Below are 59656 nucleotides of genomic sequence, written 5' to 3' on the forward strand. Positions count from 1 at the left end.
AGATGAGTGCAATTGTGTGGCTGTCTGAGGAGGCCTTACAAATAGCTGTGAAAAGAAGAGAAGCAAAAAGCAAAGGAGAAAAAGAAAGATATAAGCATCTGAAAGCAGAGTTCCAAAGAATAGAAAGGAGAGATAAGAAAGCCTTCCTTGGCGATCAATGCAAAGAAATAGAGGGAAACAACAGAATGGGAAAGACTAGAGATCTCTTCAAGAAAATTAGAGATACCAAGGGAACACTTCATGCAATGATGGGCTTGATAAATTACAGAAATGGTATGGACCTAACAGAAGCAGAAGATATTAAGAAGATATGGCAAGAATACACAGAAGAACTGTATAAAAAACATCTTCATGACCCAGATAATCACGATGATGTGATCACTCACCTAGAGCCAGACATCTTGGAATGTGAAGTCAAGTGGGCCTTAGAAAGCATCACTATGAACAAAGCTATTGGAGGCGATGGAATTCCAGTTGAGCTAGTTCAAATCCTGAAAGATGATGCTGTGAAAGTGCTGCACTCAATATGCCAGCAAAGTTGGAAAACTCAGCAGTGGCCACAGGACTGGAAAAGGTCAGTTTTCATTCCAATCCCAAAGAAAGGCAATGCCAAAAAATGCTCAAACAAACACTTAGGAAAATAAAATAAATCAGAGAGTCAAAAAAAAAAAAGTTAACTAAGATGCAAAAAACATAAAATATTCTATAGTGAGGGGAAATATTTCTTTATAGGAGAAAATTATTTGTATACATTTGCAAATTTCCTTGTCCTGCCAGGACAGAAGAAGTACTTTTCCATGGCAATGGCTTTGGGGAAGTGGGGCTTACAGGAACCTCATCTCACTACCCCTTCCTATCTCCATGAAGCTAAAGCTGGGACCTTCTAGGCCCCAGTTTACAGTAAGACCTAGCCAAGTTGACCAGGTGCATTCCTCCCAAGGACTCCTCACTTCAGCTAGTGGAGGCCCACCAGCCCCTCCTATTCCCAGCCATTCTTCCTTAGGCACTCATCAGAGCCCTCCTTGAATCAAGCTCCCACACCTTATCCTGCCATGGAGACCCTCTGGAGACACCGACTCTAAGGCCGAGGATCACCCAAAGACTTCTTAAATAGCCTTCCTCCATGAAAAAGTATTCTGAATAGACTGGCCTTTCCCTATACAAGGTCTTTCTCTGTGAGACTGGGAAGTGCATGGAGTTGGGTAGGCAGGAGAGGAAGATGCTGAACAAGAGCCAATCCCATCCCATCTGTGCTCCTTGAAACTGCCATGTGTCACCTACACAACTGTGCACTTAGATGTGTGGTTGGGAGTAACTTCTCTCTGTTTTGCACTTTGGACTCAAGTCACTGAATGTGGTTAGTCACTTTTCCAGGAAATGTGAGACTGTAACTACCAAGTGAATCCTTGGAATTTCCTGGCAGTCCAAGTTCATTTAACTCTGACTGCAGAGGGGGATCAGTCTTCCAGTTTATGTACCCTGTACTCTGTTCTCAGACTTACAATGCTGCCTCTTCTCTTCCCCCTCCATACGCCCCAGCGCATGTTGGAAGGTGTCCAGTATGTTACTGGGGAAGAGTGGAGGGCAATTACAAATAGCTGCAGAAAGAATGAAGTGGCTGGGCCAAAGCAGAAACAACGCTCAGTTGTGGGTGTGTCTGGTGGTGAAAGTAAAGTCCAATGCTGTAAAAAACAATGTTGTGTAGGAACCTGGAACATTAGATCCATGAATCAAGATAAGTTGGATGTAGTCAAGCAGAAAATGGTAAGAGCGAACATCAGAATTTTAGCCATCAGTGTAGTAAAATGGATGGGAGTGGGTGATTTTAATTTAGATGACCACTGTATCTACTACTGTGAACAAGAATGCCTTAGAAGAAATGGAATAGTCCTCATAGTCAACAAAACAGTCTGAAATGCAGTACCTGGGTGCAATCTCAAAAAACACAGAATGATCTCAGTTCATTTTCAAAGCAAACCACCTCAACATCATAGTAATCCAAGTCTATGTCCCAACCACTGATGCCAAAAAAGCTGACGTTGACTGGCTCTACAACATCTTCTAAAACTAACACCAAAAAAAAAAAAAAAAAAAGATGTCATTTTCGTCACACGGGATTGGAATGTGAAAGTAGGAAGTCAAGAGATACCTGGAACAACAGGAAAGTTTGGCCTTCAAGTACAAAATGAAGCAGGTTAAAGGTTAACAGAGTTTTGTCAAGAGAACATGCTAGTCATAGCAAACACCTTTTTCCAACAACCCAAGAGGTGACTTTACACATGGGCATCACCAGATGCTCAATACCAAAATCAGACTGATTATGTTCTTTGCAGCCAAAGATGGAGAAGCTCTATACAATCAGCAAAAACAAGACTGGCTCAGATCATGAACATCTTATTACAAAATTCAGGCTTAAATTGAAGAAAGTAGGGAAAATCACTAGACCATTCAGGTATTACTTAAATAACTTATAATTATACAGTAGAAGTGATGAACAGATTCAAGGGATTAGATCTGGAAGACAGAGTGCCTGTAGAATTATGGACAGAGATTTGTAACACTATGCAGGAGGCAGTCATCCCTGAGGAAAAGCAACGCAAGTAGACAAAGTGGTTGTCTGAGGAGGCTTTACAAATATCTGAGGACAGAAGAGAAGTGAAAGGCAAAGGAGAAAGAGAAAGATATACCCAACTGAATGTAACATTCCAGAGAATAGCAAGAAGCAGTAATAATACAAGTGCTTAGCTGCTGAGTGGTGTCTGAATCTTTGGGACACTTTGGACTGTAGCCTCCCAGGTTCCTCTGTCCATGGAATTTTTCAGGCAAGAATATTGGAGTGGTTTGCTGTTTTCCTTCTCTAAGGGATCTTTGCTATTTTATTCCTCTAAGGGATTTTCCTGAACCAGGGATTGAAGCCACATCTCACAATGCAAAGAAATTGAGGAAAACAATAGAATGGGAAAGACGAGATTTCTCCAAGAAAATTGTAGATATCAAAGGAACATTTCATGCAAGGATGGGCATGATAAAGGATAGAAATGGTGAGGACCTAACAGAAGCAGAAGAGATTGAAAAGGGGTGGCGAGAATACACAGAAGAACTACACAAGAAAAGTCTTAATGACCTGGATAACCATGATGGCGCCATCACTCAACTAGAGCTGGACATCCTGGAGTTTTAAGTCAAGTGTGTCTTAGGAAGCATTACTACAAACAAAGCTAGTGGAGGTGATGGAATTCCAGCTGAGCTATTTCAAATCCTAAAAGATGATGCTGTTAATGCTGCACTCAGTATGTCAGTTAATTTGGAAAACTCAGCAGTGGCCACAGGGAAAAGTTCACTTTTCATTCCAGTCCCATAGAAAGGCAATGCCAAAGAATGCTCAATCACCCACACAATTGTATTCATTTCACATGCTAGCAAGGTAATGCTCAAAATCCTTCAAGTTAGGCTTCAATAGTATGTGAACTGAGAACTCAGAGATGTACACGCTGGATTTAGAAAAGGCAGAGGAACCAGAGATCAAATTGCCAACATATGTTTTATCTTGGAGATAGCAAGGGAGTTCCAAAAACACATCTATTTCTGCTTCACTAACTAAGCTAAAGCCTTTGTCTGTGTGGATCACAACAAACTGTGGAAAATTCCTAAAGAGATGGGAGTATCAGACCACCTTATCTGTCTCCTGAGAAACCTGTATGCAGGTCAAGAAGCAACAGTTAGAACCTTACATGGAGCAACTGACTAGTTCAAAATTGGGAGAAGAGTACAACAAGGCTGCATATTGTCACCCTGCTTATTTAACTTCTGTGCAGAATACATCATGCGAACTGCTGGGCTGGATGAATTACAAGCTGGAATCAAGATTGTCAGGAAAAATATCAACCTCAGATATGCAGATGATAGCATTCTAATGGCAGAAAGTAAAGAGAACTAAAGAGGTTGATGGCAGTAAAAGAGGAGAGTGAAAAAGCTGGCTTGAAACTCAGCATTCAAAAACTAAGATCATGGCATCTTGTCCCATCACTTCATGGCAAACAGGAGGCAAAAAGTGGAAGCAGTGGGAGATTTTATTTTCTTAGGCTTCAAAATCACTGCAGACAAGAACTGCAGCCATGAAATTAAAAGACATTTGCTCCTTGGAAAGCCATGACAAATTTAGACAGTGTATTAAAAAGCAGAGGCATCACTTTGCTGACAAAGGTCCATGTAGTAAAAGCTATGGTTTTTCCAGTAGTCATGTATGGATGTGATAGTTGAACTATAAAGTAGGCTGAGCACCAAAGAATTTATGTTTTTGAATCATGGTGCTGGAGAATAATCATGAGAGTCCCTTGGACAGTAATAAGATCAAACCAGTAAATCCCAATGGAAATCAACCCTGAATATTCATTGGAAGGACTAATGCTGAAACTGAAGCTCCAATACTATGAACACCTGATGGCAAAAGCTGACTCATTGGGAAAAACCCTGATGCTGGGAAAGACTGAAGGCAAAAGGAGAAGGGGATGGCAGAGGATGAGAGGTTAGATAGCACCACTGACTCAGTGGACATGAATTTCAGCAAACTCTGGGAATTAGTGGAGGACAGAGCATGGTGTGCTCCAGTCCATGCAGTCGCAAAGAGTTGGACATGACTTGGCAAGTGAACAACAACAGCAAAGTCCATATAAACAAGTACAACCCTTCCTTTTTTGTTCTTTCCACAGAAAAATCATGAAGCAGTTCAATTCTGTCCTTTCCATCTTCTGAAAATGACTGAATTTTTGTAGTAGGTTTATTTTAACTTGTTTAGAGACCACATACTTGCCAAAGTTCACTGTTGATGATACAGAATCACTGAGGACAAGCACATCGGAAAGTAAATCTTTAAACAGATTTAATGTTCATCGGATACAAGTATCTTTGGTAAATAATTTTCTCTATGACTATTAAAAAGCGAACATCCTATGCTTCCAAAAGGACTAGGGAAACTGTCTCCATTTCTCTGTTGTAGGAGTGAGGTGAGTTGGATCCACTCAGTAGTGAGGAGAACCTGATATGAGGTCACATAGATTCAATATGAATTAATGAAAGGATACTGTTTTCTCCCTTTGAAGTTGCAGCTTTGACGTCATTGTGACTCTTCTTGCAGATCACCTGTTTACAATGGCCTTTGAGGAGCTCCTGGATAAAGTTGGTGGCCTGGGGAAATTCCAGATCCTTCAGATGGCTTTTGTTCTCCCCGTTTTCATGATAGTAGTCTGTCACTCACTGTTGGAGAACTTCACTGCAGCCGTTCCTGGTCATCGCTGCTGGGTCCACATTCTTGATAATGCCACTGTCTCTGGTAATGACACTGGAATCCTCAGCCCTGATGTCCTCCTGAGAATTTCCATCCCACTGGATTCGAACTTGAAGCCAGAGAAGTGTCATCGTTTCCTTCACCCCCAGTGGCAGTTCCTTCACCTGAATGGGACCTTGCCCAACATGACTGACCTGGACACGGAGCCCTGTGTGGACGGCTGGGTGTATGACCACAGCCTGTTCTCCTCCACCATCGTGACTGAGGTAAAGGCCTCATTTACTTCTTGGAGTACTTGTTCTCTGTGTTTAGAATAATGTAAAGTAAACACAGGTTCATTATTCAGATAGCCAGCTTTAATTCATTCTTTTAGCAAATAGTAATTGCTGATTTTGTAAATTGTCAATTACTTACAATGTGAGGGCACTGAAATTAACAAACTGGTTATGGATTTTACTGTCACAAAACTTAAGTTTTGTGTGAATTTTTATGTTTAGCCAAGTTAATACTTGATATAAATTGTGGAAAATTATTTTTGGTCACATGTTCTTAGCCTTTGTGCAAATCAGAAATATTTATATTAATTTTAAAAATTCTATGTCCTGGATTCTTATGAAAGAAACAAACCAAATACATTTTATTCCATGTGTAAAATCCAGGCATCAGTAATGAAAAAAAATCCCCTCAATACTTTCAGTGTGTGGCAAAGTTTGAGAACCAGTGAGGCACACAGTGCTAACTGAGTGTGATTTGCCATGATAGAACTTAGAGGATTTAGTTGAGGATTTAGAGAATTCCGTGCTTACGCTGAGACTTGAATAATATATGTGAGTAAATGTTCAAAGGAAACCAGAGGGTGTGTTCCCTGAGGGTTGTTAGAGTGAGTGAATGTTCGTTGAGGGATATAAGAAGCTGTGAAGCTCCTCTGTGCTGGTTTCCTTCTTTTCCAGTGGGACCTCATTTGTGACAATCAGTCACAGAAATCAGTGGGTCAATCCCTATTCATGGCTGGAATGCTGGTGGGAGGCCTCATATACGGCCTTCTCTCAGACAGGTGAGTGTCTCCACATCACGGCTGCCCTTCTTCTGGGTAGGTTCACAGTTTTCTATTAACTCTTTCATAAAGAAGTCTTTATTGAGTTCCAGTAGGCAGTTCATACTGTTGGTTTCTAGGGAGCTATAGATGGGAATGGAGAATTAGACTCATTGTTACAAATGCAAATTTTTTTTGGTCACAGAGCTCATTGTACTGGACACAGAAATAACATCTCTATTAGGTCAGGGGGCATTTCAGAACAATAGAGGAGGGTTACGTAAACTTCATTTGTAAAGATGAGCAGAAATTACCAATGAGAAGTGAGAGTAAGGTGCTTCAAGACAGGAGGTTCAATCTTTTTAGAGAAACAATATTGCAGGTTTATATGTTATGACTCTATGTTAATTCACTCCTTGACTCTGTGAGCTAAACACCTATGGGTTCTCATATTGGTCCTGCTGTCATAGTACGCACCATATTCATTTCTAGAAAACTTTGGTGTTTAGTGAGATGGTTCTGAAGCTGAATTAAGAAATAATTGTGACTATAGCCTGGATGTTTGGTTTTGCTTAAAAAACATCATTAGAGGTAATTCTTCCAGCCACGTGAGTTAACTAATCTGTAAACCTCAGATGATATAATTTGTGTTGTGAGATGTTTGGGTTATCTCGTACCTGGCAGTGGTCATCCAAAAGTAAGAGAACAACTGTGGCAGCCACACATCAAGTCCTCTGTAGAAGAAGTGGGAGGCTTAAAATATCCCTTGTTGTCTGTAAGCCTAATATCATTTCCTCTTACAACTAAAAATTGTGAACTCTGAATGTATCACCTCCGTGTAATTCATAAAAGATTTCAGAGCTGAAGTGCTCATATTGGCCAGTCTTCTCATTGAGCCTTTTATGATGATTCACAACCAATGCTGATTGATCAATTTAGGTAATACGGATGTGTGGTGATGCTTATAGATATGTTTGTGTTAGTATGTTATGACAGAAAATAAGGGAAGAAAATTCAGTGAAGAAGCAGGAAACTTATAGCTCAGTCAAAGATTTTGAACTAAAAATAGATAAAAAGCTTTGGACATTGGTATCAAAAGCAAAAATAGACAAGTGGGGTTATGTCAAACCAGAAACTTCTCCATTGCAAAGAAAATGATCAGCAAAATGACATGGAAACCTACAGAATAAGAGAAAATATTTGAAAGGCATATGTCTGATAAAGAATTAATATTCAAAGAAGCTTTTGCAACAAATAAGAAAAGCTCTCAAATATCCTGATATTTAAAATGGCATAGGACCTCAGTCAATATTTCTCCAAAGAACATATAGAAATAGTCAATCAGTATATGAGAAGACTCTTAACATCACTAATAATCAGAGAAATAGAAATCAAAAGAATGGTGAGATACATCCTCATACTGGTTCTGATGGCTATTATATCTAAGATACTATTGCCAAGATCAATGTCAAGAAGATTTTCCTTTTCTTTCTTCCAGGAGTTTTACTGTTTTGGGGTAATGTTTAAGTCTTTAATCTACTTTTAGTGAATTGAAAAAATTTTGTAAGTTTTCAGAATTTTCTATATAGAATTTCATATCATATGCAAAGTCAATATAATTCCTCCTTTCCAGTGGATGCTTTTTGCTTTTTTCTTGCCTTATAGCTCTGACTAGGGCTTCCAGGATTATGTTTATAGGAGGGGTGTGAGCTGGCACCCCCTTTCCCCTCCTGAACTGAGAGGAAAATCTTTCAACCTGTCCATACTAAGTATGCTATTATCTGAAGACCTATCATATATTACCTTTATTATGTTCATGAGCATTGCTTCTATCCCCAATTGATTATTTTTACCATGAAAAGATATTTGTATTATGTCAAATGGCTTTTCCTGCATCTTTTGAGATGATCATATCATTTTTATTTTTCATTCTATTAATGTTGTATATCACATACATTGAATTGTGTATGTTGAACTCCATGCATCCTAGGGATAAATCCCACTTGATCATAGTGTATAATCCTTTTAGTGTGCTGTTGATTTCAGTTTCTAATATCTTGTTAAGAAATTTTTGCATCTATATTCAGCAGAGATGTTGGTCTTTAGTTTTCTTGTAATGTCCTTATCTAGCATGAAAATGGTGATCTTTTCCTGTGAGTTTGAGAGTGTACTCGCCTCTTTAATTTTTTGGAAATGTTTGAGAAGAATTGGTGTTGATTGTCATTTGAATGTGTGGGAATATTCACCTGTGAAACCATCTGGTCCTATCTTTTAAAATTTAAATATAGTTGATTTGTAGCATTATATTAGCTTTAGGTAAACTAAGTTATATTTCAATATTTTATAGATTATGCTCCATTTAAAGTTATTATGAATTAATGGTTACATTTTTCTGTGCTGTACAGTAGATCCTTGTGGTTTATTTATTTGATACATAAAGGCACATTTATACATGAGATAAATTCGTATCTTTTTAAAATATAAAGTTATTTATTTTAATTGGAGGTTAATTACTTTACAATATTGTGTCTTTTTTTTCTTTTTAAAATTTTATTTTTACTTTATTTTACTTTACAATATTGTTTTGGTTTTGCCATACATTGACATGAATCCGCCACGGATGTATACGAGCTCCCAATCCTGAATCCTCCTCCCACTTCCCACCCCATATCATCTCTCCTAAGTAAGTAAGTAAGTAAGTAAGTAAAGTCATTCAGTCGTGTCCGACTCTTTGTGACCCCATGGACTACAACCCACCAGGCTCCTCAGTTCATGGGATTCTCCAGGCAAGAATACTGGAGTGGGTTGCCATTTGCTTCTCCAGGGGATCTTCCCGACCCAGGGATGGAACCCAGGTCTCCCGCATTGGAGGCAGACGCTTTAACCTCAACAATATTGTATCTTTTAATCCCATACTAGTTTGTTTTCTGTATCTGTGAGGCTGTTTCTTTATTGTTATATCCATTCTTTTCTATCAGTTTTTGATTTCACATATAAGTGATGGAGTACTTGTTTTTCTCTGTCTCCCTCATTTCACTAAGCATGTAGGTCCATCCACGTTGTTGCAAATGACAGAATTTCCTTCTCTAGAGCTGAATGATATTCCATTGTATCTATGCACTGTATCTTGTTTGTTAATTCATCTGTTAATGGCCACTTAGATTGCTTCCATGTCTTGGCTATTAAAAATAATGTTTCAGTGAACACTGAGATGTATGTGTCTTTTTGAATTATTATTGTTTTTTTTTTTTTGTTTGGTATGTACCCAGGAGTGGTATTGTTAGATCATATGGTAGTTTTATTTTAATTTTTTGAGGTACCTCCATATTGTTTTATACGGTTTTTGCACCAATTTACTTTCCCACCAATATTTCATGAAACTTCCCTTTTCTCCATACTTTTGCCAACAGATGTTATTTGTTGTTTTTTCCTTAATAGTGATCCTGATATGTATAAGGTGATAGCATGCTTTTGATTTTCATTTTTTTAGCAACTAATGATGCTAAGCATTTTTCATCTGCCCATGGGCCATCAGTATGTCCTCAGTGGAAAAATGTCTATTTAGGTCTTCTGATCATTTTAAAAATTGAGTTATTTACTGTTTGATACTTAATGACATGATCTGTTTAAATATTTTTGATAGTAACTACATTTTGTATGGGGTAAGGTTTTAGTCATTGTTGGTAGTTCAGATTTTATATTTTTATGACAGATAAATAGGAATTTATCCATTTATTCTAGCTTATCAACTTTATTCTTTATAAATGTCAGTAACAGTCTCTTACAATCCTCTGTATTTCTGTGGTATTAGCAGAAACGTATCCTTTTTTTAAAAAATTTGAGTCTTCTTTCACTTTTTTAGTTTAGATAAAGTTTGTCAATTTTGTTCACTTTCTTAAAAATAATCTTTTGGGTTTTTTGACATTGTTATTGATTTTCTGGTTTCCATTTATTTCATTTCTGATCTTCCCTTTGTTATTTAATTCTTTCTGCTAACTGTGGGCTTGTTTCTCTCTCTCTTTTTTCTGTTCCTTGAGGTTAAAGTAATGCAATTTGAGAGGTTTCTTTTTCATAACTGCCTCATCTATTGCTATAAAGTTCATTCTTAGAGCTGGTTTTGCAGCATTTCACAAGGTTTGATGTGTTGTATTACCATTTTTGTTTGTTTCAAGATGTTGGGGATTTCTCTTTTGAATTATTTTATGTCCCATTGGTTTTTAATTTTTTATATATTTTAAGATTTCCAACTTTCCATCCGTTATTTATTTCTAGCTTCATTTTATTGTAGTTAGTTACAAAGATACTTGACAACATTTCAATCTTCTTAACTAAGACTTTTTTTGTGACATAATATATAATCTATTTCAGAAAATGTTTGCTGTGCACTTAAGCATGTGTATTCTGCTGCTGTTGGATGACATGTGCTTTGTATCTGTTAGGACTGTTTGCTCTAAAGTATAATACAAGTTTGTTGTGTTTTTATTGACTTGCAGTCTGGATGCTCTCTTTCCATTGTCAAAAATGTGGTATAGAATTTCCCTCCTATCATTGTATTGTCTGTTTCTCCCTTCATGTATGTTGTTGTTCGTTGTCCAGTCACTAAGTCATATCTGACTGTGACCCCATGGATTTCAGCATGCCAGGCTTCCATGTCCTTCACTATTTTCTGGGGTTGCACAGACTTGTGTCCATTATGTCAATGATGCCATTCAACAATCTCATCTTCTGTCACCCTCTTCTCCTTCTGTCCTCAATCTTTCCCAGCACTGGGGTCTTTCCCAATAAGTTGGCTCTTTGTGTCAGGTGGCCAAAGTACTAGATCTTCAGTTTTAGCATCAGTCCTTCCAATGAATATTCAGGACTGATTTCCTTTAGGATTGACTGGTTCGATCTTGCTATCCAAGATAGCAAGATCTTGGACTCTCAGTCTTCTCCGGCACCACATTTAGAAAGCACCCATTCTTTGGCTCTCAGTCTTCTTAATGGCCCAACTGTCACATTCATTCCTGACTACTGCAAAAACCATAGCTTTGACTATATGGACCCTTGTGGGCAAAGTGAAGTTGCTGCCTTTTAATATGCTCTCTAGGTTTGTCATAACTGTCTTTAAAAGGTGCAACTTTTAATTTCATGGCCTCAGGGACCATCTGCTGTGATTTTGGAGCCCAAGATGATAAAATCTGTCACTGTTTCTACTTCTTACCCATCTATTTGCTATGAAGTGATAGGACCAGATGCCATGATCTTGGTTTTGTGAATGTTGAGTTTTAAGCCACCTTTTTCACTCTCCTCTTTCACCCTCATCAAGAAGCTCCTTAGTTCCTCTTCACTTTCTGCCATTAGAGTGCTATCATCTGCATATCTGAGGTTGTTGATATTTCTCCCGGCAGTCTTGATTCCAGGTTGTGATTCATCAAGCCTGGCTTTTCAATGATATACTCTGCATAAACTTAAATAGACAGGGTGACAATATACAGCCTTGATGGACTCCTTTCTCAATTTTGAACCAGTTCGTTGTTCCATGTCTTGTTCTAATTGTTTCTTCTTAACTTGCGCATAGGTTTCTCAGGAGACAGGTAGAGTGGTCTGGTGTTCCCATTTTTTTAACATTTTCCCACAGTTTGTTGTGACCCATACAGTCAGAGGCTTTAGAATAGTCAGTGCAGCAGAAGTAGATGTTTTTCTGGAACTCCCTTGCTTTCTCTATGATCTAATGGATGTTGGCAATTTGATTTCTGATTCTTCTGCCTTTTCTAAACTCAGCTTGTACATCTGGAAGTTCTCAGTTCACATATTGCTGAAGCCTAACTTGAAGGATTTTGAGCATAGTCTTACTAGCATGAGAAAAGTACACAATTGTCCAGTAGTCTGAACATTCTTGGGCTTCTCTGGTAACTCAGTGATAAAGAATTCGCCTACAAATCAGGAGCCACAGGATATGCTGGTTTGATTTCTGTGTTGGAAAGATTGATGTCATGGCAGCTCACTCTAGTATTCTTGCCTGGAGAATCACAGGCCTGGATAGATGATCATGGTGGGCTACAGTCCACAGGGTTGCAAAGAGTTGGACATGACTGAAGTGATTTAGCACGCACATTGAACATTCTTTGGCACTCCTCTTTGGGACTGAAATGAAAACTGACCTTTTCCTGTCCTGTGGTCCTACCAAACATTTAAAGTAGAATCAATACCAACCCGTCTTAAATTTATCCATACAAATAGAAGATAGGATAATATTTTAAAATTCATTTACTAGGCCAGCATCCTACTGATATTATAATGAAAAGACAGGGAAGTAAAGCTATAGGACAATATCAATGGTAAACATAGATGCAAAAATCCTCATTAAAATGCTAATAAACCAAATTCAGTGACACAGTAAAAGCATTTTATATCATGAACAAGTGGTTTTTACCCCAAGGGTGCAAGAATGGTTCAAAACATGCAAACCATTCAACATGATATAGCATATTAACAGGATACAGGATCATATCAATGGATGGTTAAAAAATTGAAAATATTCAGCATCATGCATGATGAGATATTTGCGATGACCAGTGTATTCTCTTGACAAAACTCTGTAAGCCTTTTATCTGCCTCATTTTGTACTCCACGGCCAAACTTGCCTGTTACTCCAAGTATCTCTTGACTTCCTTGCATTCCAATCCCCTATGATGGAAAGGACATCCTTTTCTGTGTTTGTTCTAGAAGATGCTGTAAGTTTTCATAGAACCAGTCAACTTCAGTTTCTTCAGCATCAGTAGTTGGGGCATAGACTTGGATTACTGTGATGTTGAATGGTTTGCCTTGGCAACAATGGAGGTCATTTCATCGCTTTTGAAATTGCACACATGTACTGCAGTTTGGACTATTTAACTATGAGGGCTCCTCCATACCTTCTAAGGGATTCTTGTCCACAGTAGTAGATAAAATTGCCATCTGAATTAAATTCTCCCATTTCCATCCATTTTAGTTCACTGATGCCATCTTCTGTTTGACCATGTCCAATTTGCCTTGATTCATGGGCCTAACATTCCAGGTTCCTATATTATGTTGTTCTTTAGAGCATCAGACTTTGTTTTTACCACCAGACACATTCACAGCTGAGTTTCGTTTGAGCTTTGGCCCAGTTGTTTAATTCTTTCTGGAGCTCTTTGTTATTGCCCTTCGTTCTTTCCTAGTATCATATTGGACGTCTTCTGACCTGGGGGCTCATCTCCTGGAGTCATATATTTTTATGTTTTCATAATGCTCATGGGGTTCTTGTGGCAAGAATACTGGAGTGGTTTGCCATTAACTCCTCCAGTGGACCATGTTTTGCCAGAACTCTTTACTATGACTCATCAGTCTTTGGTGGCCCTGCATGGCATGGCTCCTAGTTTCATTGAGTCACACAAGCACCTTCACCATAACAAGGCTGTGATTCATTGGAAATCTTATCAACTGTAGTAACATGAATAAATAAATTATTATACTACATGAATAAACATGACACACAACACAATCTGCATGACTAGCTTATATGTAGATTATGAAACATTTGAATCAGAGAAAGTTAATGCAGAGAAGTGATTGTCAAGATTTTGGAGGTGAGAGAAATGGGGAGATGTTGGTCAAAGGGCATAAAGTTTCAGTCTTGCAAGATGAATATATTCTGGTCATGTATGGCACAGTTGTTGTTTTTCAGTCACTAAGTTGTGTCTAACTCTTTGTGACCCCATGGACTACACCATGCTTGGCTCCCATGTCCTTCCCTGTCTCCTGGAGTTTGCTCAAATTCATGTCCACTGAGTAGATGATGCTATCTAACCATCTCATCCTTTGCCTCTCCGTTTCCTTTTGCCTTCAATCTTTCTCAGCATCAGGGTCTTTTTCAATGAGTAGGTATAGTTAATAATTTACTGTATACTCAGAACTTGCAAGAGACTAGATAAATGCTCTCTCTCACACAAAAATTGTATCTGTGACATGATGGGTATGTTAATAAGCTTGGTTGAAGTGATTGCTTCACAATATACATATATCAAATCATCACACTGAACATCTTCAGTTCAGTTCAGTTGTGTCTGACTCTTTGTGACCCCATGAATTGCAGCACGCCAGGCCTCCCTGTCCATCACCAACTCCTGGAGTTCACCCAAACTCATGTCCATCAGGTTGATGATGCCATCCAGCCATCTCATCCTCTGTTGAACCCTTCTCCTCCTGCCTCCAATCCCTCCCAGCATCAGAGTCTTTTCCAATGAGTCAACTCTTTGCATGAGGTACATATATGCAATTTTATTTGCTTTTGTCAATTATACCTCAATGAAGTGGACAAATTACCAATGGATTTGAATAGATACATTTGTTTACAAAGAAGATATACAACTTGTAAGAAGCACATGAAAAGAAGCAAAACAGCATCACTTATTAAGCCATGCCAATCAAAACTATATTGAAACCCCAATATATAATATAGATAACTAATAAAGACCTACTCATCAAAAAAGCAAGAGAGTTCCAGAAAAACATCTATTTCGGCTTTATTGACTATGCCAAAGCCTTTGACTGTGTGGATCACAATAAACTGTGGAAAGTTCTGAAAGAGATGGGAATACCAGATCACCTGACCTGCCTCTTGAGAAATTTGTATGCAGGTCAGGAAGCAACAGTTAGAACTGGACATGGAACAACAGACTGGTTTCAAATAGGAAAAGGAGTCCGTCAAGGCTGTATATTGTCACCCTACTTATTTAACATATATGCAGAGTACATTGTGAGAAATGCTGGGCTGGGTGAAGCATAAGATGGAATCAAGATTGCCCGGATAAATATCAGTAACCTCAGATATGCAGGTGACACCACCGTTATGGCAGAAAGTGAAGAAGAACTAAAAAGCCTCTTGATGAAAGTGAAAGAGGAGAGTTAAAAAGCTTGCTTAAAGCTCAACATTCAGAAAACTGAGATCATGGCATTCGGTCCCATCACTTCATGGGAAATAGATGGGGAAACGGTGGAAACAGTGTCAGACTTTATTTTTTCTTGGGCTCCAAAATCACTGCAGATGGTGACTGCAGCCATGAAATTAAAAGACACTCCTTGGAAGGTAAGCTGTGACCAGCCTAGAGAGCATATTAAAAAGCAGAGACATTACTTTTTCAACAAAGGTCTGTCTCGTCAAGGCTATGGTTTTTCCAGTGGTCATGTATGGGTGTGAGAGTTGGACTGTGAAGAAAGCTGAGCACCGAAGAATTGATGCTTTTGAACTGTGGTGTTGGAGAAGGCTCTTGCGAGTCCCTTGGACTGAAAGGAGATCCAACCAGTCCATTCTTTTTTTTTTTTTTTTTAAATTTTTATTGTTACTTTGTTTTACTTTACAATACTGTATTGGTTTTGCCATACATTGACATGAATCCACCATGGGTGTACATGCGATCCCAAACATGAACCCCCCTCCCACCTCCCTCCCCACAATATCCCTCTGGGTCATCCCCATGCACCAGCCCCAAGCATGCTGTATCCTGCATCAGACAGACTGGTGATTCGATTCTTACATGATAGTACACATGTTTCAATGTCATTCTCCCAAATCATCCCACCCTCTCCCTCTCCGTCTGAGTCCAAAAGTCTGCTATACACATCTGTGTCTTTTTTGCTGTCTTGCATACAGGGTCATCATTGCCATCTTTCTAAATTCCATATATATGTGTTAGTATACTGTATTGGTGTTTTTCTTTCTGGCTTACTTCACTCTGTATAATTGGCTCCAGTTTCATCCATCTCATCAGAACTGATTCAAATGTATTCTTTTTAACGGCTGAGTAATACTCCATTGTGTATATGTACCACAGCTTTCTTATCCATTCATCTGCTGATGGACATCTAGGTTGCTTCCATGTCCTGGCTATTATAAACAGTGCTGCAATGAACATCGGGGTACATGTGTATCTTTCAGTTCTGGTTTCCTCGGTGTGTATGCCCAGCAGTGGGATTGCTGGGTCATATGGCAGTTCTATTTGCAATTTTTTAAGGAATCTCCACACTGTTTTCCATAGTGGCTGTACTAGTTTGCTTTCCCACCAACAGTGTAGGAGGGTTCCCTTTTCTCCACACCCTCTCCAGCATTTATTGCTTGCAGATTTTTGGATCGCAGCCATTCTGACTGGTGTGAAGTGGTACCTCATTGTGGTTTTGATATGCATTTCTCTAATAATGAGTGATGTTGAGCTTCTTTTCATGTGTTTGTTAGCCATCTGTATGTCTTCTTTGGAGAAATGTCTATTTAGTTCTTTGGCCCATTTTTTGATTGGGTCATTTATTTTTCTGTAATTGAGTTGCTTAAGTTGCTAGATCAGTCCTGAGTTTTCATTGGAAGGACTGATGTTGAAGTTGAAACTCCAATACTTTGGCCACCTGATGCGAAGAGTTGATTCATTTGAAAAGACACTGATGCTGGAAAAGATTGAAGGTGGGAGGAGAAGGGGATGACAGAGGGTGAGATGGTTGGATGGCATCATCAACTCAATGGACATGAATTTGAGTAAACTCTGGGAGTTGGTGATGGAAAGGGAAGCCTGGCGTGCTCTGGTCCATGGGGTCACAAGGAGTCGGACATGGCTGAGTGACTGAACTGAAGTGAGCTGAAAGACATACTGTATAGCAGAGGGAGTTGGAGAAGAGAATGGCAACCCACTCCAGGATTTTTGCCTGGAGAATCCCATGGACAGAGGAGCTTGGTGGGCTACAATCCATTGGGTCGCAAAGAGTTGGACACAACTGAGTGACTAACACACATGTACACACATAGGAGAGGGAAATCTACTCTGTACTCTGTAATGACCTATATAGGAAAAGAACCTAGAAAAGAGTAGAGTCCCTTGGACAGCAAGAAGATCAAACCACTCAATCCTAAAGGAAATCAACCCTGAGTATTCATTGGAAGGACTAATGCTGAAGCTGAAGCTCCAACACTGGCCGCCTGATGTGAAGAGCTGACTCTTTGGAAAAGACCTTCATACTGGAAAAGATTGAGAGCAGGAAGAGAAGGGAGTAACAGAGGATGAGATGGTTGGATGGCATCAGTGACTCAATGGACATGAGTTTGAGCAAATTCTGGGAGACAATGAAGGACAGGAAAGCCTGTTGTGCTGCAGTCCATGGGGTCACAAAGAGTTGAATTCGACTTAGTAACTGAACAACAACGACGTGTTTATGTATAACTGACTCACATTGCTGTACAGCAGAAACTAGCACAACGTTGTAAATCAACTATACTCCAACTAAAAAATCTAAATTGTATGGCAAAACCAATACAATATTGTAAAGTAATTAGCCTCCAATTAAAAGAAATAAATTTATATTTAAAAAATCTAAATTGAAACCAGTTCAAACATACTAGGGTGACTAGAATAGCAAAAAGTAAAAATCAGAAATAAGGGTGAGATGGTAGTTCAAGAGGATATGTAATTCACCCTCCTACCTGAACACATAAAATACTACATCCATATATGGATCGATCCTCAGCAAGTGCTATTGGGAAAATAGCGTAAGGACTTCCCTGGCAGCCCAGTGGTTAAGACTTTACCTTCCAGTGCAGGGGTTGTCAGTTTGATCCCTGGTCAGGAAATTAAGATCCCATATGCTTTGAAGCCTAAAAACCAAAACATAAAACAGAAGCAATATTTTAACAAATTCAATAAAAGACTTTAAAAGATGGTCCATATCAAAGAAAACTTTTTTTTTTAAAGAGATACATTTGACATCTTTAGCATTATTATTTCTGGAAATGTATTTTGCTTTGAAATTTATTTGATGTTAGTATCAATATTCCAGCTTATTATTATTGCTGTTTATGTTGATCTTTTTTATCAATTTAGTTTTTTAAAATTTAAATTTATGTATTTTAATTGGAAGCTAATTACTGTACAATGTTGTATTGGTTCTCATAATTTAAGTACTATTGTGGGAAGGATGGGCTTCCCTGGTGGCTCAGATGATAAAGAATATGCCTGCGATGTAGGAAAAGCAAAAAATTAAGTTTTCAAAGAAATCCATTCTGGTAATTTCTATCAGTTGAAATTAGTTTGATATGATTGCTACAATTTTTGTCTATCAAGTCATTTTGTGTTTTCTAAATTATTTTCTTTATGATAATGATTACATATATGATTATTTGATGTGTTTGTTTCTATGTTGCACATTTTCTGTTTTTAGAGGAACTGTTTGAATAATTTAAATATTGCAGAGGAATTCCTGATCCCAAATGTGTTTATCTGGTTTTATTACTAGATATATAGATTTGCATATCCTATTTAGTCCTAGATGTCTCCACTAAGACTCTGTTTTCATGACTCTCAATGAAATAGAACATTTATTTTTTCTTCTTTGTCCTTCATCTTTTCCTGTTCATTCTCCATCTTACATAGTTCTTTTCTCTGAGAGATTTATATAATATCCTCTATCTGTGTTATAGTGCCTTTACATTCTGTTCTAGAAAAGCATATTGCTTGAGACTAACAAATCCAGATTCAACAAAGAATGGTCCTTACATAAACCTCCTACAACTTTGTTGCATTTCCCACCAATCTTTTGTATAAGTTAGCCTTAATCTGTTTGATCCTAGAGACCCAAGTACACTTTTAGCTTTCTTGTGGTCTACACACTGGATAGACTATCTAGTTTGTTAAATACATAAGTTAGTACAATATGTGCTTATAGTATGGTACAATTTCCAGCATTGTAGTTCTCTTTATACGCTAGGTGACAGAGTCCATTGGTGACTGGAGGATGAAGTTTTGGTATTGCTAGTGTACATTGTAGACAAGGAATGTTATTTGAGGAGATTTCCATTGCTGATTTAGCTCTTGATTTTTCAAGCGTTCAGGTACAAAGAATCATTTGTTAAAGCATTCTTTACATTTCAGTGTATGCTTTTGCTTTCTTAATGTTTTGTCCCAAATTATCATTGCTTTCATATTCTAACTGCCTTCTGTTTCTTAGGTTTGGGCGGAAGTTGATTCTCAGGTGCTGTTTGCTCCAGCTCGCCATCTCTGGGACCTGCGCAGCCTTTGCTCCCACCTTCCTCATTTACTGCTCCCTACGCTTCTGGTCAGGTTGTTCTGCTGTGGTCGTTATATCAAATAATAGTATGCTCAGTAAGTTGACAATTTTGATCTCCTCCATTTTCCAAACCTTGAATTTGATCTTGAAATTTCTTCTTCTAACATTACTACCTCAATTGTGTTTCTTTCAGTTATAGAGTGGACCAGATCCCAGTCAAAAGCCATGGTAATAACACTGGTATCCTGTGCCCTTAGTATTGGACAGATGATGCTGGGAGGACTGGCTTTTGTCTTTCGAGAGTGGCGCACCCTACAGCTGGTGGTGTCTGTACCTTTCTTTGGCTTCTTTCTCTCCTCAAGGTAAAAGTCTTCTCTCTCACTCTGACTTAAGGGAACTGGGGTGAAAATGCATATTGAATTGTAATATATTGACTTCTTTATTCCCTGGGCCCTTTCTTATTGTTTGGATATAAAACCCATATTTCTCATCTGTTCATTCTATACAATTTGAGATTCCAGGAGCAGATTTGTTGTTGTCATTCATTTGCTAAGCCATATCTGACTGTTTGCAACCTCAAAGACTGTAGCATGCTAGGCTCCTTTGCCTTCCACTGTCTTCCAGGGTTTCCTCCAATTCATGTCTATTGAGTCAGTGATGCTATCTAACCATCTTATCCTCTGCCTCCTCCTTCTCCTTTGCCTTCAGCCTTTCCGAGTACCAAGTCTTTTCCAGTGAATCATTTCTCCACATCAGGTGGCCAAAGTATTGGAGCTTCAGCTTCAGCATCAGTCCTTTCAATGAATATTTTGGGTTGATTTCCTTTAGGATTGACTGGTTTGATCTTGCTGTCCAAGGGACTGTCAAGAGTCTTCGCCAGCACCACAGTTCAAAAGCATCAATTCCTTTGGTGCTCAGCCTTCTTCATGGTCCAACTCTCACATGCGCATGTGATTACTGGAAAACCTATAACTTTGACTATATGGACCTCTATCAGCAAAGTGACATTTCTGATTTTTAATATGCTGTCTAGGTTTGTCATAGCTTTCCTTTCAAGTAGCTAGTATCTTTTAATTTCATGGTTGCAGTCAAAGGTCCACAGTGATTTTGGAACCCAAGAAAATAAAATCTGTCACTGCTTCCACTTTTTCTCCTTCTATTTGTCATGAAGTGACGGGACAAGATGCCATGATTTTAGTATTTTTTAAAGATCTAGATAAGATTTATTGATCAGATTGTTTTAGAAAACCAACATCAAAAAACTGACAAGATACATCAATACAGATTGGACATTTTAGGGTAAATTCACTGTATTTCCTACCAGCTTGTAGGTAACTAGGTAAGGTGGAAAAACTATCCTGATCATAAGACATGCACATCAGACTGCAAAAGGACTTCCACCCTATTTAACCGAACTGTGGTAAATAGCTTTAAAGTAAGGCAGGCATCATGTGAGGCCTAAACAAATCCTATACCAAGAGTTTTTTGAAAGTTGAGTTTCAAGCCAGGTTTTTAACTCTCCTCTTTTACCCTCAACAAGAGGCTCTTTAGTTCCTCTTCACTTTCTGCCCTTAGTGTGGTATCATCTGCATATATGAGGTTTTGATATCTTTCCTGGCAATCTTGATTTCAACTTGTGCTTCACCCAGCCTGGCATTTTGCATGATCTACTCAGCATATAATTAAATAAGCAGAGTGACAATATATAGCCTCGACATACTCCTTTCCCAATTTCAAATCAGTCCATTGTTCCATGTCCAATTCTAATTGTTGCTTCTTGATCTGCATACAGGTTCAGGGACAGGTAAGGTAGTCTGGTACTCCCATCTCTTAAAAAAATTTCCATAGTTCACTGTGATCCACACAGTCAAAGACTTTAGCATAAATGAGGCAGAAATAGATGTTTTTCTGGAACTCCCTTGCTTTCTCTATGATCCAGTGGATGTTGGCAATTTGATCTCTGCTTCCTCTGCCTTTTCTAAACCCAACTTGTAAATACATTTCGAAGTTCTCAGTTCACATACTGCTGAAGCCTAAGTTGAAGGACTTTGAGCATTACCTTGCTAGCATGTGAAGTGAGTGCAATTGTATGGTAGTTTGAACATTCTTTGACATTGCCCTTCTTCAGGATTGGAATGAAAACTGACTGGAGGAAAGAATAGGGAATAACCATGAACTTCGTACATGTTATTAGTTTAGAGGTAATAGAGTTATTTGAAAATTATTTTCCTTAATATCAAATATTGTCTCAAATATTTTAAAAAGATATACCATCAGTTTTTTGGCTTTGAAATTAATATGGTTACAGTAGATTTTCACTGATTTTCTATGTTGCAGATAAAATTGAATAAAGAGACAGCAAATATATTCAGAGAGAAGTTTGCTGAAATAGTAGCGTGATTTCTCCAGTGTGAAAATGGCATGTATATTTGGTGCTTTACATTATATGTTGAGCAGTCTCTCTTTCCTTAAGTAATTTTAACAAACATTTTTTTAATGAACAAAACATTTTTTTAATTTAATTAACTCTCTGACCTATTTACAATATTTTTTTTCTATTCTCTTAGAGTGGGCCTGGTGATAGGACCAAATGCTATGATCTTCATTTTTTATTTTTTTATGGGAATAAATTATTTATTTATTTTTTTACTTTATTTTACTTTACAGTACTGTATTGGTTTTGCCATACATCAACATGAATCTGCCACAGGTATACACGTGTTCCCAATCTTGAACCCCCCTCCCACCTCCCTCCCCATACCATCTCTCTGGGTCATCCCAGTGCACCAGCCCCAAGCATCCTTTATCCTGCATTGAACCTAGACTGGAGATTCATGTTTTTTAAATATTGAGCTTTAAGCCAGCTTTTTCATTCTCCTCTTTCACCTTCATCAAAAGGCTCTTTAGTTCCTCTTCACTTTCTGCCGTTAGGGTGGTGTCATCTGCATATCTGAGGTTATTGCTATTTCTCCTGGCAATCTTGATTCCAGCTTATGATTCATCTAGCCAGGCTTTTCACATGATGTCTTTGCTGTGGCTAGGACTTCCAAAACTATGTTGAACAGCAGTGTCTAGAGTGAACGTCCTTATTTTGTTCCTGGTCTTAGAGGAAAGGCTTTCAATTTTTCACCATTGAAAATAATGTGTGCTGTGTATTTCTCCTATATGCCCTTTTTATGTTGAGGGAGGTTCCTTCTATGCTCACTTTCTGGGGAGTTAATCATAAACGGGTGTTGAATTTTGTCAAAAACTTTTTTGCTTCTATGGAAATTGTCTTATGGCTTTTATCCTTTAATTTGTGACTATGATGTATCACATTGATTGATTTCCATGTAAGCATTCTTGTATCCCTGGGATAAACCCCACTTGATCATATCGTATGATCCTTTTAATGTGCTGTTAGATTCATTTTGCTAGTATTCTGTTGAGGATTTTTGCATCTATGTTCACCAGTGATATTGCCCTGTAATTTTCTTTTTTTGTGTGATGTCTTTTTCTGGTTTTGGTATCTGGGTGATGATGGCCTTGTAGAATGAGTTTGGGAGTGTTCCTCTCTCTGCAATTTTTTTGAAAGTGTTTGAGAAGGATAGATGTTAGCTCTTCTCTAGACACATGATATAATAGAAATCACCAGTGAAACCATCTGGCTCTGGACTTTGGTTTGTTGTAAGATTTTTGATCACAGTTTCAATTTCAGTGCTTATGACTGGTCTGTTCATATTTTCTATTTCTTCCTGGTTCAGTCTTGGAAAGTTGTACTTTTCTAAGAGTTTTCCGTATCTTCCAGGTTGTCCATTTTATTGGCATATAGTTGCTCATAGTAGTCTCTTTTGATCCTTTGTATATTTGTGGTATCTCTTGTAACTTCTCCTTTTTCATTTCTAATTTTATTGATTTGAGTCTTCTTCCTGTTTTCTTGATGAGTCTGGATAATGATTTATCCATTTTGTTTATTTTCTCAAAAAGCAGCTTTTAGTTTTATTGATCATCACTACTATTTTCTTCATTTATTTATGCTCTGATTTTTATGATTTCTTTCCTTCTACTAACTTTGGCCCCTTTTTATTCTTCTTTTTCTAATTGCTTTAGGTGTAAGATTAGGTTCTTTATTTGAGATTTTTCTTGTTTCTTGAGGTAGAATTGTACTGCTATAAGCTTTACTCTCAGAACTGCTTTTGCTGCATTCTATTGGTTTTGAATGCAAGACCCAGATTTCCCCACAGCCAGTCCCTCCCATCAGGAAGCTTCCACAAGCCTCTTATCCTCATCCATCAGAGCACAGACAGAATGAAAACCACAGTGTCAGGAAACTAACCAAAATTGATCACATGGATCACAGTCTTGTCTAACTCAATGAAACTATGAGTCATGCCATGTAGAGTCACCTAAGATGGGCAAGTCATGGTGGAGAGTTCTGACAAAATGTGGTCCACTGAGAAGGGAATGGCAAAGTATTTCAGCATTCTTGCCTTGAGAATCCCATGAACAGTATGAAAAGGCAAAAAGACATGACATTTAAAGTTGAACTCCCCAACTCAATAGATGAACAATATGCTGCTAGAGATGAGTGGAGAAATTGCTCCAGAAGGAATAAAGAGGTTGAGCCAAAGTGGAAACAATGCCTAGTTGTGGATGTGTCTGGTGGTGAAAGTAAAGTCCAGTGCTATAAAGTACAATATTACATAGGAACCTGGAATGTTAGGTCCATGAATCAAGGTAAATTGGAAGTGGTCAAACAGGAGATGGCTAGAGTGAACATCAAAATTATAGGAATCAGTGAACCCAAATGGACCAGAATGGGCGAATTTAACTCAGACAACCATTATATCTACTACTGTGGGCAAGAATCCCTTAGAAAAAAATGGAGTAACCCTCATAGTCAACAAAAGAGTCCAAAATGCAGTACTTGGGTGCAATCTAAAAAATTACAGAAAGATCTCTGTTCGTTTCCAAAGCAAACCATTTAATATCACAGTAATCCAAGTCTATGTCTCAACTACTAATGCTGAAGAAGCTGAGGTTGAACAATTCTATGAAGATCTACAAGACCTTCTAGAACTAATACCAAAAAAGATGTCCTTTTCATCATATGGGACTAGAACGCAAAAATAGGAAGTCAAGAAATACCTGGAATAACATGCAAGTTTGGCCTTGGAGTACAAAATGAAGCAGGGCAAAGGCTAACAGAGTTTGGCCAAGAGAATGAACTGGTCATAGCGAACACCCTCTTCCAACACAAGAGATGACTCTAAACATGGACATCACAATGGTTAATACCAAAATCAGATTGATTATATTCTTTGTAGGCAAAGATGGAGAAGCTCTATACAGTCAGCAAAAACAAGACTGGGACCTGACTGTGGCTCAGATCATGAACTCCTTATTGCAAAATTCAGATTTAAATAGAAGAAAGTAGGGAAAACCCCTAGGCCATTTAGGTATGACCTAAATCAAATCCTTTACAATTATACAGTGGAAGTGACAAATAGATTACAGGGATTAGATCTGGTAGACAGAGTTTCAGAAGATCTATGGATGGAGGTTCATAACATTGTAGGGAGGCACTGATCAAAACCATCCCCAAGAAAAAGAAATGCAATAATGCAAAATGGTTATCTGAGAAGGCCTTACAAATAGCTGAGAAAAGAAGATAAGCAAAAGCAAAGGAGAAAATTAAATATATATCCATCTGAATGCAGAGTTCCAAAGAATAGCAAGGAGAGGTAAGACAGCCTTTCTAAGTGATCAGTGCAAATAAATAGAGGAAAACAAGAGAATGGGAAAAACTAGAGACACTTCAAGAAAATTAGAGACACCAGGGGAACATTGCATGCAAAGATGAGCACAAAAAAGGACAGAAAGAGTATGGACCTAAAAGAAGCAGAAGATATTAAAAAGAGATGATAAGAATACATAGAAGAACTGTACAAAAAAGATCTTATTGATCCAGATAACCATGATGTGATTGCTCACATCCTGGAATGAGTGACTGTCCAGCCAGACATCCTGGAGTCCATAGTCAAGCAGGCCTTACAAAGCATGACTATGAACAAAGTTAGTGGGGGGGCGGGGGATGGAATTCCAGTTGAGCTGTTTCAAATCCTAAAAATGATGCTGTTAAAATGTTGCACTCAATATGCCAGCAGATTTGGAAAACTCTACAGTGACTATAGGACTGGAAAAGGTCAGTTTTCATTCCAATCCCAAAGAAAGGCAATGCCAAAGAATGTTCAAACTACTGCACAATTGCACTCATCTCACATGGTAGCAAAGTAATGCTCAAAATTCTCCAAGTTAGGCTGCAGCAGTATGTGAACCAAGAAATTCCAGATGTTCAAGTTGGATTTAGAAAAGGCAGAGGAACCAGAGATCAAATTGACAACATCCATTGGATCTTAGAAAAAGAAATAGAATTCCAGAGAAGCATCTACTTCTGCTTCATAGACTTCAAAGGCTAAACCCTTTGACTGTGTGGATCACAACATACTGTGGAAAATTCTTAAAGAAATGGGAATAACAGACCACCTTACCTACCTCCTGAGAAACCTATTTGCAGGTCAAGAAGCAACAGTTTGAACCAGACCAGACTGGTTCCAAATTGTGAGAGGAGTATACTAAAACTATATATTGTCACCCTGCTTATTTTACTTATATGCAGACGACATCATCCAAAATGCTGGGTTGGATGAAGCTCAAGCTAGAATCAAGATTGCCAGGAGAAATATCAAGTACCTTAGATATTCAGAAGACACCACTTTAATGGCAAAAGTGAAGAGGAACTAAAGAACCTCTTGAAAGAGGAGAGTTAAAAGCTGGTTTAAAACTCAACATTCTTGGGTCCTACACTATAGCTGACAAGTTAGATTAAGAGTGATGAGCCTAGAAATCTGCATTTTTAACAAGCTTGCCTTATGAAATGTCTGCTCACTATAATTTGAGAATTACTAGGCTTGGCCCTTAATTTGACATTTCTGAACTGGTGCTTGTTTTTCCATCTGAAACCCTCCCTCAAAATTCTCAACAGTATTAAACACTGCCCCCCGCCCCCCCCACCGCCCACTCCCAAAGAAACATAAAACCTCAACATACAGAAACTAAGATCATGGCATCTGATCCCATCACTTCATGGCAAATAGATGGAGGAAAAATGGAAACAGTGACAGATTTTATTTTCTTGGGCTCCAAAATCACTGTGGATGGTGACTGCAGCCATGAAATTAAAAGAGGCTTGTTCCTTGGAAGAAAAGCTATGACAAACCTAGACAGTGTATTAAAAAGCATAGACAGCACTTTGCCAACAAAGGTCCATCTAGTCAAAGCTATGGTTTTTCCAGCAGTCACATATGGATGTGAGTGTTGGACCATAAAAAGCTGAGCACCAAAGAATTGATACCTTTAAATTATGGTGTTGGAGAAGACTCTTGAGAGTCACTTGGACTGCAAGGAGATCAAATCAGTCAATCCTAAAGGAAATCAGTCCTGAATATTCATTGGAAGGACTGATGCTGAAGCTGAAGCTCTAATACTTTGGCAACCTGATGCAAAGAGCTGACTCATTAGAAAAGGCCCTGATGCTGAAAGCAGAGGACAGAGGATGAGATGGTTGGATGGCATCACTGACTCAATGGACATGAGTCTGAGCAAGCTCCAGGAGACAGTGAAGGACAGGGAAGCCTGGCAAGCTAAAGTCCATGGGGTCACAGAGAGTCAGACATGACTGAGCAACTGAACAAAATCACCCAATCATGGTTTTGGGTCACTGTGTTTCTGTTGTCATCTGTTTATGGGTATTTTTTATTTTCTTTTTGGTTCCCTTAGTAATCTTTTCATTGGTTAGAAGTGTATTGCTTAGTCTCCACGTGTTTGTGTTTTTTACAGTTTTCCCCTGTAATTGATATCTAATCTCAGCATTGTGGTCAGAAAAGATGCTCAATATGATTTCAATATTCTTAAATTTATGGAGGTTTATTTTGTGACCCAAGATCTGATCTATCCTTGAGAGTCATGTGCAGTTGAGAAGAAAGTGTATTCTGCTGATTTGGGATGGAATGCCATGTAAATATCAATTAAGCCCATCTGTTCTCATGTGTCACCTAAGGCTTGCATTTCCTTATAAATTTTCTTGCTGTATAATTTGTTCATTGGTGTAAGTAGGGTGTTAAAATCCCCACTGTTATTGTGTTACTGTTGATTTCCCCTTTTATGGCTGTTAGCATTTACTTTATATATTGAGGTGCTCCTTTGTTGGGTGCATAAATATTTACAATTCTTATATCTTCTTGGATTGATCCCTTGGTCATTATGTACTGTCCTTCCTTGCCTCTTATAACACTCCTTATTCTAAAGTCTATTTTGTCTGATATGAGTATTGCTACTCCAGCTTCCCTGTGATTTTTGTTTGCAGTATCTTTTTCCATCCCCTCACTTTCAGTCTATACATGTCCCTAGGTCTAAAGTGGGTCTCTTGTAGACAGCTTATATATGGGTCTTATTCACTCAGTCAATCTGTATTTTTTGGTTGGAGCTTTTAATCTATGTACATTTAAGGTAATTATTAATATTTCTGTTCTTATTACCATTTTCTTAATTGTTTTGGGTATGTTTTTGTAGGTCTTTTCTTTCTCTTATATTTCCTGCCTAGAGGATTTCCTTTATCAAATGTTGTTAAGCTGGTTTGATGGTGCTGAATTCTCTTAACTTTCTCTTCTCTGTAAAATTTTTTATTTCTCCATTGAATTTGAATGAGATCCTTGCTGGGTAGAGTTTTTTTGGTTGTAGTTTTCTTCCTTTCATTACTTTAATTATATTCTGCCACTGCCTTCTGGCCTGCAAGGTTTCTGCAGAAAGATCAGATTTAACCTTATGGGGATTCCTTTGTATAGTATTTGTTGCTTTACCCTTGCTTCTTTTAATATTTTTCTTTGTGTTTAATTTTTAAAAAAATTTGATTAATATGTGTCTGTCATGTTTCTCCACTGAGTTTATCCTGTATCAAACTCTCTGTGCTTCTCGGACTTGATTGGCTATTTCCTTTCTCCTGTTAGGGTAGTTCTCAACTATAATCTCTTCAAATATTTTCTTACCCCTTTCTCTCTCTCTCTCTCTCTTTTTTTTTCCCTGGGATCCCTATAATTTGAATGTGTGCATTTAATATTGTCTCAGATGTGTCTGAGACTGTCCTCAATTATTTTAACTCTTCTTTTTATTCTAGTCAGCTTCAGTTATTTCCAGCAATCTACCTTCCAGCTCACTTATTCATTCTTCTGATTCAGTTATTCTGCTGTTGATTCCTTCTAGAGTATTTTTAATTCAGTTTTTGTGTTGTTCATCACTGTTTTTTTTAAAATTCTTTATTTCTTATAGGTCCTTACTAAGTGTTTCTTGCATTTGCTCCATTCCATTCCTGAGATTTTGTATCATCTTTACTATCATTGTGCTTCCCTGGTAGCTCAACTGGTAAAGAATCTGCCTGCAATGCAGGAGACCCTGGTTCAGTTCCTGGGTTGGGAAGTTCCCCTGGAGAAGGGACAGGCTACCCACTCCAGTATCCTTAGGCTTACTCTGAATTATTTTTCTTGTAGATTTTCTATTTCCTGTTTGTTTGTTTGGTCTTGTGGGTTTTTACCTTCTCCTTCATCTGCACAATATTTCTCTCTCTCTCTCTCTCTCTCTCTCTTTTTAAATTTTGTCTAACTTTCTGTGTTTAAGTTTTCCTTTCCCCAGGCTGCAGGGTTATAATTCTTGCTTTGGGTCTTTCCCCCAAGAGGGTGAGGTTGGTCTAGTGGCTTGTGTAGAGAGGGACAATTGTCTGCATTCTGATGGGTGGAGATGAATCTTTTCCTTCTGATGGGAGGGTTGTGTAAAGTGGTGTGTTTTGGGGTGTCTGTGGGCTTAGTATGACTTTAGGTAACTTGTCTGCTGATGATTTGGTTTGTGTTCCTATCTTGCTTATTGTTTGGCATGAGGCATGCAGCGCTAGGTGCTACAGGCAGTTGGGTGGAACTAGGTCTTGGATTTGGATGGAGGCCTTTATGGGAGCTCTCACTGATTAGTAGTCCCTGGGGCCAGGAATCTTCTGTTCAGTGTCCTGGACTCAGTGCTTCCACCCTAGAGGCTCAGGCCAGACTTCCAGTCAGGGAAGCAATACCCCACAAGCCATTCATCATGGTAATAAAAGGGATAAGAAAGAAAAAAGAAACCCAGACAAATGTTAAAGAAACTAAAAAACAGAAACAAGAGCAAAGCAAATATAAGCATGTGCATGCATGTGTGTGTGTGTGTACATGCACGCATACACACTCACACATACACAAGAAACCAAAACAAAACCAAGAGAGCAGAGTAAAAGACAGCAACCAAACAAAGGAAACCCAAAATGAAATCAACCAATTAAAAACAAAACTAACAAAAATACAAAACAGAAAATAAAACCAAAGCAGAGTGCCAACTGAGGAATAAAGCAAAGAAAACAAAACAAACAGAAAAATGATAAAAAAAAACCCCAACAGAAAAGCAAAGTTAATATAGAAGTATATAAAAGATATACATATATATATTAAATAAAAGAAATTCCCACAAACAAAAAGAACCAACCCCCCCCAAAAAACAGAACAGTAAAAGTAGTGATAGATTTAGAAAATTAAAAGTATGGTTAAAAAAGAATCTGACAAAACTAAATAGAAATAATAATAATAAAAACAGCAACCACAACAGGAGAGAATAAAGAAATTTCAAAAATAGCCAAAGACCAGAAACTATAAAACTCCTAGAGGAGAACATAGGCAAAACACTCTCCGACATAAATCACAGCAGGATCCTCTATGACCCACCTCCCAGAATACTGGAAATAAAAGCAAAAATAAACAAATGGGATCTAATTAAAACTAAAAGCTTCTGCACAACAAAGGAAACTATAAGCAAGGTGAAAAGACAGCCTTCAGAGTGGGAGAAAATAATAGCAAATGAAGCAACTGACAAACAACTAATCTCAAAAATATACAAGCAACTCCTGCAGCTCAATTCCAGAAAAATAAACGACCCAATCAAAAAACGGGCCAAAGAACTAAATAGACATTTCTCCAAAGAAGACATACAGATGGCTAACAAACACATGAAAAGATGCTCAACATCATTCATTATCAGAGAAATGCAAATCAAAACCACAATGAGGTACCATTTCACACCAGTCAGAATGGCTGTGATCTGAAAGTCTACAAGCAATAAATGCTGGAGAGGGTGTGGAGAAAAGGGAACCCTCTTACACTGTTGGTGGGAATGCAAACTTGTACAACCACTATGGAGAACAGTGTGGAGATTCTTTAAAAAACTGTAAATAGAACTGCCTTATGACCCAGCAATCCCACTGCTGGGCATACACACCAAGGAAACCAGAATTGAAAGAGACACGTGTACCCCAATGTTCATCACAGCACTGCTTATAATAGCCAGGACATGGAAGCAACCTAGATGTTCATCAGCAGATGAATGGATAAGAAAGCAGTGGTACACGTACACAATGGAGTATTACTCAGCCATTAAAAAGAAAACATTTGAATCAGTTCTAATGAGGTGGATGAAACTGAAGCCGATTATACAGAGTGAAGTAAGCCAGAAAGAAAAACACCAATACAGTAGGCAATGGCACCCCACTCCAGTACTCTTGTCTGGAAAACCCCATGGCCAGAGGAGCCTGGCAGGCTGCAGTCCATGGGGTCGCTAGGAATCGGACGTGACTGAGCAACTTCACTTTCACTTTTCACTTTCATGCACTGGAGAGGGAAATGGCAACCCACTCCAGTGTTCTTGCCTGGAGAATCCCAGGGATGGGGGAGCCTGGTGGGCTGCTGTCTCTGGGGTCACAGAGTCAGACACGACTGAAGCAGCAGCAGCAGCAGCAATGCATATATATGGGATTTAGAAAGATGGTAACGATAACCCTGTGTGCAAGACAGCAAAAGAGACACAGATGTATAGAACAGTCTTTTGGACTCTGTGGGAGAGGGAGAGGGTGGGATGATTTGGGAGAATGGCATTGAAACATGTATAATATCATATAAGAAATGAATCGCCAGTCCAGGTTCGTTGCAGGATACAGGATGCTTGGGGCTGGTGCACTGGGATGACCCAGAGGGATGGTATGGGAAGGGAGGTGGGAGGGGGTTCAGGATTGGGAACACATGTACACCCATGGCGGATTCATGTTGATGTATGGCAAAACCAATACAATATTGTAAAGTAATTAGCCTCCAATTAAAATAAATAAATTTATATTTAAAAATAAATAAATGCTATCCAAAAAGAAAAAAAAGAAATTTAAATTAAAAAAAATAGCCAAAGTGAAAGTGAAGTCACTCAGTCATGTCTGACTCTTTGTGACGCCATGGACTGTAGCCTACCAGGCTTCTCTGTCCATGGGATTTTCTAGGCAAGAATACTGGAGTGGGTTGTCATTTTCATCTCCAGGAGATCTTCCCGACCCAGTGATAATGGTACAAATCAAAACACAAAAACAATAGTAAATGTTTTCCTAGAGTCTCAGTCATTGGTGTCCTTTGCCCCACCATGAACTATTTCCCTCCACTGCTTTCCCAAGAGACCTCCAAATGCTGGGGAGGGCTAACCTCTAGACCTGCTGTGGACCCTGTGTGGACAGCTGAGACTCTAATTTGGCCCTCCTCCCATGTGTGCTTGCTATCAATATCCACAGCTGCCAGAGCTAGAGTATTTTCTTTTGTGGGAGCACTCCTTATACCCTCATATATTCCATAGATGCAGAGTCTTTAGTTGATGTTAAGTATTTAATCTGCAGCTTGAACAGCTGATGAAAAGGTTTTTGATCCTCTTACTTAATTGCCCTGCCCTTGTTGCTCACTTGTGGTTTTATCGCCAACTTTGCATGTGGGCCATCTGCATATCTGAGGTTATTGATATTTCCCCCGGCAATCTTCATTCCAGCTTGTGCTTCTTCCAGCCCAGCGTTTTTCATGATATACTCCGCATATAAGTTAAATAAGCAGGGTGACAATATACAGCCTTGACGTACTCCTTTTCCTGTTTGGAACCAGTCTGTTGTTCCATGTCCTGTTCTAACTGCTGCTTCCTGACCTGCATACAGATTTCTCAAGAGGCAGGTCAGGTGGTCTAGTATTCCCATTTCTCTCAGAATTTTCCACAGTTTATTGTGATCCACACAGTCAAAGGCTTTGACATAGTCAATAAAGCAGAAATAGATGTTTTTCTGGAACTCTCTTGCTTTTTTGATGCTTCAGCAGATGTTGGCAATTTGATCTCTGGTTCCTCTGCCTTTTATAAAAGCAGCTTGAACATCAGGAAGTTCACGGTTCACATATTGCTGAAGCCTGGCTTGGAGAATAACCTCAGATATGCAGATGACACCACCCTTATGGCAGAAAGTGAAGAGGAGCTAAAAAGCCTCTTGATGAAAGTGAAAGAGGAGAGTGAAAAAGATGGCTTAAAGCTCAACATTCAGAAAACGAAGATCATGGCATCCGGTCCCATCACTTCATGGGAAATAGACGGGGAAACAGTGGAAACAGTGTCAGACTTTATTTTTTTGGGCTCCAAAATCACTGCAGATGGTGATTGCAGGCTTGAAATTAAAAGACGCTTACTCCTTGAAAGAAAAGTTATGACCAACCTAGATAGCATAATGAAAAGCAGAGACATTACTTTGCCAAGAAAGGTCCATCTAGTCAAGGCTACGGTTTTTCCTGTGGTCATGTATGGATGTGAGAGTTGGACTGTGAAGAAGGCTGAGTGCCAAAAATTGATGCTTTTGAAGTGTGGTGTTGGAGAAGACTCTTGAGAGTCCCTTGGACTGCAAGGAGATCCAACCAGTCCATTCTGAAGGAGATCAGTCCTGGGATTTCTTTGGAAGGAATGATGCTAAAGCTGAAGTTCCAGTACTTTGGCCACCTCATGTGAAGAGTTGACTCATTAGAGAAGACTCTGATGCTGGGAGGGATTGTGGGCAGGAGGAGAAGGGGACGACAGAGGATGAGATGGCTGGATGGCATCACGGACTCGATGGACGTGAGTTTGAGTGGACTCCGGGAGTTGGTGATGGACAGGGAGGCCTGGCGTGCTGCAATTCATGGGGTTGCAAAGAGTCGGACATGACTGAGCGACCGAACTGAACTGAACTTGCATGTGGGCCACTCACAGGAGTCTGCTCCTAAGGCTGCCCTGGAGGACTTGGGTCTGCTGCAATGGGGACCAGGCATAGAGGTAGCATGGCTGCTTGAGTTGAGGAAGGCTGGTGGTGCCAGGCATACAGGTTAGCCGGTGGCCATGGATGCAAGAGATAAGGCTCTATTGGTTGCTTTTCCTAACCTCCAGAGGCAGGCAGGCAAGGGGCAGCCATGGCTGGTTCTTCTCTATTTCTAGGTAGCCCAGGCTGGTGTGTGGGGAGAGAGAAGCTACAGTGGTGACTCTACTCCCTACATGTGACTCAGCAGTAGCGCCCTGCTTCCATGGCTGTCCAATTTTCCTCCAAAGGCATTCCCTGTTGTGGATTTTCTCCTCCTATTCCCTTAAGACATCTCCCCCAGCCAACAGCAGTCAAACAACAGTTTGCTCTCCAATCCCCAGGCTCCAGCTCCCAGACCCCCTGCATACCTGTGGATGTGGCTTCCAGTCTAGGGTATGTAGGACTGTGGCACAGATTGTCTGTATGGTTGTCACTCTATCCAGACAGATCAGCTGGTTCATCCTTTTCTGACAGCCTCAAATTCTTCCCTTCTGTCCCAACTGATTTCCCTGGATGTGGGAATCTCTCCTTTCCTTCAGCTACCCCACCCTGTGGTGTAGGCCTGGTCCTGCTTGCTCTCCTCCTTCTTCTCCCTTCTTTCTTTCATCTTAGCCAGTTATGTGTGGCTCCATATGGTCCTTTCTGGTGACTGAGGTCTCCTGCTAGTAGTGTTCAGCCAGTGTTCTGTGAGAACTTTTGCATCTGCAGAGGTATTCCTGATGCATCCGTGGAGAGAGATGCACTCCATGTCCACCCACTCCCCTAACATCTTGGAAAACCCCAACAAACAGTTTTTAAATGGATAAATTCATTCCTACACTTAAAACCATTCTAGGAAGAATCAGATTTAACAGATCACAGAAAAATGACTATAGATTTAACAGTGAGATGAGTTCAGAGAGAGGGGACAGTGTAATCCATGTCCGAATCACGTGCTCAGTCATTCTATCCTCTTGAAAACCATAAAAGGAAGCTAGGCCTCCTGTTCCCATTTTACTGATGAGGAAATTGAGGCACATGTAATACGTGACTCACATGTGTAGTTAGATATCAACATTGTTGGTAGTGGCAGGAGTATTTATTTATTTTTTTTGGGGGTAGTTATTTTATTTATTTATTTTAATTGGAGGCTAATTACTTTACAATATTGTCATGGTTTTTGCCGTACATTCACATGAATCAGCCATGGGTGTACATGTGTTTAAAATATTTGTTGACCTCTACCATACATAACTGGGGCTTCTTTAAAAAAATTTTTTTTTAATTTATTTGTTTATTTTTGCTATGCTGGGTCTTCGTTGCTATATGGGCTTTTCTCTAGTTGCACCCAGCAGTGGCTACTCTTCATTGCAGGGCATGGGTTCTCACTGGGGTGGTTTCTCTTGTTGCGGAGCGGGAGACCTGGAGCACACAGACTTCAGCAGTTGCGGCACATGGGCTCAGTAGCTGTGGTTTCTGGGGTCTAGAGCACAGGCTCAATAGTTTTGGTGCGTGGGCTTAGTTGCTCCCCGGCATATAGGATCTTCCCAGAACAGGGATTAAACCTAGGTCTCCTGCGTTGGCAGGTGGATTGTTTACCACTGAGATACCAGGGAAGCCTAGGGTACTTTTTGAAAAGAATATATATTATGTGCACAAAATTGCTGGATCTCATGTCCCGCTTTGAGAGGGAATTATGTATGTGAGGCACTCTCCAGTTTAACCTTCATAAACTTCTAGGAAAAACTCCTGCTGAATAAGCATAAAGGCAATTTGTCTCCAAGTCTGTCATCCCAGCATGAAATTATCACTCTCATATTTTCCTAGAATTAGTTTAACACAACATGAATGTCTAGTTGATGTAGTGGATAGTAGGCAGAAGACATAAAACATGTCAATAATCATATAGCAAAGAAGGGTTGACTATATCTGTCTGCTCTTCTTTCATCAGGTGGCTGGTGGAATCTTCACGGTGGCTGATTGTCACCAATAAACCAGATGAGGGCTTAAAGGAACTTAAAAAAGTTGCACACAGAAATGGAATAAAGAATGCTGAAGAAATCTTGAGTATGGAGGTAAGCCGGAAAGAGAAGGTGGTTATTGGGTGGGAGGGAAGTCATGAACTAATACCTGCCTCCTCCTTATTGAGATAGACAAACTGCTTTTCTAACAAGGCCATCTGGTTGAGAATGCAAGCTCAGTTTCCTGGTCTTTCATGCCCATTTCTTATAAAAGGAGCTTTGAACACTATACAAGGACTTCTTCCTTTAGTTCATCTCCTGATTTGAACCTGCAGCCTGTGTGCTCTCCTGGATGCCCTGCTCACTTCCCTCCACCATGGCCTCATTAAAAAAAAAAAAAATCATTGTTGCTGTGTAATTTCCTGGAGTCTCCCTTAACTCCCTACATCCTCCTTCATATCATGTTCACACAAGTGACTGCATGTGTAATCTGTTGTACTACAAAGAAAGGGAATGTATCTCTCCTATCCTATTGGGTGCCAGTGTTCATTACAATACCTGGCACTATGTCAGCAAGTGATATGTGTTTGTTGTTGTTGAAGGGCTTGAAAGCGACCATGCAGGAGGAGCTGGAAGCAGCACAGACCAAATCTACTGTATTTGACTTGTTCCGCACACCCAATCTGCGTAAAAGGATCTGTCTTCTCTCCTTTGTGAGGTGGGGTTTACAGAATGCATGTGGTTGTTGCTATTGTTCAGTTGCTAAGTCATGTCCAACTCTTTGTGACCCCAGGGACTATAGCATGCCAGGTTCCTCTGTCCTCCACTATCTCCTGGAGTTTGCTTAAACTCAAGTCCACTGAGTCAGTGATGTTATCTAACCATCTCATCCTTAGCAGCCCCCTTGTCCTTTTGCTTTCAATCTTTTCCAACATTGGAGTCTTTTCAAACAAGCTGGCTCTTCACATCAGCTGGCCAAAATATTGGAGCTTCAGCTTCAGCAGTAGTCCTTCCAATGAATATTTGGGATTGATTTCCTTTATTATTGACTGATTTGATCTCCTTGCTGTCCAAGGAACTCTCAAAAATCTTCTCCAGCACCACAGTTTGAAAGTATCAATTCTTTGGCACTCAGTCTTCTTTATGATCCATCTCTCACATCCATACAGGACAAAACAGGACAAAACATCCATACTGGATAAAACATAGCTTTATATAGCAACATTAAAAGAGTACAGACATGAAACTATTTCATTAATTACAATAGTGTTGTGACAGGGAGGCACTGATTTGAAGATAAAAGATGAGGGAAACACACCAAATAATACTGCCACAGAAATTAGTATACGAAGTAGAGTTGGTTATATCACTCTGCCAATCTCTTCAGTGAAGGTTTATGTTAAAAATTTCTGTCACAGTGTGGATTTGGGGGTTTATTTTTTCTTTAGTAATTAATTGAAGCCATTTTTGCCAGTTGATACATGAAGATATTATAAATATTTACAGATCAATGAATATTTCAACATGTAAAAATGTAGCAACTTCCAGATCAAAACCCCAAAATCCTAATACCCCAGGATTTCCCTCACATATCCTGTACAATAATAAACACCACTACCTCCACCACTGCCTCATTCTTGTTCTCTCCTCACTGCCCTCGCCTGTCCAGCTGCTCTGATCTTTTTCACTGCAGAAGAGTCTTGCCTGATCTTGACCTTCACCTAATGTAAATGATAAGAGGATTCTGTGACAGGCCCCCTTTTCTCACACTCATTCCTGAAGATTCACCCATTCTGCTGCGTGTAACATTAGGTGGTTCTCCTCCCTAGTGCTTCAGTTTTCATTAGATGAATACACTACAATTTCTTTATGTACGTCAATGTTGGTGGACTTTTACTGGTTTCCAATTTGGATACATTTTATTTGTGTGTTAGCACAAGGGTTTCTGTAAGGAAATCTTGGTCATTGTCTCTTGAAGGGATATAAGTACTTACTTTGGTAGGGTCAGAAGGAGAAATTTTAAATATAATTTTTTTTAAAAATATAAATTTATTTATTTTAATTGGAGGTTAATTACTTTACAATATTGTATTGGTTTTGCCATATATCAACATGAATCCACCACAGGCATACACGTGTTCCCCATTCTGAACCCCCTTCCCTCTTCCCTCCCTGTACCATACCTCTGGGTCATCTCAGTGCACCAGCCCCAAGCATCCAGTATCATGCATAGAACCTGGACTGGTGATTCATTTCATATATGATATTATACATGTTTCAATTCCATTCTCCCAAATCATCCCACCCTCCCCCTCTCCCACAGAGTCCAAAGCAAAAGAGACACAGAAGTAAATATAATTCTTAATTTGTGAACACTGAATGCTCATGCACAAGAAGCATACAGGACAACATAGACCCACTGACAAGCTTAAGTAAGTGACTATTGCATTTCGTAACTGGTCTCTTCCCAGGCATATCCTAGTAGATTGTTCCTGCATTTAACTTTATTATGCTTTTTCATAATGAAGAATGAGGGGGAGGCACTGATTGGGAGAAAGAAGATGAGGAAAACACACTTAATAATACTCACATGGAAATTAGTGCCTCATTTTTTGGAGGGGCTTCCCTGGTGACTCAGACAGTAAGGAATCCACCTGCAGTGTGGGAGACCTGGGTTGGGAAGATCCCCTGGAGGAGGGCATGGCAACCCTCTCCAGTGTTCTTGCCTGGAGAATCCCCAGGACAGAGGAGCCTTGTGGGCTACAGTCCATTGGGTTGCACAGAATCTGACATGACTGAATGACTAAGTTCACAGCACATGCATTTTCAACTTTTCCATATTCACTAGGACATAGACTTGTGTTTCTGAACCCTAGACAATCAGAGTGGAAGGAAAAAGTAAAGATGACAGTCATCAGACACCTTTCTTGGAATACTGTGATCTGTGATGTTTCCTCTATTTTAGTGTCTAAGTCTAGTTATACGAAGTCTAACTCCCTCTAGGTATAGTAGGTCAGTAAAGTGGGCTTCTTTCCTTTAAATGTTTTCTGGGTAAAATCTGAAGTGAGATCCTTTGATTCCATCTCTGAAGTTACTGTTGGTGTATGTTTGCTTTCCTGTATTCTTACACTGTTTCTTAGCCTTAAAAAATCAGGAATGAACTTTACATCTCCTAGAACTGTGTTAATCCCCAGGGCACTATGCTGTCAAGTCAAGGGGACGCAGACAGTATTTTCTAGCTTCAACCACTAATTGAGAAAATGGAAATTCCTTGCAGTATTGGGATTGGGCGAAGAGGGGGAGGACTCACAGCATATAAACAACCCTCAAAAAGAAATTATTTCCCTAATTTCTAAGTTTCACTGTTAATGCTTCTGTTGTCAAATATTATATACCATCTTGTTTGGAGACTGAGTCACGTTATGTTTCCTCTTACTGTCATATTTGTGTTTAATAAATCAGACAAAAGATTGTCAGAAAAAGTGTCATTTTCATATACAGCCATGGAATTTTTATGGTGATTTTTCACTTTAAAATGAAGAATTACACAAGTCAGATAGGGCCTTTATTGTTTAACTTTGATCATTGGCTGCCTGGGTGAATATAATTATCAATTATAGTACCTTTGCTCTAAGTCTTATGGTTTATGTCTTTTTTCTTCTTTTTTTTTTTCCACTACAGATTTGCAATCACAATACCCTATTTTGGCATCTTTATGAATCTACAGCACTTTGGGAGCAATATTTTCCTGTTCCAGGTAATCTTTGGAGCTCTCACTGTCTCAGTCCGAAGTCTTGCAGTTTTACCACTGAATCACATGGGCCGTCGACCAACCCAGATGTTTCTCATGTTCCTGGTGGGAATTTCCATTTTGGTCAACACATTTGTGCCCCAAGGTGAGAGAAGACTGGACTTTGGGGGAAATGAAGGGTCTTTTTCTCATTCTTCAAGGTTTGTTTGGTCATACTTGTCTGAAGCCAGGAGTAAAAAGAGGTCCTAATGAAAGGTTAAGTATTCCCCCAAACCAAACTGATGAGAACTTCTGCTAATAAGTTTTTTAAAATTTAAATTTATTTATTTTAATTGGAGGCTAATTACTTTATAATATTGTATTGGTTTTGCCATACATCAACATGAATCCACCAGTTTTTGGGAAAAGAGCTAAAGGTTAGTAAGGGGCAGTGCAAACATATATTTATCTTTCATCACATAGTGGAAACGTCTGGAAAATGGTCCCATTTATTCCAGGTAGTCTCTCTAGGACAGCAATCATTCACTTGTGGTTTTCCCATTCACACATTAAATAACAAGTAGAGAGGGATGAGACTTTGCAATTATATCCCATGTGAGAGCATACTATGGCCACTCCCTCTATTTGGGCTCTTCATTACCAGCTTTGATGACTGGTCTACTTCCCCATTTCTATGTATCTACATATGACTGTGAGCTCAAGTCACTATGACTATAGTTCTTGCTTAAGAAAGTCTCCCAGGAAATGAAAAAAAAAACCTCTTTTTCAAGTGGGGAAGGAGGGTGCAGTAGAAACAAGAATTGAAGCTGAGAAAAATCTTTGTCCATTCCCTATCAGATTACTTTATAAGTTAATAGAAGGATGATATGTAATAATTAGGAGAAACTTGGTGGGCAATTTGCATCTCCAGTGCAGGAATGTGACTCACAGCATTACAGATAGGTATTTTTATTGCTCCTCAGAATATCATCAATAATGCATTAATAATACTGCTTTACTATGGAGGTCTTTCCAATATTATCCAGTTATAATTACATTTCTTTTTATACTGTGCAGAAAACTGATTCCCCTAAATTTTTCTCAATTGTTCCCTAGTTCTGACAATTTTCCCCAACTATAGGCTTTGATGTTAGGTTCTTCATGTCTAACATTGATGTAGACCTAGCTTCTCCACAGCCTGTCCACTAATAGAGCAGTACTGTCCTGTTACTCTCTGGTGTCATACTTACCCTATGGCAACGCTGTATCTACAATAGGTTGATTGACTCATTTGGATTTACCTGGGACTTTTCTGATTTTATCAATGAAAATCTCACATTATCAAACCCTTCAAATTCCCAGGATGACTGGTCACTTTAAAACCTGCACTTGAATTGTAAACGTCTCATGACTGGAGCTGAACATTAGACTCAGTAATTGTCCATATCATGGTCTTAACTTCAGCAATAAGGATATTGCAAATACTGGACAAAATTAGTGAAAGCAAATTTCTGCCACACTGTTTCCTTTTTTCTTTTCTTGCAAATCTCAGATATGCAGATGGATTTGTTGCAACTATTCCAGATAGTTTTATGTAATTTTACCACATATATTGTTGATTTTACATTTCTCAGTTTATCAACATATATATATATGTATATTCTATGGTCTATTTCAAACCTATCAATGAACCATAGTTTTCTTTTTTTCCTGAGTAAATTTGGTGGGTGCCACTTCATCCAGCCCAGATTTCTTAGTGTTGCTGGTCTTCCTGCCTCCAGAAATGCAGACCCTGCGTGTGGCTTTGGCAAGTGTGGGAATTGGCTGTGTTGCTGCCTCTGCATCTGCTCTTTCTGTCCACTCTACTGAACTCATCCCCACTCTCCTCAGGTAAGAGTTTATGGATGCTCTGCCAGGATCCAAAGTATGACTTTCCCCTCTAACTGATGCTTATTTCAGGAGTGAACACAATAAGGTCTTTAAGTTATAAAAAATCATTTGTAATAATGATCATATATCAATAGCAACTATAGCTAAAGTTAATTGAAAAACCCAACTTTGTTCTGTGTATTGTTCTGAGCAGTAATTCAATGTATCTTCTCATTAATCTTTTGAATCTCTTATTACTATAGGTCCAATGTGTAACATTCCATATAAAATAATGAAAATGTATCAATACACTTTGACAAAGACAGCTAGAAAACCAGGGAGCAAATCTCAATAACAAGGGTTTATCATCAAGCTCATGAATATAGTAATTGTGTTTCATTGCAGAATATCTCACGAATTTTATGGGCAGATATTTACTGAATTACCACATCATGTCATTTACTCCTTCAGGGCAAACTTTGCAGGATTAGATATGCTAGCTAGTAGGTGTGGGGCAACCCTGGCTCCCCTCTTGATGACCCTAGTAGTGTATCTACCCATCCTGCCCTGGATCATCTATGGAGTCTTTCCGATTGTTGCTGGTCTTCTCATTCTTCTCCCACCTGAAACCAAAAATCTGCCCATTCCTGACACTATCCAGGATGTGGAAAATAAGTGAGTAAACCTTCTACCACCCCCTGGGAGGGACTGTGTGCTTTGGATCTGTGGGTGAGAAAGGCAACACACCTCATGAGTCCCTCAGATCACTGGGGAGGCTGAGCCTTGCCTGGGATACTCCCATCTTGGGCCATTATCTTCATGAGAGGCAAGGTCATTTCCATCCATTGTGAATTCTAGTCTAGACTGCAGAGATCCCCTCTGCCCTGTTCTCATTGGTAGTTTTAGTGCTGAACTGATGGTAATTAGCTCTGTTATGATTTTGCATCCTACCTGTCCTCATGAGAAACACACATTCATATTGGGATCATGATCCTCAGATCCATAAGAGCTTGGGATAGACGGGAAATAAATGGGATGACCAGTGAAGGAGCATTGTTAGGAAAATCACATTTAGTTAAGGACTTTCTGTGCAAAGGTAGTAAAAAAGTTATTTGTTTGCATGTGGCTGTAAGATTCAGTCAGTTTTGCTGCCACAAGTTATGTAAAAATTGAGGATAATAAGAAACTGGAAAAGGCATTTTAAAACTATAACACTGTATCTTAGTTTCATAGGGCTTCTACAGTAGAGTCTGATAAACTGAGTGACTTAAGCAAAATAAATTTACTGTCTCAAATTTCAGGAGGCTGAAAGTCTGAGCTTAAGTTGTTGGCAGGACTCTACATCTTCTGAAGGCTCTAGAGAAGGATCTGTTCCAGGTCTCTCCTGGATTCTGGTAGTTCCTTGGTTAATGGAAAATAGCTCCAGTCTTCACATTGCATCCCTCTGGCATGCCTCTATGTCTCAAGTTCCCCCTTTTTATAAGAACATCATCATATTGGATCAGGGGCTCTTTCTACTCCAGTCTGACCTCATCTTAATTAATCAGCAACAACCCTGTTTTCAAATATGACAATTGCATATTCTGAGGTATATTGTTAAGACTTCAATATATATACTTTGGAAGGTACACAACCCAACCTATAACAAGTTGGGAATTCCTTTAGATTTTTAACCCAGTTCCTGACTTATCAAAGGTGTCATTGGCCAGAGATCCAAATGACAAAGTGAGAATCCGAAAGACCGAGTGTGAGTAGCACTTTCAAGTGCTTTCATGTGTCTGCACAGTTGGGGTTGTTTAGTTGCTAAGTCATGTCTGATTCTCTGGGGGCACCATGGACTGTAGCCCATGAGGCTCCTCTGTCCATGGAATTTCCCAGGCAAGAATATTGGAGTGGACTTCCATGCCCTTCTCCAGGGGATCTTTCTGACCCAGGGATCAAACCTGTTTCTCTTGCATTGGCAGGAGAGTTCTTTACCATTGAGTCACCCTGATTCAGTGGTAAGGAATCTGTGACTTAGTGACTCAATAGCAACAATGAAAGAAGTTGATGGTTAGGGATCAATTTGTACTTGTACAAGGAGGGCATCCAAACGTATTTTTATTTTTTCTCTTTCATAATGCCTATTCTTATTTTCTGATTGGTTGGTTAATCTGTTGTTTCTCCTTTGGTTTTTCAGCCAAAAATTCTCAAGAAAAATAAATGAAAAAGATTCTTACATTAAAGTGACAAAATTTTAAGGCTCTTCATGGTCTTGCTGGTGAGGAAGAAAAAATATGAAGAAAAAATATCTCCAGGAGTAGATATCTCCTTTATATCTACAAAATGGCAAGAAAATACATTTGAAAAATACATCTCATTTATAATTATTGCATTAATTGGCAATTAAACATATAATAAATGAGAATATGTAATTCCATGAACAATCCCATTTTGGGGGAAGAAGTCAAAAAAGTTTAAAATTTATCAATAAATTATTAATAGACAAGGTGATTCAGAAACAGAGGAATACCATGGCAGGTTCATGTAAGGAGGATCATATGATGAACTCTAAATAAATTTGCAAAAGTCAAATCAATCAATGTAATACACTACACTGACAAATTGAAAAATAAAAGCCATATGATTATCTCAATAGATGCAGAGAAAGCTTTTGACTAAATTCAACATCCATTTATGATAAAAACTCTCCAGAAAGCAGGAATAGAAGGAACATACCTCAACATAATAAAAGCTATATATGACAAACCCACAGCAAACATCATCCTCAATGGTGAAAAATTGAAAGCATTTCCCCTAAAGTCAGGAACAAGACAAGGGTGCCCACTTTCACCACCACTATTCAACATAGTTTTGGCCACAGCAAACAGAGCAGAAAAAGAAATAAAAGGAATCCAAATTGGAAAAGAAGAAGTAAAACTCTCACTGTTTGTAGATGACATGATCCTCTACATAGAAAACCCTAAAGACTCCACCAGAAACTTACTAGAGCTAATCAATGAATATAGTAAAGTTGCAGGATATAAAATCAACACACAGAAATCCCTTGCATTCCTATACACTAATAATGAGAAAATAGAAAGAGAAATTAAGGAAACAATTCCATTCACCATTGCAGCAAAAAGAATAAAATACTTAGGAATATATCTACCTAAAGAAACCAAAGACCTATAAATAGGAAACTATAAATCACTGATGAAAGAAATCAAAGAGGACACTAATAGATGGAGAAATATATCATGTTTATGGATCAGAAGAATCAATATAGTGAAAATGAGCATACTACCCAAAGCAATCTACAGATTCAATGCAATCCCTATCAAGCTACCAACGGTATTTTTCACAGAGCTAGAACAAATAATTTCACAATTTGTATGGAAATACAAAAAACCTTGAATAGCCAAAGCAATCTTGAGAAAGAAGAATGGAACTGGAGGAATCAACCTGCCTGACTTCAGGCTCTACTACAAAGCCACAGCCATCAAGACAGTATGGTACTGGCACAAAGACAGAAATATAGATCAATGGAAAAAAAAAAAGAAAAGCCCAGAGATAAATCCACGCACCTATGGACACCTTATCTTTGACAAAGGAGGCAAGAATATACAATGGAGAAAAGACAATCTCTTTAACAAGTGGTGCTGGGAAAACTGGTCAACCGCTTGTAAAAGAATGAAACTAGAACACTTTCTAACACAATACACAAAAATAAACTCAACATGGATTAAAGATCTAAACGTAAGACCAGAAACTATAAAACTCCTAGAGGAGAACATAGGCAAAACACTCTCCGACATACATCACAGCAGGATCGTCTATGACCCACCTCCCCAAATACTGGAAATAAAAGCAAAAATAAACAAATGGGACCTAATTAAAACTAAAAGCTTCTGCACAACAAAGGAAACTATAAGCAAGGTGAAAAGACAGCCTTCTGAATGGGAGAAAATAATAGCAAATGAAGCAATTGACAAAGAATTAATCTCAAAAATATGCAAGCAAATCCTGCAGCTCAATTCCAGAAAAACAAATGACCCAATCAAAAAATGCGCCAAAGAACTAAACAGACATATCTCCAAAGAAGACATACAGATGGCTAACAAACACATGAAAAGATGCTCAACATCACTCATTATCAGAGAAATGCAAATCAAAACCACAATGAGGTACCATTTCACGCCAGTCAGAATGGCTGCGACCCAAAAGTCTACAAGCAATAAATGCTGGAGAGGGTGTGGAGAAAAGGGAATCCTCTTATGCAAACTAGTACAGCCACTATGGCAAACAGTGTGGAGATTCCTTAAAAAACTGGAAATAGTACTGCCTTATGACCCAGCAATCCCACTGCTGGCCATACACACTGAGGAAACCAGAATTGAAAGAGACATGTGTACCCCAGTGTTCATCGCAGCTCTGTTTATAATAGCCAGGACATGGAAGCAACCTAGATGTCCATCAGCAGATGAATGGATAAGAAAGCTGTGGTACATATACACAATGGAGTATTACTCAGCCATTAAAAAGAATACATTTGAATCAGTTCTAATGAGGTGGATGAAACTGGAGCCGATTATACAGAGTGAAGTAAGCCAGAAAGAAAAACACCAATACAGTATAGTAACTCATATATATGAAATTTAGGAAGATGGTAATGATAACCCTGTATGCAAGACAGCAAAAGAGACACAGATGTATAGAACAGTCTTTTGGACTCTGTGGGAGAGGGAGAGGGTGGGATGATTTGGGAGAATGGCATTGAAACATGTAGAATATCATATGTGAAATGAATCACCAGACCAGGGTTGAGGCATGATACAGAATGCTCAGGGCTGGTGCACTGGGATAACCCAGAGGGATGGTATGGGGAGGGAGGTGGGAAGGAGTTTCAGGATGGGGAACACGTGTACACCCGTGGTGGATTCATGTTGATGTATGGCAAAACCAATACAATATTGTAAAGTCACTAGCCTCCAATTAAAATAAATAAATTTATATTAAATAATAAATTTGCAAAAGTCAGAACTGTATAGCATATGCAACTGGACACCAAAAGAAATCCAGAAGCAGATACCAATATATCTGTAAACTTAGTGCATGATACTTTCGATGCCATAAGTCACTGGCAATTAGAAAATTATGTTCTTTTTGGAAATACATTCATTGAAATGGTAACAGTGGTAAACTTTAAGTGGTCAAATTTTAAGTGATTGCTTTTTCTTTGCGATTTTTTATGTTCATGTTTTTAAAAAGTAAGCATACATAATTTAAAATATCATAAGGGGATGACCAAGTGACTGCTTAATAAGGAAATTGTTATGGATCAGCCATCTCAACAGAAGCAAAGCTATTGTTCAAGGACATGAAAGAATGACTGTGAAGGCAATTCAGAGATCTTCAGAGCTGCCACTCCATTCACAAGCCCAGAGGGCAAGGGGCTGAGAGGGCCTTCTTGTTATTGTTATTTGGTCGCTAAGTCACATCTGACTGCCACCCCATGTGACCTCTGCCTGGTGCTGTCTCATGTTGTTGTCTATGGTTCCCTTATTTTTGGTATAATTTACACATGGTAAAAAGTACAAATCCCAGGGTCAAAATTCAGTGTATTTGCATAAATTCATATACCAGGGTCAAATGCAATCCAATCAACAGGGAGATTAATTCCATCACCCAGAAATTACTTTTGTGCTCATTCCTCAGTCAGAATTGTCCCTTAGCTTTCAATCCTCTTCCACTGTGTATTTCACTAGGTGTTAACTTTGTTTCTCCTAGAACATCATGTAAGTTTATTACAGAGTTATACTTTTTTTGTATCGACATTTGCTTGGTATATTGTACTTGAAATTAATGCCTGTTTTTGTTTGTGTCAGTATTTCATTCCTTTTTATTGCCATGAAGTATTACTTAGTATAGATTTGAAAATACTGCCAAGTTAGATATCTGAAAAGGGTTAATATCCAAAATTCATAAGTAACTCCTACAATTCAATAACAAAATACCAAGTAACCCCAGAGGGAGAGGGAGAGGGTGGGATGATTTGGGAGAATGGCATTGAAACATGTATACTATCATGTAAGAATCGAATCACCAGTCTATGTCCAATGCAGGATACAGCATGCTTGGGGCTGGTGCATGGGGATGACCCAGAGGGATGTTGTGGGGAGGGAGGTGGGAGGGGGGTTCATGTTTGGGATTGCATGTACACCCGTGGTGGATTCATGTCAATGTATGGCAAAACCAATACAGTATTGTAAAGTAAAAATAAAAATTTAAAAAAATAATAAAATAAAATAAAATGAAGAAATTGGAAAAAAAAAACCATAATGAAAAGGAATATGAAAAAATATATATGTATATGACTGAATCACTTGGCTGTATAGTAGAAATTAATACAACATTGTAAATCAACTATACTTTAATAAAATAAAAATTTTAAAAAGGAAAAAAAATAAAAATAGACAAAGAACCCTAATAGACATTTTCCTAAAGAAGACATACAATGGCCATCAGTTTTTGGACAGTTGCTCAACATCACTGATCATCATAGAAAGGAAAATCAAAACTACAATGGAGAATCTCCTCACACCTCTTAGAATGGCTATGATGGAATAAAATTTATACTTTAAAGCAGGACAAGAAACTTTAAGCATGACATATTCCTTGCCCATACCAATCCCTCCTTCATGTGCAATGAGTATCTGCGTTGTACATTAATCAGAGCTCCTAAAGGATGAGAATGTTTGCTCAACTGTAACAGACAATGGTGACCTGCTGCTTGCTTGGTGTGGGCAGAACCGGACTATGTATCTTTGGTGAACTTGATGCAAAATGTCAGTGTGTCATTTGTGATGTAAGTTTCTTTGTCTCAAATATATATATATGACTGTGCTTTCAACTTCTAACAAATAGAACAGTCCTCAGAGTTTTCTGAAAGGCTGTCTCTTGGATTACAATCCTCAGCCTGGTTCAAATAAAATTCTTTATTTCTCTTTTGGATTGACTATTGATTAATTTTTCATTGACAGCTAGCATCAAGAAGACAAGAGATAAAAAGTGTTGGTGAGTATGTGGTTGTTATTTAGTTGCTGAGTCTTGTCCAACACTTTTGCGATGCCATGGTCTATATCTTGCCAGGATCCTCTGTCCTTGGAATTTTCCAGGCAAGAATACTGGAGTGGGTTGCCATTTCCTTCTCCAGGGGATCTTCTCGACCTAAAGATCAAGCCTCCCTCTCCTGCACTGCAGGCGGATTCTTTACCACTGAGCCACCAGGGACGTTAATATGTGGAGTAGAGGCAATACTTGGTGCTAATATGAATGAGTGCAGTTACTATGGAAAACAGCATAAAGATTCCACAAAATTTTTTTTTAATAGCATATAATCCAGCAACTCTGTTTCTTGTTTTATATGCAAAAGGAATGAAAACAGGACAATGGAAAGATATTTGCATTCCTATGATTCTTTTTTACAATAACCAAGAAGCAACATAAGTGCTCATCTGAAAGTGAATGGTTAAAAACATAGTGTAAGTTTGAACAATATTATTCAGTCATGAGAAAAATAGAAGTGTTATTTGTGAAAACATGAATAGACCTTGATAGCACTGTGCTAAGTAAGATAAATCAGACAGAGAATAACAGATACTGTAAATAAGTTAGATGTCAAATGTAAAAAAGTCAAACTTGTGTAAAATGGTATAAGTTGGATGGTGGTTATCAGGAGCTGGGAGATCGGGGAATTGGGGAAATGTTTAATTGTACAAATTTGCAACTAAGTAGATAAGATGTAATGCATAATTTGTGATTATAGTCAACAATGTATGTGTGTGTGTGTGCGTGTGTTTGTGTGTGTGTGTTTGTGTATGTATGTGTGTGTTAGTTGCTCAGTCATGTCTGGCATTTTGCAATCCCATGGACTATAGCTTGCCAGGCTCCTCTGTCCATGAAAGTCTCCTGGCAAGAATGCTGGAGTGGGTTGCCATTTCCTTCTCCAGGCGATCTTCCCAAACCAGGGATCAGTCTTGGGTCTCCCGCATTGGAGGCAAATTCTTTCCCATCTGAGCTACCAGGAAAACCCATAGTCAACAATACTATATTGCAAATTTCAAAAGTTGCTAGTCTGGATCTTAATTATTCCCCACACAAAAAAGAAACGATAATTCTGTGGCATGATTAGTGTTAGCTTGTAGCTAACACTATGATAATAATCATGTAGTGTGCATACTCAGTCATGTCTGACTCTTTGCGACCCCGTGGACTGTAGCATGCCAGGCTCCTCTGTCCATGAAATCTTCCAGGCAAGAACACTGGAGTAGGTTGCCATTTCCTTCTCCAATGCATGAAAGTGAAAAGTGAAAGTTTTCATGTCTGACTCTTTGCGACCCCATGGACTGCAGCCTACCAGGTTCCTCCATCCATGGGATTCTCCAGGCAAGAGTACTGGAGTGGGGTGCCATTGCCTTCTCCATCATATTGAAGTATATAAATGTATCAAATCAGCACTGCTGTATGTCTTGTTGTTGTTTAATTGCTAAGTCACGTCCAATTCTTTGCAACCCCATGGACTATAGCCTACCAGGCCACTCTGTCATGGATTTCCCAGGCAAGAATACTGGAGTTGGTTGCCATTTTCTTCTCCAGAGGATCTTCCCTACCCAGGGGTTGAACCCACCAGTCTCTTGCATTGGCAGCAGATTCTTTACCGCTAAGCCACCAGGGAAGCCCCCACTGTATATCTTTTGCGTGTGAACTAAGTCACTTCAGTCATGTCTGATTCTTTGCAACCCCATGGAATATAGTCCACTAGGCTTCTCTGTCCATGGGATTTCCTAACCAAGAATACTGGAGTGGGTTGCCTTGCCCTTCTCTAGGTGGTCTTCTCATCCTAGGTACCTAACCACATCTCCTCCATCTCCTGCAGTGGCAAGGGGGTTCTTTACCACTAGCACCACCTGGGAAGCCCCTTATCTTAACCTAATACATTTTTTTATGTCCATTATATCTCCATAAATAACAAACAGACAAAAACTTGAAACAATCCTGTTGGGCTTTGCCAGTTAAACTAACAATGTATATATATTTCACGTATTCAACAGTGAAAAGAAATAAGCTATAGAAACACATACCAGCTTCCCTGGTAGCTCAGCAGGTAGAGAATCCACCTGCAATGCAGGAGACCATGGTTTGATTCCTAGGTCGGGAAGATCTGCTGGAGAAGGAATAGGCTACCCACTCCAGTATTCTTGGGCTTCCCTGGTGGCTCAGCTGGTAAAGAATTCACCAGCAATGAGGAAACCTGGGTTCAATCCCTGGGTTGGGAAGATCCCCTATAGAAGGGAATGGATACCCACTCCAATATTCTGGCCTGGAGAATTCCATAGACTATTCCATGGGGTGGCAAAGAGTTGGACAGGATTGACCGACTTTTGCACATAGGATAGGCTTCCCAGATGACTCACTGGGTAAACAATCCACTTGCCATGTGTGAGACCTGGATTCGATCCCTGGGTTGGGAAGATCCCCTGGAGGAGGGCATGGCAACCCACTCCAGTATTCTTGCCTAGAGAATCCCATGGACAGAGGAGCCTGGCAGGCTACAGTCCATGGAGTGGCAAAGGATTGGACGTGACTGAGTGACTAACACTTTCACTTTTCATTTTATTTGCATCTCGATATAATTTTCGACATGATAGTTTTTTTTTAATCTTTTCTTTCAGATATTCCACTATAAGTGCATAGAAATGCAATAGGTCTCTGTATTAATCTTGTGTCTTATAGCCTTGCTGACTGTGGCTCAGATCATGAACTCCTTATTGCCAAATTCAGACTTAAATTGAAGAAAGTAGGGAAAACCGCCAGACCATTCAGGTATGACCTAAATCAAATCCCTTATAATTATACAGTGGAAGTGAGAAATAGATTTAAGGGACTAGATCTGATAGATAGAGTGCCTGATGAACTATGGACGGAGGTTCGTGACACTGTGCAGGAGACAGGGATCAAGACCATCCCCATGGAAAAGAAATGCAAAAAAGCAAAATGGCTGTCTGGGGAGGCCTTACAAATAGCTGTAAAAAGAAGAGAGGTGAAAAACAAAGGAGAAAAGGAAAGATATAAGCATCTGAAGGCAGAGTTCCAAAGAATAGCAAGAAGAGATAAGAAAGCGTTCTTCAGCGATCAATGCAAAGAAATAGAGGAAAACAATAGAATGGGAAAGACTAGAGATCTCTTCAAGAAAATTAGAGATACCAAAGGAACATTTCATGCAAAGATGGGCTCGATAAAGGACAGAAATGGTCTGGACCTAACAGAAGCAGAAGATATTAAGAAGAGGTGGCAAGAATACATGGAAGACCTGTACAAAAAAGATCTCCACGACCCAGATAATCATGATGATCTGATCACTAATCTAGAGCCAGACATCTTGGAATGTGAAGTCAAGTGGGCCTTAGAAAGCATCACTATGAACAAAGCTAGTGGAAATGATGGAATTCCAGTTGAGCTGTTTCAAATCCTGAAAGATGATGCTGTGAAAGAGCTGCACTCAATATGCCAGCAAATTTGGAAAACTCAGCAGTGGCCACAGGACTGGAAAAGGTCAGTGTTCATTCCAATTCCAAAGAAAGGCAATGCCAAAGAATACTGAAACTACAGCACAATTGCACTCATCTCACATGCTAGTAAAGTAATGCTCAAAATTCTCCAAGCCAGACTTCAGCAATACGTGAACCATGAACTTCCTGATGTTCAAGCTGGTTTTAGAAAAGGCAGAGGAACCAGAGATCAAATTGCCAACATCCGCTGGATGATGGGAAAAGCAAGAGAGTTCCAGAAAAACATCTATTTCTGCTTTATTGACTATGCCAAAGCCTTTGACTGTGTAGATCACAATAAACTGTGGAAAATTCTGAAAGTGATGGGAATACCAGACCACCTAACCTGCCTCTTGAGAAATCTGTATGCAGGTCAGGAAGCAACAGTTAGAACTGGACATGGAACAACAGACTGGTCCCAAATAGGAAAAAGAGTACGTCAAGGTTGTATATTGTCACCCTGCTTATTTAACTTATAGGCATAGTACATCATGAGAAATGCTGGACTGGAAGAAACACAAGCTGGAATCAAGATTGCTGGGAGAATAAATCCCTGGGCTAACAAAACTCACATTCACTCAGCTGTTGAAAGGTCAAATTGATGGGATTCAGATCAACAATAGCTTTTAGTGTTGAGGTGAAAGTATTTATGTAGTTTTTTCAGCCTCGTCCTGCATACCAATAAATAGGAGGCAAGGATTCTGTCCACCTAGCAACTGGTTAATAGGTGGCATTTGTAACACTTTAAAACCCCTTGTTCAAAGGGGCCCTTCGGGTTTATGAAACTTGTAGAAACAAAGCCTGCTGATGACTTTATGTTTTTTCTTTAAAAAAAAAAAACTTTGAAAGTTAACTCTTCAAGGAGGAGACTCTTTGAAATGACATATTCCTTTAAGGTATGGAAGCTTTATTTTGCATATTTATTTCACATCTTAGTGAAACTTGAAAAGGGTAGGCATGGAGCATTTTTTTTTTTTTTTTTTTTTTGCTGTCTGTCATCCCCCAGTCCCAGAGGAGGCTCTGTATTTTGAGAAACTGAGTTGAGTGTACAGATTTTATTTATGCATCATTTAATGGGGTCTGTAAATACGGGTGCACTTCTTATGACTTTTTGAGAAATGGGATTTGATTTTAATATTAACTTTTAAAGGTGACGGGGTAATCTAAGATGTATCTTTAGGTTTTATTCGTATATACACAGGGTATTAAGAGTTAAGAGGATCTTCAGCTCTGTTCTTGACTCTGGAAGACTCTTATTTAATTGAAGCTGTCTGTCCACAAAGCAATAACTTTGTCTTGTTCCTGTTGGGCTGACCCCCCCAAAGAGGTACAGTGCGAGGTACAGTGCGTGTGGGTGAAAATGGAGTTTTGGAATTGAACTCCTTGCCTGTAAATGTTCCCTAAATAATTGTTGTGTATATGAAACCTGTATAATAATAAGTATTCTCGATAGAAAAAAAAAAAAGATTGCTGGGAGAACTATCAATAACCTCAGATATGCAGATGACACCACCTTTATGGCAGAAAGTGAAGAGGAGCTAAAGAGCCTCTTGATGAAAGTGAAGGTGGAGAGTGAAAAAGTTGGCTTAAAGCTCAACATTCCGAAAACGAAGATCATGGCTTCTGGTCCCATCACTTCATGGCAAATAGATGGGGAAACAGTAGAAACAGTGTCAGACTTTATTTTTTTTGGCTCCAAAATCACTGCAGATGGTGACTGCAGCCATGAAATTAAAAGACGCTTACTCCTTGGAAGAAAAGCTATGACCAAACTAGATAGTATATTCAAAAGCAGAGACATTACTTTGCTGACTAAGGTCCGTCTAGTCAAGGCTATGGTTTTTCCTGTGGTCATGTATGGATGTGAGAGTTGGACTGTGAAGAAGGCTGAGCACCGAAGAATTGGTGCATTTGAAATGTGGTGTTGGAGAAGACTCTTGAGAGTCCCTTGGACTGTAAGGAGATCCAACCAGTCCATTCTGAAGGAGATCAGTCCTGGGATTTCTTTGGAAGGAATGATGCTAAAGCTGAAGCTCCAGTACTTTGGACACCTCATGCGAAGAGTTGACTCATTGGAAAAGACTCTGATGCTGGGAGGGATTGGGGGCAGGAGGAGAAGGGGACGACCCAGGATGAGATGGCTGGATGGCATCAAGGACTCGATGGACGTGAGTCTGAGTGAACTCCGGGAGATGATAATGGACAGGGAGGCCTGGCGTGCTGCGATTCATGGGGTCGCAAAGAGTCTGACATGACTGAGCGACTAAACTGAACTGAACTTCATTCATTCATTACCTCTAACAGTTTGTTGGTGGTTACTTTAGGGTTTTCTGTAGAGCATATCAGTCATCTACAAATAGTGATAGTTTTATCTTTTCCCTTACCATTTGGATACATTTTAGTTTTTTTTCTTGTCTGATTGCTGTGCACAGGACTTTCAGTACTTTGTTAAATAGAAGTGGTGAAACTAGACATCCTTATTTTGTTCCTGAATTTACCAGAAGTCTTTCAACATTTTACCTTTGAGTATTACATTGGCCATAGATGGTTTTGTTAAGAGGCCTTTATTATGTTGATTTATGTTCCTGCTATAACCACTTTGATGAAAGTTTTTATAATGAATCGATGTTGAATTTTGTCAAATGCGTCTTCTTTGTCCATTGAGGTAATTATGTGATTTTTTTGTCTTTCTTGTGACTCTGGAATAAATCCAATTTGATCATGGTAAATGATCCTTTTTATATACTGTTGGATTTAGCTTGGTAATATTTTTTTGTTGAGGATTTTTGCATCTATATTCATCAAAGACATGGGCATGTGATTTTCTTTTGTTTCTTGTATTGTCTGCTTTTGGTATCAGGGTAATAAGAGCAGCCTTGTAGAATGAAGTTGGGAGTGTTACCTTATCTTCATTTTCTGGTAAATTTTTTAGAAGAACAGGTTTAATTTCTTCTTTTTATGTTTGGTAGAATTCCTCAGTGAAGCTGTCCAGTGATGGACTCTTTCTTGGCAGGGATTTTTAAAAAATACAGACTCTACTTCACACGTAATGATTGGTCTGTTCAAACTGTCTGTTTCACCTTGACTTATTTTTGGCAGGCAGTATGTTTCTAGAAATTTGTTTATTTCTTCTAAGTTGTTCAATTTGTTGGAACATATTTGTTCATAGTATTCAATTCTGGTTGGGTTTTTTTTCCCGGTATTTCTATGGCATCGGTTATTATTATTTCTCTTCTTTCCTTTCTCATTTTGTTTATTTGAGTCCTCTATCATTTACTTTTGTTGAGTCTGGAAGTTTGTCAAACCTCTGAGTCTAGAGGTTTATCAATTTTGTTTATCTTTTCAAAATATTAGCTCTTGGTTCCTTTGATCTTTACCACTGATTTTTAAAAGCTCTCGTTTATTGATCTCCTCACTGATCTTTATTATTTCCTTCTTCTGCTGACTTTGGGGTTCTTTTTTTTTTTTCTGATTATTCTAAATAGTATGTCAGGTCTTTTATCTAAGATTTTTCTTGTTCCTTGGTGAAGGCATGTACAGCTCTAAACTTCCATCATAGAATTGGCTTTTTTGCATCATTAGCTCATTGGGTTTCCTCTTTGATTTGATCATTAACTCACTGGGTTTTTTGTAGTATGTTGTATAGTCTTCACATATTTATTCTTTTCTGTTTTTTTTTTTTTTCTGAAATTGATTTCTAGCTTCATAACATTGTGGTCAGAAAATATGCTTGACATAATGTCTGTCTTCTTAAATCAGTTGACACTCGTTTGGTTACCTAGTATGTAGTCTGTTCTGGAGAACATTCTATGGACAATTTAAAGAATGTGTATTTTGTTTTATTTGTTTTTGGTTTGAATGTAGCATCCATTAGATATCAATTAAGTCCAACATTGTTTCATTTAGGACCTCTTTTGCTTTATTACTTTTCTTTCTGGATATTCTCTCCACTCGTGTCAGAGGGGTTTACAGTATCCTACAATTTCTGTATTTTTGTCATTTTCTCCCTTTGTGTCTATTAGTATTTATATATATAAGTGCTCCTATATTGGGTGTGTGTATTTTAATGAGTGTAATAGCCTCTTCTTGTATTGATCTATTTATCATTATTTATGTCCTTCTTTGTCTTTCTTTATGTCTTTGTTTTAAAGTCTGTTTTGTCTGACATGATTGCTGCTCCTGATCTCTTATTTCCATTTGAATAAAATATCTTTTTCCACACTTTCAGTCTGTGTCTTTTGTCTTGATGTGACTCTCTGGTGGACAGCATACTGCGGGTTCTTATTTTTTTTTAATCCAATTAACCACTCTGACTTTTTAAAAAAGATTTATTTATTTGTTTTAATTGGAGGCTAATTACTTTACAATATTGTGGAGGTTTTTGCCATACATTGATATGAATCAGCCACGAGTGTACACGTGTCCCCCCATTCAGAACCCCCTTCACACTTCCCTCCCCATCCCATTCCTCTGGGTTGTCCCAGTGCACCAGCTTTGCCACTCTGATGTTTGATCTGGCTATTTAGTATGTTGACATTTAAAGTAATTATTGATAGCATGTACTTATGACCATCTTAATTTTTGTTTTCTGATTGTTTTTGTAGTTCTTCCTTTTCATTTCTTCTTCTTTTTGTTTTTCCTTTTATAGTTTGACGATTTTCCTTTTTAGTATGCTTTCTTTCTTTTTAGTTTTTGTGAATCTGTTGTTTATTTTTGATTTGTGGTTACCATGAAGTTCATGAAATTCACCACTGTGTTTTCTTCCTGTAACCCAGATTCATGTAAGTTCAACAACATTCTAAAAGATCTACATTTTTGTACTTCCCCCTACATTTTTTGATGCTTATTTATATCTTCACGCTTATCCTTTTTACTGTGTATTGTATTTATAATTGTCTTTATAAGTTTACATCTCTTTTAATCTACATATACTGGCTTATTTTACTAATCTTCAATCATTTCTATATATTTGCCTTTCCTACTGTGATTCTCTCTTTTCTTTATATTCTTGCTTATTCTCTATTTAGAGAAGACCCTTCAGCATTTCATTTAGTTTAGGCTTAGTATTGTTGAATTCTTTTAGCTCTTGCTTGTCTGAGAAGTTTTTTTATTTTTGATATTATTATGGAGGTAGGTAAGCTTCATGTCCTCTTACACCACCATCTTGATCCCTCCCCTCTAAAACAGCTGTAAGTGACAGAGTTTAAAAAATGGAAAACTCACTAATTGTTGCCAAAATTGGAAAAGGAATAATAGGAGCAAGGGGAGATGGTATATTTATATCAGTACAACAAGAAGAATACTTTAGTTAGGAATTCTTTAGTATCTTGAATGTGGTGATGGGCACAAGAAGCTACACAGATGATAAATCTATATGGTACTAAGTATCACACACACACACACAAATACAGGTAAAACTGATTGAGAAATCTGGATAAGATCAGTATATTGTATCACTCTCAAAAAAATAATGGTAAATTATACTACAATTTTACAAATATTATAATTGGGGGAAGCTGGGTGAAGGGCATGCAGTTTCTCATATTATTTCCTGCAGTTGCATGTGAATCTATAATAATCTCCTAAAACACATCAATTAAAAATGTTTATGAATGTTATAGCATGTAAATTATAAGAAATCTGGAATGGGTATATTAGTATTAGAAAATAAATGAATTTAAATTAAAAAAAGAAAATAAGCAGTTGATATTGAGGAGTATTACTAGAGATAAAGAGGCCAAGTTCATAATGAGAAAATGATCAATTCATCAGGATCCTGAGCATCACCACATAAAAGATCCTTAATATATTCTGTTAAATAAATAAATCAATCTGAGAAAATAAACTCTTATGTGAGCTTACCTATCACTACTTTTCTCCCTTATCTTTATTTGGAAGAATTTAAATTATTGTGAGGTCCTGGTGTGATTTAAATTGATGCAGAATGTCAGTTACCAAAATGTAGTAATTGTGCCACTACCATACTGTCTTGATGACTGTAGCTTTGTAGTATAATCTGAAGTCAGGAAGGTTGAGTCCTCCAGCTCCATCCTTCTTTCTCAAGATTGCTTTGGTGGTTTGGTGTCTTCTCCATTTCCATATGAATTGTGACATTTTTTGTTCTAGTTTTGTGAAAAATACCATTGGTAATTTGAGATCACATTGAATCTGTAGATTGCATTTGGTAGCATAGTCATTTTCACAATATTGATTCTTCCTTCCCAGGAACATGGAATATTTCTCCATCCGTTTATGTCATCTTTGATTTCTTTAATCAGTGTCTTATAATTTTCTGTATACAGTTCTTTTGTCTCCTTGAGTAGGTTTATTCCTAGATATTTTATTCTTTTTGTTGCAATGGTGAATGGGATTGATTCCTTAATTTCTCTTTTTGATTTTTCATTGTTAGTATATAGGAATGCAAGTGACTTCTGGGTATTCAATTTGTATCCTGTGACTTTGCTAAACTCACTGATTAGCTCTAGTAATTTTCTGATAGTATCTGTAGGGTTTTCTATGTAAAATATGTCATCTGCAAGTAGTGAGAGCTTTACTTCTTCTTTTCCAATCTGGATTCCTTTTCTTTCTCTTTCTTCTCTGATGGCTGTAGCTAGGACTTCCAAAACTATGTTGAATAATAGTGGTGAGAGTGGACACAGTTGTCTTGTCCCTGGCACAAATACAGAAATCTAGACCAATGGAACAAGATAGAAAGCCCAGAAATAAACCCATGCACATTTGGGTACTTTATTTTTTTAAAAGAAGGCAAGAATATACAATGAGGGGCAAAGACAGCCTCTTCAATAAATGGTGCTGGGAAAAATGAACAGCTACATGTAAAAGAATGAAATTAGAGCACTCCCTAATATCATACACAAAGATAAACTCAAAATGGATTAAAGACCTAAATGTAAGACCAGACCTTATAAAACTCTTAGAGGAAAACATAGGTAGAACACTCCATGACATAAATCAAAGCAAGATCCTCTATGACCCACCTCCTAGAGTAATGGAAATAAAAACAAAACTAAACAAGTGGCACCTGATTAAACTTGAAAGCTTTTGCACAGCAGAGGAAACTATAAGCAAGGTGAAAAGACAGCCCTCAGAATGGGAGGAAATGATAGCCAATGAATCAACTGACAAAGGATTAATTTTCAAAATATGCAAGCAGCTCATATAATTCAATACCAGAAAAGCAAACAACCCAATCAAAAAGTGGGAAAAAGACCTAAATGGACATTTCTCCAAAGAAGACATACAGATGGCTAACAAACACATGACAAGATGCTCAATATCGCTCATTATGACAGAAATGCAAATCAAAAATACAACGAGACATCGCCTCACACCGGTCAGAATGGTCATCATCAAAAAGTCTACAAACAGTAAATGCTGTAGAGGGTGTGGAGAAAGGGAAGCCTCTTGCTCTGTTGGTGGGAATGTAAATTGATACCACCACAATGGAAGATGGTATGGAGATTCCTTAAAAACACTAGGAACAAAACCAATATATGACCTAGCAATCTCATTCCTAGGCATATACACCGAGGAAACCAAAACTGAAGCAGACACATGTACCCCAGTGCTCACTGTAGCACTATTTACAATAGCTAGAACATGGAAGCAACGTAGATGTCCATCGACAGATGAATGGATAAAGAAGTTGTGGTACATATACACAGTGGAATATTACTCAGCCATAAAAAGGAACGCATTTGAGTCAGTTGCAAAGAGGTGGACGAACCTAGAACCTATTATACAGAGTGAAGTGAGTCAGAAAGAGAAAGATAAATATCATATTCTAAAGCATATGTATGGAATCTAGAAAGATGGCACTGAAGAATTTATTTACAGGGCAGCAATGGAGAAACAGACAGAGAGTAGATTTATGGACATGG

At 38.6% G+C, this 59656-nt stretch overlaps 1 protein-coding gene across 1 annotated transcript; it reads left to right on the forward strand.

Annotated features, from left to right (window-relative positions):
* Positions 1-5148: 5148 nt before the first annotated feature.
* Positions 5149-43406, forward strand: LOC128068888 (solute carrier family 22 member 10-like). Its single transcript, XM_052662152.1, has 10 exons — positions 5149-5550; positions 6235-6338; positions 19299-19453; positions 19552-19720; positions 35558-35681; positions 36170-36285; positions 39249-39463; positions 41079-41187; positions 41638-41841; positions 43346-43406. Exons 1-10 carry the CDS (start codon positions 5149-5151, stop codon positions 43404-43406), a joined length of 1659 nt encoding a protein of 552 aa, XP_052518112.1.
* The last annotated feature ends 16250 nt before the right edge of the window (positions 43407-59656 follow it).

This window comes from Budorcas taxicolor, chromosome 25 (genome assembly GCF_023091745.1).
Source record: "Budorcas taxicolor isolate Tak-1 chromosome 25, Takin1.1, whole genome shotgun sequence".
Lineage (NCBI taxonomy): Eukaryota > Metazoa > Chordata > Mammalia > Artiodactyla > Bovidae > Budorcas > Budorcas taxicolor.

Coding starts and splice junctions, on each gene's coding strand:
- LOC128068888 (XM_052662152.1), top strand. CDS start 5,149: ATGGCCTTTGAGGAGCTCCTGGATAAAGTTGGTGGCCTGGGGAAATTC. Junction 35,682..36,169: donor AAGAAATCTTGAGTATGGAG/GTAAGCCGGAAA, acceptor TTGTTGTTGAAG/GGCTTGAAAGCGACCATGCA. Junction 36,286..39,248: donor TGTCTTCTCTCCTTTGTGAG/GTGGGGTTTACA, acceptor TTTCCACTACAG/ATTTGCAATCACAATACCCT.